Source organism: Serinus canaria, chromosome 23 (assembly GCF_022539315.1).
Source record: "Serinus canaria isolate serCan28SL12 chromosome 23, serCan2020, whole genome shotgun sequence".
Taxonomy (NCBI): domain Eukaryota; kingdom Metazoa; phylum Chordata; class Aves; order Passeriformes; family Fringillidae; genus Serinus; species Serinus canaria.
Window position 1 is genome coordinate 6,152,805 of NC_066336.1, and position 53,527 is coordinate 6,206,331.

The following is a 53,527-nucleotide window of genomic DNA, read 5'->3' on the forward strand; positions in this document are numbered from 1 at the left end:
GAATGTGGGGCTGGGGGAGCCGTGCGGTGGGAGGGGATGGGGGGAACCACGGTTTGAGGAGGGGGCTGGGACCGTCCCGTGGGCTGGGAATGCATTATGGGATGGGGGCCGTGGAGCCGAGGACACCCTGAGGGATGGGGTCCTACAAAGCCCCAGGGACCTGGGGCTCCACACTGGGCTTTTGGGGTGGGGGCTTCAGGGTGCTGCAGGGGGGCGGGTGTACTGCTGCCCCATGCCCAGCACAGACCAGTCCCCCCAGTTCCTCCAGGGCGCTCTCCCAGGAGCCCCAGAGGCACATCCTGCCCCCAGCCCCCCGTGTGACACCGGGGTGGGACATCTCCCCCCTCCCCATCCCCTTTTCCACACCCTTGGAGTCTCCACCAGGCTTGGGGTCCCCCCGTCCCGGGGCGCATCCCCACTGCGCCACCCCTTCCCAGGCGCTGACGCCTCCCAGTTCAGCCCAGTTCAGCCCAGTTCAGTCCCGTCCGGCGGGTGCTGCTGGCTCCAGTCCCTGCTTTCGTGCCGCCGGGCGCGGAGGCGCTCGCAGGGCTGCGGTTGAGTCACCCCGGGCACAGCACCCGGCCGGGGCCGGGGGCACCGCGCACCCACCGGGGTCCCCGAGGGGTGCTGGGGGGCGCCGAGCCACGGAGACCCCCCACCTGGGCAGGTAAGAGGGGGCGTGGGGCTGAGCCGGGGCCGGGGGGGCTGGCCCCGCTCCTCCGGCCGCGCTCGGGGGCTGCGCACCCACCTCCCTGTGCCCCCGGTGGGGAGCGTGGGCTGGGGGCTCCGCCTCAGAGGGGTCACTTTCCTTGTCCCCACGCTGTGACAGAGACCTGGCTCTGGCCCGGGTCCGAGGCCCCCGCGATGGGTCCCTGGTGCCGGGAGGAGGCGAGGGGGTCCGGGCAGCCCTGGGCTGTGCTTCAGGCGACTGGGACCTGCCTGGGGGCTGGGGGCTCACCCGGGAGGGGCTGGCCGTGGGTGCGCTTTGGGGAGGGGGCCTGGGGGTGTTTCACGCCGTCTGGAGCCCCCCCTCCATCTTGTCGGGCTGCCTGCAAGGAAAAAAGGGGGGCGTGCAACCCCCAGCTGCGGCTGGCTGGGGAGGTTTAACTGGTTTGACTGGTGCCCCATGCGGGGTGGGGGGCGGGTGCCCAGCACCCCCCTGCGCACCGGCGGGGCTCTGCTGCTCCTGCACGGCTCGGCTTTGGGGACCCCGCGGGAGCGGGGCACCGCAGCAGCGCCCGGCTCAGACTGAGGTGACATTTTTAGGTGGTGGCTCTGTTCCGGGGTGGGGGGACCCCCCCCGTGTGCCCGCAGTAAACAGGATACGAGCGGCTGCGGCGGGGAGACAGCGGCAGCATCAGCCCAGCCCCGGGGAGAGCCGGTTCGTGCCCCCCCAGACCCCTCCCAGGCCGATGTCGGGGCGGGGGGCTGATGGGTGTCCCAGGTCGCCCGGAGGGGGGCAGGGGGTGTTGGGGTTCCCTGTGCTGGGGGGGGGTCCCTGGTGCTGGTTTGCTGTGGCGGGGTTGGCATCCACTGTGCTCAGGTCCTGGGCTGGGTCCCGAGCCCTGGGGGCTGTCTGACACCCCAGGGGCACCTGTGGGGCAGGGAAAGGACCCTCGGAGGGGCTGGGGACAGGCTGGGACAGGGCCATCTGTGGGGCGGGGTCACAGTCAGCTCTGGGGCTGGGGACAGAGCCGCTGGCGGAGGTGGGACACCACAAGTCTTGGCTCTGTGGGTGCTCAGGAACCTGGGAGGTGCCCGGGGTGTTCGGGCTGGTCCTGCCCCACGGCTGCTGCAATTTCCTGCCCTCGGTGGCACCAGGCAGCGTTTTCCCAAGACCGGGGACAGGATGAGGCGCGGTGAGGCAGCGCCGGGCATGGGGCAAGACCCCTCTGGGAGATGCGGTGGGCTGAGCAGGGTCTCAGCCTGGTTCGGGCTCAGCCCATGGTGGGGGCAGCCAAGCCCCTTCTGCCATCTGTCCGTGCGCCCTGGCAGCCGGTGAATCCCTGGGAAAGCGGCAGGGGCAGAGCCAGCCCTGAGCAAACACGCTGGGCAAACAGCGGCCGCGGGCAGGGCTGGCCTGGCACGGAGCCGGCAGCGGGAGGAGCGGCGCGGTGTCCCCGGGCTGCCCGCGCCCTTCTCGGGGCACCCTCGGCACCGGCCCGGTGTCCCCGAGCCCGGTGTCTCCGGGCTGCTCGCGCCCTTCTCGGGGCACCCTCGGCACCGGCCCGCTCCTCGTTCGTGGCCGGGGGTGTGTGCGGGGGTGCGGGCTGAGCTCGCCCCGCTTGTCCTTCCAGCGGGATGAGCGGGGGGGATCCCCCCCAGCGGCCCCCGGGTGCCTCTCCAGATGTTGGCATCGCTGGTGCACGCCCGGCACGCTGAGCAGCCCGTGTCCCCGGCCGGGCCAGCCCCGCGGGCTGTCCCCGGGCTGTCCCCGCCGCCCCGCATGGCGCTGCAGCCCGAGCTGCTGGACCTGAGCTTCCTGACGGAGGAGGAGCGGAGCTGCATCGCCCGGGTGCTGCAGCGGGACTGGCAGCTCCGCCGGCGGGAGGAGGGCCGCATCAGGTGGGCTGGGGGTCCCTGTCGGTGTCACCCTTGGGGACAGCGTGGGGCCACCAGCAGCAGTCACCAGGGGTCCCCCCTGGGCACCGAGCAGCCAGGCCGAGGGTCCCCTGCCCACCCGGGGATGGGGTCACCCCCTGAGCTCAGCCAGGGTTTGTCACACCGGCACCGAGGGTCCCCCAGGCCCTGCTGGGGCGGCTCCATCGACTGGGGGGGCTCTGGGGCAGTGCCACAGGGGCCGATGGCAGTGCCAGCTGGGGGTCCCAATGTCCCCTCCCGCCCACCAGCAAGCTCCGCAAGTCGGTGTCGGACCCGGCGCGGCTGCGGAGCCTCACCGGGGACTGGTTCTGCGACGCCCGCGCCCAGCGCCACCCGCACCAGCTGGGCTCCGACCTGGTCCGAGCCTCCATCCGCCGCAGGAGGCGGCCCCGGGGTAGGCGAGGGGCGCTGGGGGCACCGGGACCGGGCGGCCGGGGCTCGGCCTGCTGAGCTCCCCGCTGTCCCCAGGGACGGGGGGGACAGGGCTCGGCCTGCTGAGCTCCCCGCTGTCCCCAGGGACGGGGGGACAGGGCTCGGCCCGCTGAGCTCCCCGCTGTCCCCAGGGACGGGGGAGCTGGAGCGCCGCCCCAGCCTGGACGCCATTGATGAGCCACTGGCAGAGGAGAGGGAGGATGAGGATGGTGCCTTGGAGACGGGCAAGAGGTGAGGAAGGCAGGAATGAAGGGTGTCACCCCGCAGGTGCCCCGGGGCTGGTGGCATCTCACTGGTCCCCCCTGGGGGTGGCACAAGCTCCTGTGGAGGGATGGTGCAGGGCTGGTGTCTGTCCCTCTGTCCATCATTCCAGGGCCTGGCCTTCCACCATCTGTCCCCCACTGTCTCCCACCATCCCAGCATCTGTCTGTCCATCATCCCAGTGTCCATCTGTCCATCTGTCCCTTATCCCAGTGTCTCCCACTGTCCTGGTGTTTGGCTGTCCACCATCTAGGCCAAACTAACGGTGGTCTCTTCCCGCAGTTCCCCCCCCGAGGAGGTGCAGGAGGCCACTGAGCCCCAGGTGGGTCCCTGCTGGGGGTGGAGCAGCACCTGAACCCAGGTGATGGGTGGGGTTCACCCTGCAGCACCCCCGGGGCCATCCCAGGATTGTGCTGCACTTGGAGTGGTGGGAAATGTCCCACAAAATGTCCCATGGGGTGTCCCTTGGCTCATCCCTCCTGCTGTCCCCAGGGAGGGAGGGCTGGGCTGGGGGAGCAGCTGGGAGAGGAGGGGGTGCCGGGGTCCCTTTCTGACCCTTTCCCTTACAGCCCAGCCCCCCTGGCCCAGCTGTGGAGGGAACCCCGAGGTCACAGCCCATGCTGCAGGGTGACACCCCCCCGAGGGAGCAGGAGAGCCCGGCCCAGCCCCCCCCAGGTGAGTGGGATGGGGTCGGGGCTGGGGGCTGGAGCCCCCCATCACTGCTCACCAGCCTCCTCCTGCCCCCCCTGCGGCCCTTCAAGGGATCCCCCTGCTGCCCCCTCTGCTGGCTTGGACCCCCACCCACCCCTTGTCCTTGCAGGTGACACGGGAGGTCACACCCTTGGCTCAAGCAGCACGGAGGATGAGGAGGAGGAGGAGGAGGAGGAGGAGCCGGACTCGGCACACGGCAGCCACAGCCCTGGGCAGGTGGGATGGGGCTGGGGGTTGGTGGGGCTGTATGGAGCTGCTGTCCTCAGTGGGTCTGGGGGCCCTAGGGGGGTGCTGAGCCCTCTTTTCATTTCCAGAGACCAGAGACCCCCCAGACGGATCAGACCCCCCCCGACCCACTGTCCCCACAGAACGGCCACACCCCCCCGAGCCTGCTGAGCACCAGCTCCTCCGTGTCCAGCCTCAGCTCCTCCACAGTAGGGGACTGGGATTGGGGCTGGGACTGGGATGGGATGGGGTTGGGGATGGGAATGGGGATGGGATGGGACTGGGGATGGGATGGGGCTGGGATGGGGTTGGGGATGGGATGGGGCTGGGGTGGGGCTGGGGATGGGATCGGGGCTGGGATGGGGTTGGGGATGGGATGGGGCTGGGGCTGGGATGGGTTTGGGGCTGGGATGGGTGGGGATGGGAGGGATGGGCTGGGTTGGATGGGAATGGGCTGGGATGGGTTGGGCTGGGATGGGTTTGGGGCTGGGGCAGGGTGGGCGGGGGGCAGCTCCTCATTGCCCCTGCCTGTTTGCCCCAGCTGAGCGGGAGCCTGATGAGCCTGTACAGCGAGGGCGAGCTGGGCCGGGTGGCCGTGCGGGGCTGCGTGCAATTCTCCCTGCGCTACCAGGCGGCCGAGAAGGAGCTGCAGGTGCACGTCCTGCGCTGCCGCCAGCTGGCCGAGGCCAAGAAGCAGCGCTCGGACCCGTGAGTGCCCCAGCCCCCGGCGCTGCCCAGGGATGCCCCCCTGGCCCCGCTGCCCCCAGCTCGTTTCTTGGCCCCAGGTACATCAAGACCTACCTGCTGCCCGACAAGTCCAACCGCAGCAAGCGCAAGACCGCGGTGAGGAAGAGGAGCTTGGATCCCGTCTTCAACGAGACCCTCAAGGTTTCTGGCCCTCCTTTAGGGTGGGTTTGGAGGGTCCCCGTGGTGGGGATGGGTGATCTCACCCTGTGTCCCCTCCCCACCAGTACAAGCTGGAGAAGAGGGACCTGCAGGGCCGGACCCTGAACCTCTCCGTGTGGCACCACGACAGCCTGGGCAGGAACCTCTTCCTGGGGGAGGTGGAGGTGGCACTGGGCACCTGGGACTGGGCCAACACACGGCCCGAGTGGTTCAGTCTCCAGCCACGGGTGAGCTCCCCACCTCCCCAGCCCCCTGTGGGTGCAGTGCCCTCGTAACCTGCCCTGCTCCTCAGATGCCCATCCCCTCGGACGGCCTGGCCAGCCGTGGCAGCCTCAACCTGGCGCTCAAGTTCATCCCTGCTGGCTCAGAAGGTGAGAGGGGCCCGAGGGCAGCGGGGGGGCAGGCATGGCAGGGTGCCCCTGACCCCTCTGGCCCGCAGGAGCGGGGATGCCACCCACGGGCGAGCTGCACATCTGGGTGAAGGACGCTCAGAGCCTCATCCCGCTGCAGAGCGGCACCGTGGACGCCTTCGTGCAGTGGTAAGGGCAGGGGTGACACCTGGGGGCACCCGAGGGGCCGCTGGGGTGTCCCCCTGACCCCGGTGCCACCCCAGCTACGTGCTGCCGGATGACAGCAAGGCCAGCCGGCAGAAGACGCGGGTGGTGAAGCGGAGCCTGAACCCCCTCTTCAACCACACCATGGTGTACGACGGCTTCCAGGCCAGGGACCTGGCCGAGGCCTGCGCCGAGTTCACCCTCTGGCACCACGAAGCCTTCTCCAAGCGCCAGCTGGGCGGCATCCGCCTCAGCCTGGGCACCGGTGAGAGCAGGGCCCCAGCCCCGGGGGTGTCCCCAGCCCCGGGGGTGTCCCCAGCCCCAGGGGTGTCCCCAGCCCCCGGTGTGTCCCCAGCCCCGGGGGTGTCCCCAGCCCCAGGGGTGTCCCCAGCCCCCGGTGTCCCCAGCCCCCGTGGTGTCCCCAGCTCCGGGGTGTCCCCAGCCCCCGGGTGTCCCCAGCCCCCGTGGTGTCCCCAGCCCCTGGGGTGTCCCCAGCCCCCGGGGTGTCCCCAGTCTCCGTGATGTCCCCAGCTCCCAGTGTGTCCCCAGCTCCCAGGATGTCCCCAGCCCCCGGTGTGTCCCCAGCCCCCGTGGTGTCCCCAGCCCCCGGTGTGTCCCCAGCCCCCGGGGTGTCCCCAGCCCCCTTGGTGTCCCCAGCCCCCGGTGTGTCCCCAGCCCCCGGGGCTGACAGGATGCTCTCCCCGCAGGGAGCAGCTACGGGCTGCCCGTGGGCTGGATGGACTCGACGGCCGAGGAGCAGGGCGTGTGGCAGCAGCTGCTGCAGCAGCCCGGGCACTGGGTGGAGGCGCTGCTGCCCCTGCGGACCAACCTGGTCCCCCGGGCGTAGCCCCCCAGGAGCAGCTGGTGCCAGCGGGACTGTGGGACCTGGGCGGGGGTCTGTGCCCTCCCCTTCCAGCAGCAATGAAGTGGCACCGGAGGGCACATCTGGCAGCTTTTTATTGCTGTGGGCACATCTGGGGGCTGTTTATTGCACCGGCCAGCATTCTCCCTCTGCTGTGGGGCTGGAGCTGCTGTTCCCGGTGTGGGGCTGTGCCCTCCAGCCCCGTCCTGCAGCCCCCGGGGGTGGGTGGGGGGCACTGCTCTGCCTGGATGTCCCTTTTCTTACTGGGGTACCCCACACCGGTCTGCCCTGTCCCCCTGGGACACCCACCCTGGTTCCCAGTCACTGGGGGGACTGGGGTCGCTTGGGGCCACCCACCAATCCCTCCCTGTGGGAGAACAGCCAAATCCACAAAGGTGTTTTTGCAGCCAGAATCTCCCAGGACAGCCCCACTGCTGGGGCTGCGGGGTGACAATGACACAGACACCAGAAATTACAGGAAAATCCTTTATTGGTTTCTGTGCCCCCATTCCAGCTCAGGCTCTGCCCAGTGAGGGGCTGGGGCCAGCAAAGGGTCCCCCAGTGCCACCCATGGCCGTGCCCTCTGATCCCTGGGTGCCCGGGGCCCCTGGGCGTCTGGCAAGCACAGGGTGGGGGGCCCAAGGTGGGATTCAGGGCTGGAGGGGCCCCCCAGTCCAGCTGCACCCCTGGAGCAGCCGGGGGGGCCCAGACCCCCGGAGCATCCCCAGGCACCGTGCTGGGGGGCGGTGGGTGCCTGTCCCACCCCGGGGTCCTGGCTTTGCATAGTCGTGGTGGGGGGGCTGTGCAGGGGTACAGCCCCCCTGGCCGTGGGCAGGGGGACACCAGCAGTGGCCTCTTCTCCTGGGGGGACGGGGACAGCGACCCCCCGGCCTGGAGGGAGCTCAGATCCTGGTGCGTTGGACAGAGAGGGGACGTAGCAGGAAAGGTCCTGGGGGCTTCACCCTGGGGGTCCCAGCCCCTCACAGCCCCCGGGGAGAGGGGCTGGGGGTGTCCCAGTGCCCACCCACACCATGGGGGAGGGTTGGACTGCACTGGAGGGAGGGGGGGTCCCCTGCAGCCCCCCAGCCACAGCAACCCCCGGACACAACACAGACACCACCTGGCAGAGTTTAATGGGGGCAGCCCGAGCTACAAGTGTCACCCCACAGCACACGACACGCAGCCCCCTCCCCAAAACAGCACACAGAAAGAGGGTGGGGGCGAGGGACCCCCCAGAGCACACAGAGGCACAGCAAAAGCACACAGCAGGGCCCTGGCTCCGCTCCTCTGGCGGGCACGGGGGGATCCGGGCATGGTCGGGGGCTCCGGCCAAAACGCTGCAGGGAAAAGCACCCGGGAGCCCACGAGGGGAAGAGGGGACCCCCGGCCCCATGAGCCTCGAGGCTGTGGGGAGGCAGTGGGGCAGGGGGTCCGAGAGTGGGAAGGGGGCTGCTGGGGCCGAACTGGGGCCAAACTGGGGCAACTGGGGCCAAACTGGGGCAGAACTGGGAGCGCTGCGGTTCCCGTGCTGTCAGGGAGGCTCAGGGCGAGGCTGGGGGCACTGGGGACACCTCACTCAGGTGGCAGAAGGGGCTGTATGGGGCTGCCCCCCCGAGGGGCTCCATGCCAGGAAGGGGAGAGGGGGCACCCCCTTCCTTTCCCTCCCTGACAACTGACAGGAAACAGCAAAACCAGTTGGGAAACACCCGTCATGCAGAGCAGGAGGGAGGGCCCCGGCCCCCCCCCGCCCGGGGAGGTGCGAGGCAAGGGTGAAGCTCTGGGGGTGGGGGGACACCCCCTCCCCTCTGCCCGGCACCCAGCACCTACTGGTTGTCCTCTCTGGCAGCGTGGAAGGAAAGAGAGAGGGGGCACGGCCCCACGTCAGGCACAGCGATCCTGGGATGAGGGGACAGCACCGAGCACACCTGGCAGCTCCCAGGGACACATCTGGGACCCTCCTGCCCCCCGGGGGCTCAGAGCCAGGACCCAGACAGACAGACAGAGGAGGCAGGACACTGGACAAGGAGACAGGCAGGGGGACATGAACCCCTCCATCTCCCAAATCATCCCCTGCAGCCCGGGGACAGACTGGCACAAAGAGCCACGGGACACAGGACGGTGGGGACACAGGACGGTGGGGACACAGGACGGTGGGGACACAGGACACTCCCCAGGGTGACACAGCCCCGGCTGTAGGATGGGCTTGGCCCCGGTGCCCCTCCCTCCCGGGTCCCGGGGAGCAGGGGGGGCCCTTACAGCGTTTGGTAGGTGCTGTCCTTGGACTTGATGAACTTGAAGAGGAAGAAGGCCACGGCCTGCAGGCACAGCACCAGCACCATGCCCCCGATGAAGCTCGCCGTGTCGAAGCCGGGCGCGTGGAACTCGGGGCTGCCCGTCAGCGGGGCACTGGTGGTGGTGGTCCCTGGTGCCAGGGAAAACGGGAGCTTTGGGGAGCCGTGGGTGCTGCTGGCACCCCCGAGTACAGATGTGAACACCAGAGAGAGGGGATTTGGGGCCCTGAAGAAACCAGTGGCTGCTCAGGGAGGGATGGCAGCTCCCAGCTTGGGGCTGGGATGTCCCCACCAGTCCCTGGCTGCTGGGACGGGCTCAGCCCCTTCCCAGAGCAGCTGGAGCTGCAGGAAAGGAGCCAGCAGCAAGAAGATCCCAGAGGATCAATAATTCAGCAGGCTCCAGGCTCCGGTTTCCCGCGGCGCTCTCCAGTTCCCCCTTCCTGGAAGAGGCTCCCGCTCCACTCCCAGCCAGGCTGGGGCTGGCAGCAATTCCCAGCAAGGCTGGAATCGGGGCCTGTTCCTGGAGGGCTGATGGGTGCCATGAGCCCTGCATTGCCCAGGGCAGAGAGGGGACAGGGTCGGGGCTGTGACCTGGGACAGTGGGGACGTCCATTGGCCCAACACCAAGGTCAGCCCAGCTCATCCCTCCCAGAGGGAAGAGCCCTGCTGGGACAAGTCCCTGGGGCATCCAGGACCCCCATCCCACTGCCCCCACCCCTCCCCAGACCCACTCACTTGTGGAGTGTGTCACTGGCTCCTTGCTATGGGATCGTGGAGGCTCTTCTGTGTGGGACTTCAGTGCTGGAGAAGGCAGGGGAAGAGGGAAGGGGGTAAAAGGGGTGGCAGGGGACATTGCCACACACCCCTGCCACCTGTCCCTGTCCCAGTGGTGGGATTTCACCCCCATGGCCCTGGCCCCCGCAGCAGCACCCCTGTCCCAAGGGGGGGTCAGAGGGTCTGGGGGGGTCTGGGCTTGGGGTTACCTCTGCACAGGGCGCTGCTGTTGTAGAGTGCACAGGTTCCCTGCGCTGCTGCGCCTCTCTGCACGCAGCTCCCTGCTCCTGGGGGAAGAGGGAGCAGAGTTTTCCAGGGATCCCTGGGCCAGTGCTGTCCAGGCCCAGGGCTGCCCGGGGCACCTGAGGGGTTGGGATGAGGAGGTTTCGTTCCTGGAGTGGGCATCCCCCTGAGGGTCTGGGAGGGGGGCTCCGGGCAGGGCAGAGCCCCGGGCAGGGCCTTTGGGAACAGCTGAGATGGGCCTCGATGGTGAAGGCAGCTGGGACTGGGCACCCAAGGGTGCTGAGAGCCAACACCCCCCGGGCACGGCCCCGGCGCGCTGACAGGGGCTGGGGAGGGCTGCTGAGAGCCCCTCTCTGTGCCCACCCAGCCGAGCCCCTCACCTGGCTCCTCGGGGGTCCCGCAGCCCACCCAGACGCAGCCGGTGCCGTTGTGGGAGTGGCTGCTGCCTGTGCACAGCTCGCAGGACCTCAGCTCGCCACACTCTCCTGCCAAAGCCAGGGAAAGGCCCTGAGGGCAGGGCCAGCGCCCACCCCTGCGGCACTGGGGAGGGGGCTGCACCCCCAGCCCAGGGAGGGGCAGTTCTGATGGTGCAGCAGGAGGGATGAAGGCCCATCCCATAGCACCAAACCCGTCCCCTTGGGGTGCTGGTAGCATCCAGTGAGGGGACACCCACAGCTGCCAGCGCCCCCCCAGCTCACACAGGGCTCCCCCATCACCCAAAGGCAGGAAACATCCCCGGCATGGGGATCTGGGATCCTTCGGTGGGGCTGGAACGAGATGGAGCAGCAGCACCAGCCTGGTGGGGGTTACCCTGGCAGTGTGCCCCCTCTGCCCGCCCAGGCCATCCCGCGGGACCCCGATCCCCTCCCGGTGAGGCGGTGAGTCACCCGGGTGTTTGCGGAGCTGCTCTTCCCCCACTCGCGCTCATCATTAATTTACAGCCCTGGCTGGCCAGGGAGGCTGCAGGAGCCCTGCCCGCACCGCGTCCCGCGTTTCCCCATCCCGGGAAAGAGCCGGGAGCCGCTCCCCACGCTGGGCGTGCTTCAGGCTCCGCGGGCAAACCCTCCTGGCAGGGGAGGCTGCTGCGGGCTGGCCTTCCCCAGGGCACGGAGCAGGCACAGGGCACCCTGCCGGCAGCGCTCCCCTTTGGAGCCGCCACTGTAGCCCCCCTGCTTTTGGGGGTTCCCAAAAACCGTGCACGGCTGGTAGAAAAGCCCCTTCCCTTCTTTGCCAGGAAAAGCCAAGGGGGCAACGGGTGGCGCAAGGCAGGAAGCGGAGATGCTGCGGCCCCATTGCCATGGCTACGGGAGGGGGAGGTGGGCACGCCGCTGGCCCCCCCTCCAGCATTTGGAGACCTGCCGGGAGCCAATGGGAAAGTAGGACTTTGTTCGCAAGGGTTTAGGCAGGTTTATAATTTATTTTTATCGCGGCAGGCGCAGGAACAGACGTTCGAGCCCAACGCTGTCAACTCCCGCTCCTGCCGTCAGGTGTGGGGAGGGAGGGGGGCGGCCGAGGGCAGCCCCGCTCCCAGGGGCGCTCCGGAACACGCGTGGGGCCCCTGGGATAAGTCAGGGTGGAAAGGTCTCCCTGCAGCCGCCGGGGGATGGGAGAGGGGGAGCAGAAGGAAGCCTGGGGTTTGCATAATTAATGCCCGGAGTTGCGGCACCTCGGGAAGGAGGAGACGGCTCCGCTCCCCTCTCCCCACCACGAGATCCCCACACTTTTTGGGGAGGAGCTTGGACCCTGCAGCCCAGCGCACCCCCCTGGCCCTCGGGGGTCGCAGCCCCCCGAGCACGGCTGGCAGCGGAGCAGGGGTCCCTCTCCTCCAAACCAGGGCTGGGCGACCGAGTCCCGTGGGGGCGAGAGAACCCCTGGGAAAAAACCAACCCCCACAAAAAAGTTCAGCTGCCTCGAAGCCGCCAAGGCCCGGGTTCCCCTCCCGCGCCCCCCGGCCGTACCTGCGCGGGTGGGAGCGGGTCCGTGCGCGCAGAGCAGCGCGCAGAGCAGCGCGCAGCGCAGCGCCGCGGGACCCGGCGGGGCCATGGCCCGGCCCGGCTCGGCTCGGCCCGGCTCGGCAGGGTCCCAGGGGAGTTGTGTCCGCGGATCTCCCGGGAGAGCGGAGCGGAGCAGATGCGCGCCCGCGGGAGGCGGCCCCGGCGGCGGCGGGGGAGGGGGGCGGCCCCGCCTGGTCCCGCCCCGCCCCGCCCCGGCGGGCCCGGCCCGGGGCTCTGGGGGTCTCTCACGGGGTGCGTCCCCCCCATCACACCCACACACCCACCGAGCCACCCATCGGCCGTGGGAGAGCGGGGCTGCACGGACTGCCCGCCTGCACCCCTGTGCGCACCTGTACACACCTGTACATACCTGCAGACACCTGTGCACACGTGCACACACCTGTACACAAGTGAACACACCTATGCACACCTGTACACGAGTGAACACACCTGTACACCCCTGTAACACACTCGTACACGCTGTGTACACTGCACACCTGCACATCCTGCACGCCCTGTGCACATCCTGCACGCTCCGTGTGCCTGCAGCCGGCCTGTGCCCGGCGCCCCGCACTCCCTGCCCGCTCTGTCCGCGCCCCCTGCCCGGGACACTCCGACCCCTCCCGGGGCCGCGGCCGGTCCCTGCCCCCTCTCTCCTCGGGGGGGACACATCGCCAGCGAAACGCGTGGCCTTCGAGGAACCGGCGCGGGGGAAGAGTCTGGAGGAGCGCAGCCCTCTCCTTCCTCCTCTCCTCCTCCTCCTCTCCGGGGGGAGAGCTCCCCGCAGCCCTTCCCGCAGCCCCCCCGGCCGGGCATTCCCGCTTCTCCGGGCCGTGAATTATTCAGCCCGCCGTGGGAACGTCCCGCGGGGATCCCCCGCGGGAGGGGAGGGCGCTGCGCAGCCCCGGCTGTGCGGGGGCAGGACAAGACCCATCCTGGAGCACCGCTCACCCCCAGCTCCGGGCCGCCCCCTCCAGCGGAGCCCCCGAACCTCCGCATTGCGGGGACAGGGCCGAGTCCGCCCCGCTCCCCGTTCCCTCCCGCAGCTCGGCGGTGACCCGGGCTCGGGGGTCCCTCGGGGGCTCGGGGGTCCCTCGGGGGCGGCGGGCGGGCGGGGGCCGGCCCGGGGTGGGGGGGGGGCGTTTTTATGAATGAGCTGCGATTACTATGCGGCGCGCGCGCTCCCGCGCTGCCCGCGCGGGCGCTGATTGGCTCCGGCGCGCCATTGACGTCACGGCGGGGCCGGGGGCCGTGAGTCACCCCGAGCCGGGCCCCCCCGGCCCCCCGGTCACTATAACTCGGCGGCGCCCATGGCAGCCGGGCAGCCCCGCGCAGCCCGGGCCCCGCGTCCCGGCAGGTGAGTGCCCGGCACCGGCGGCACCGGCGGCACCGGCGGGGGGGAGCCCGCCCTGGCGGAGCGCCGCGCTGCGGGGAGGGTGGCGAGGGGCGGCCGTGCCCCCCAACGCAAAGCCCGTCCAGGGGCTGCGCTGCCCGCCCGGGGAGGGGTAGACCCCCAGGGTAAGAAGGGAGGCCATGCTGGGGACAGGAGGGTGTCTGCTCCGGTGGGGTGCTTACCGGGGGGCAGGGCCGCCCCCTTTACCTGCTGCTGGGGATCCCCTCACTTTGGCCCCGAACTCCTCGAGGGGGAGGGTGTTTTCCACTGCCATCCTGCTCCCCTGGATTTACCCATCAAAATCATGCGGTGCCCAGCCCCCAGCAGCTAAGGCAGGCAGGTGCAGGGGTGGGGTGTGTTTGTGTGTGTTCCGTTCCCTTTATTCACCTATTTATTTTAAAACTAAACCATACAGAAAAATCCCCTCGGAGCAAAGAGCGAGCACACCCTCAACCTCCACTGCTCTGCCCACCCTCCTGAGGACGAGTTTTGGGGGCAAGCTGTGCTGTCCTGTCTGGGTGGCCCGGGGGCAGCTCGTGGACAGCGGCTGCTGAGGGGCTGCTCTTGCAGGTCACCCTCTGCCACCATGATGGAGAAAGGACCCCCCAACTCCAGCGAAGGCCAGCAAGGCTGGTTCTCAGCCAGGAATGGCAGTGGCAGCTCCTTGGATCTGGAGTCTGTGGTGCAGCCCCTCGCCTTGAACCCGTGGGACGTTGCCCTCTGCATCTCGGGGACCATCATCTCCTGTGAGAACGCCGTGGTGGTGGTGGTCATCTTCTACACCCCGGCTTTCCGCGCCCCCATGTTCCTCCTGATGGGCAGCTTGGCCACCGCCGACCTCCTGGCGGGTTTGGGGCTGATCCTGCACTTTGCCTTTGTGTACTTCACCCCGTCGGAGGCGGTCAGCCTGCTCACCGTGGGGCTGCTGGTCACCTCCTTCACGGCCAGCGTCTGCAGCCTGCTGGCCATCACCATCGACCGCTACCTGTCCCTCTACAACGCCCTGACCTACTACTCGGAGAGGACGGTCACCAGGACTTACATCATGCTGATCCTCACCTGGGGAGCCTCCATCTGCCACGGGCTGCTGCCCGTGCTGGGCTGGAACTGCCTGCAGGAGCCCTCCGCCTGCAGCGTCGTCAGGCCGCTGACCAGGAGCCACCTCGTCCTCCTCTCCGCCTCCTTCCTGGCGGTGTTTGCGGTGATGCTCCAGCTGTACGTGCAGATCTGTAGGATCGTGTGCCGGCACGCCCACCAGATCGCCGTCCAGAGGCACTTCTTGGCCAGCTCCCACTACGCCACCACGCGCAAGGGCATCGCCACCCCGGCCGTCCTCCTGGGCACGCTGGCGTCCTGCTGGCTGCCCTTCGCTGTCTACGGGCTGCTGGGGGACTGCAGCTCCCCGGCCCTCTACACCTACGCCACCCTGCTCCCCGCCACCTACAACTCCGTGCTGAACCCCGTGCTCTACGCCTTCCGGAACCAGGAGATCCAGAAGGTGCTGTGGGCCGTGTGCTGCGGCTGCTGCTCCCCCACGCTGCCCTTCCGCTCCCGCTCCCCCAGTGACGTCTGATCCCCCCACCTTTCACTCACCACTGCAGGAGGGGGATTTGCTTTCATTCCCCCTTTCATTCCCAGAGGCACGTTGCAGGAGCTCTTGGAAACAAGCAGCTCTTCCCAGCCTCGTCCTTTTTGGGCACAACCCCTTTTTTCCTCTATTTTTCCACTTTTTGAATAGAGAGAAAGACGTATTTTTTATCCATAATATAATCTATATTTATGTGTGAGAGAGAGGGGGCTGATCCTCATATTTTCTTTAAAACTATTTATGATGCTTTATTTTTTTAAGGGTGGGGAAACGCCAGGAACGTTCACCCCCTCTTGGTTTTTTTACAACCTTGTTATTTACCTCAGATAGTCAAAATATATTTTATACATTTGGGGAAGGGGAGGAGAGACTCGTTGCCGGAGGAGGAGGGACTCAACCCCCTCCCCCCCTTCTCCCAGCCGTCCATTTATTTATTTATTGGTATTTGAATTATTATTTAATTTGATTTCCATGCCTCCCTCCCGGCACCCGGCGCTGGGCCCTGCTGCCCTCTAGTGCTCGCTGCCTTCAGGAGGGGGGCTGCCCGAGGCTCTGCACCCCCAAAACCACAATTTTGGGGTCCTCTGTGTGCTGCCACCCCCCCTCACGGCACCCAGGGCTCCCCCTGCCAAAGCCTTTCTTTGCACGGGGATCGGAGTTGCACATTTCTGGGGAGATGGATGTGAAGGGCCCCTCGCGAAGGGGACCCCTGGGATGGGGACCCCTCTGGGTGGGGACCTCTCGGTGGGTCAGGGTGGGGGGCTGCTTCTTGTTTACAACTCTGGTAGGGGAATAAATTAATTTGTGGTACGAGGTGCGGCTGTTTGATGCTGGGGAGGGGGTGGGACGGTGTTTGCCGAGGGGCAGGGAAGGGGGAGGTTCCCGAGTGCCATCAGGGCCATCCCCCTGCTCCGTGTCCCTGCTCCCGGATAAGAGATGCCGAGTGACAGCGCTTCCCGCGCCCATCACATCCTGTTAGCAGGAGCTGGCCCGGGGGAGCAGCACGGAGGCCCCGACCATCCTCATCCTCACAGCCCCAGCAGGCACAGGGGCTGCATCCAGCTCTGCTGGTGACATCTGACATGTCCCCCACCCAGGGCTGGCAGGGACTCATTCCCACCGTGGGCTCCATCCGAGGGGGTGCAGTCTGGGCCCTCCATCCAGCAGGAACGGCATCTCTGCCTCCACCTGTGCCCCCCGTCCCTGTCCTGGTGAAGGGGGCGCGGGGGGCCCGTGCCCAGCACCCCCTCGCCGAGGTTCCCAAAGTCACTGCTCACACCGGATCTGAACGCCCACCCCTGCTGCCCCAGCTGCCTGCTGGTGGCAGGGAAGGCGGGTTAATGATGGCAGAGCTAATTAGGGCAGCTCAGCCCCTGCGGTAGCAGCCTGAGTGCCCCCAGAGCCCCCCGGCCGGGGGCAGCAGGCTCTCCCAGGAATTTGTGCATCTCAGACAGGCCGGGCTGGGGCAGAGCCCGGGGCCGGAGCAGCCGGGCCGGCTCGGTGCCGGGGGATGTCTGCTTCACCCTGGGCTGGTGGCAGCCCCGGGGCTGCGGCTGTTCATTGCAAAGGAAATGCAGGTTTCCCTCGCTGAGCTCCGACAGGGGCTGTGCCAGCAAGTGATGAGGGGAGGTGGGGCTGGGAGGGCTGAAGGACCCCCAGATTGTCCCCGGCTCTCCCAGGGCCGGGCTCAGCGCTGGGGATGGGGAATTTTGGGCTCCCCCTAGCCCAGTGAGGTTAAGCCAGAGGCTGGAGGTATTCATTCTACCCCAGGGCTCGGCTGAGATCCCTCAGGAGATGAATCCCAAGCCTACCTCCCCCAGCAGTGAAAAGTCCCGTAACTCCCAGCTCTGCTGTGTTCAGGGGCATTTTTTACCTGTGATTCTTATGTCAACATCACATTGCAGCTGAAACTGCTTTTATCTCCCTCGTGCCTCCCCTGCTGATGTCTTCAGAGGGAGCTTCTCCACGGTGTGCAAGCCCATCCAGTTCCTCCCACTCCCTGGGGTCCCTGTCACTTCCCCTGGGGACAGGGTGAGGCACCAGAGTGTGCAAGGCACAAAAGCAGAGCCATTCAGGTGTGCTGGAACCCCTCCTGAGGCTCCCACCCACCACAGCCAGCGCCGGGGGGCACAGGGCTGCAGCCCCCCCTTCCCAGCTCCTGGCAGGGCTGTGCTGCTGTGCTGAGCTTCCCAGGCTGCTCGGGGGCTCTGGGGACCCACAGTGACAACGTGGCATCAAAAGCCACCACAGCTCAGGCCAAGGCGTTTCCCCAGCACCAGAAATTCGGGAGCTGAGCCCTCACTGAATCCTTGTCACCACCAGCCCAACAATGTCACCCTCAGCCTGTCCCCTGCTGCCAGCACGGGGCCATTGCCCAGCCCTGTGTGCCCCCTTCCCGGGTGGGAGAGGCACCTTTGGCTCCTGCCTGTGCCCATTCCCTGCTGTCAGGAGGGATGGGGGAAGCCCTGGGCTGGAGGAAGCCTCAGCCCCAGCCCTGCTGGTCACTCTCCAGCCAGCCCAGAGCCATTCCCAGCTGCTCCAGGCCTTTGGGGGATGATGGAGCAGGCAGGGAGATCCAGCAGGGCCCAGCCTGCTCCCTTTTCGGGTGGAGAAAGATGCAGAAAGTGAAGCTATGAAAGAGTCAGATCCATCCAAGAAGGTGCCAGAGTGCTAAGCAGCCACCCCCATGCCAGGGATGTGCAGAGAGGCTTGGGGGGGACCAACAGCCCAACTTTGGGGTTAAAATATGAGCTAAGAGAGGTGGGCATGGCCTCACCCCAGCTGTGCTCACACATCTGGCAGGGCCAGCCCTTCCCAGGCTCCCAGCAGATGCTGCAGGCACAGGCAGCTCCTGCCTCCAAGGCCTGCCTGTGCTGCAGGGCAGGCAGGGGGGTGGGTTGGGGTTCACTCCCCCTCTCTCCTGTGAGCAGCCCTGGTCCTGCTGGCAGCAGTGGGGCCCAGATCTGGCTCCAAGCACTTGCCCTTGGCCACTGTGCAGGTGAGAGAGCTGGCAGCACCCACAACTGAGCCAGGGCTGGTCCCACACCACCCTGCTCCAGCCCTGGTGCCAAAACCCTCAGGGTTTTGCCAGATGGGCGGAGGGAAGGAGGTTGCTGCTACTGCGAAACCTCACCCTGGCACCCTGAACCCCAAGTGCCCTGCCTGGGGTGCAGCTGAGAGCTGCCCTTCCCCACACCCCATCCCAGGGCTGGGTCTGTGCTCTCAGTGCCTTTCTGAGTGCCCATGATGGGACCTCGAGTCCTGAGGTGCCTCCTCCGGCACCACCCTGGGACCGCCGGGCCAAGGGGCTCCAGTTATGGGCCTGGGTTACATTTAAATGAAAAACCTCAGCCCTAGCTTGGGGGATTTTGTTTCCTTGGAAGCAGCAGCAGGCAGGAAATGAAGAAAACACGGCCCTGCTGTAAGTGTTTTACCAAATGCCGGAGGCAGCGGGAGGCATTTCCCAGCACAGCCCGGCCTCGAGCATCATCCCCGGCCACCACCACAGCCATGGCTCTGGAGGCATCCGTGGTGCTTCCCAGGGAGGGAAGTCTGTCTGAAAGGGCTGTGCTTGGTGGGAAACAGCAGAGTTCCAGGAGAGGGGCTCAGCAGCCTCCCATTTTATCTGCTGCCCCATGCGACGCACAAGGCTGTGCAGGGACCCGGGGCCAGCAGGACCCTCTGCTCTCCACAGGAAGCTCCCAAGGGACCAGGCTTCCATGCTGGCTCAGGGCTGGGGCTTTGTCTAGCTGGATGGAGAGAGTAATTCAGCCCTGGCCACCTCCCCAGCTCCTGCCTTAAGCCCTGGCCATGCCGGCGCTGGCCTTTGCAGAGCGGCTGAGCCCGGCGCAGAGCTGCTGCCCTGCCAGACTGCAGAAACTTGAGCTCCAAATAACATAATTCCTCTGGCACCCCGTGGTTATTTGTGAGCTGCTGTGAGCAGATGGAAGAGTTACAGATAAAGCCATCCGCAGCACGGGAGCCGATTGCCTTCCCCACACAACCGCGTAGGCAACGGCAAAGGCAGGGAGGAGGAGAGAAAAACCCACCAGGCAGCAGGAGCGGCAGAGAGGAGTCAGCCATTTCTGAGGGGCTGAGCTGCCATCTCAGCACACCTACGGGCCAGGAACGGGGACTTTCTGCTGGCACCGGGCCCTCCCAGGACGCTGGGAGAGGGTAGTGCTCTCCCACCACCCATGGCTGTCAGGGGTGACATTGGCACGGCGGAGCTGCCACACACTGGGAGAGCAGGCTGCTAACGCTGATCCGAGCTGGCAGCGCCTGCACTCGCCTCGGTCCCAGAGGGGGAATTAAGGGAGAGAAGCTGACGTCAGTGGTGGAAAGGACACACAGCCCACTCGTCCAAGGCAGCCGGCAGCATCTTCTGGGTGTTGCTAACACCACCTTGAAGGAGAAAATTAAAGAGGTCTTTGGAGACGGGGGCTCCTGTGAAGCCGCAGCCTGGCCAGCTGTGATCCTGTGCCGAGTCATGTGGAAGGGACAGACGGGCACGGAGAGGGATCAAAGGCCGGGGCCAAGGTGGGTGTGCCAAGGCTGCGGAGCCGTGGAGACGCTGCCCCAGCTCTCGGGCAGGGCTGGGGCTCACACAATCCATCACTGCCGGCCTTCTCCTCCCTGCTCACAGCTGAACCTCAGATCCAGGAGCTTCCCTGCTCCGTGGAGGGTAGAAGGATAGGGCTCTGTGGGGTACCCAGGAAGGCAGATCTGGAGCTAAGATCTCCCTGTTGTTTAAGGGGTTAAACCAGCACAAAACTCACCAACACCTGCCAAACTCTGACGATGACTTCCAAGGGCTGTCGCTCCAAAAGCACAAAGCTAGGTGTTGTCCTGCACCCCAGAAAAGCAAAGGCACCACCTGGCCCCAGCCACGCCCGGCCAAAGGCAGCCAGGAGCTCAGTTGCTCCTCCCCGGCTCCAGCTGGAGCCAAGGCCTGGGACACACAGCTCGAGGGAGTGTGGAAGCCCCAGAGCTCCCTCTTTCCCCTGCCCTCTGCGCCCCTGCACGACTAAAGGCCTTGCTTGTTCAGGAGCTGGCAAGGCCAATTAATCTAATGAGGTTTTTCAGCCAGGGACCATTGTCAGCCAAGAAAGGCACAGCGCTGCGGAGCGAGGCACCGGTGTCTCCTAAAGCCAAGGGAATTTGGCAGAGCAAAGCCCGCGGTAAAAGCAGGGATGAGGAGCAGCAGGGACAGAGCCTTTTGTTGCTTTTCACCAAGCAGCAAGAGAACAGAGCCCCGCGGAGCGAGGCCAGACGAGGCACCTGAGCTCGGGGCCAGCAGCCACCACTGCCAGGCACATTCACTGCACGGGGGAGCTGGAGCTGTGAAATGGAGGCAAAAAGCTGCTGCAGCCCCTTCCCAGCCCAGCTGCAGCAACTCTGCTCTGCAAGATGGAGCCCGGGTTCATTTCCTACGGCAGGGAGTGCTGGAGGGAGGCTGGAGGCTGCTCCTGGGTGGGGCTTCCTTGACGCTGTGACCTCAAATTCCCACCGGCAATAGCCCTCAGCCCACCTCGGCATGGAAAAGGTGTCTGTGCCGATGGTGTCTGCCTGGGCAGGGGGCAGTCAGCACCTCCAGGGACACTGGACTCCCCCGGGGACGCCCTGGTGGCCGCACTGAGGGCACGAGCACAGGCACGGCTGGCTCAGGTGGCCCCGCACCTCCCACGCTCCCAGGAATGAGCTGGGGTTGCCCAGAGCAGCTGTGGCTGCCCCATCCCTGGAGTGGCCAAGGCCAGGCTGGAGGGGGCTTGGAGCAGCCTGGGACAGTGGAAGGTGTCCAGGCCCACGGAATGAGATGAGCCTTCAGGTCCCTTCCAGCCCAAACCTTTCCGTGACTCCAGGTCACACACAAAGCCACAGCAGCCCCTGTGCCAGGCCCAGGTCACACCCCCACAGTAACACACACAGGCGCCCGTGGATAGAAAGATTTTATCAAGTTTTAAAAAAGAATCAAAAAAATTATTACTTTTTTTTTTATACACGTACATTACAAAATATTTGCAGTTGGGATCTTCATCCAGGGGTTACTGAGCTGATTATTAAAAACAACAAAACAAAGCAGCAGGAAATCTGGCTTATACAGCAACCGACAGGGAAAAGCACAGACATTACATGGGAATACAGAAGGCAGAGGCTGCACGGGGATGTGCAGGGATGGACCAGGAGCGGGCTCTGATCCCCCACACCCACTGCCTCCCTGCAGAGTCCGGCCATCAGTGTTTGTTTTGCAGGGGTAAAAAAAAAAACTGACAAATCTACAGTATTTTGCTCACATGTTTGGGGTTTTTCGTCCTTTTTTCTTCTTTCTAAGCAGAGTTTCGCTGCTGAAACTCCTTTGGTCTGAGGTGAGGAACCCCCTGCACCCTGAGAGTACCCACCAAACGTCCCCTTCCGACCCCCAGCCTGGCTGAGTCCGTGCAGGGCACTTCCCATCCCTCCTCTCCCACCCTATCTCCTGCTCAGCAATAAACCCCTAAGATATAAGTGGAATAATTACTCTTATAAATATATTTATATCGTGTAGGAAAATAAGGCACTTCAGGAGGGGTTACAGCTTGTCTAATTCTATGACATTCTAATCAGGAAGAAAAATGGGTTAGTTTCTGAAGTGAATTAAAATGAATGTTAATACAGTAATAAAAACATCGGATCCACTTCCACTTCAAGGCTTTGTTTAAAAAGGAAGAGAAGAAAGCACCCCCGAAATCCAACAGCAGTGAAACCTGACCCGGGGCAGCTGCATCTGCCCTGCCAGGCAGCTCCGTCCCAGAGCCCCTCCAGGGCAGGGACTTCCAAAAGAAACACGTTAAATAAGTTCACGTTCTGAAAAAAAAAAAAAAAATCCAATCTACCCTTTCCCTGAAATGACACTCTGCACGATTCCTCAGCCATCTGGGACCTCCGGGAGCCCCTGGCCCGGCTCTGCCCGGTGCTGTGGCTCTGATAAGGAGAGGAGAAGCAGTGAAGGTCAGCGGCTGCGGCTCCGGGCTGAGCCCGGGGAGCCGGGACCAGGCTTCCCCGGCGAGGGGAGGGGGCGGCGGGGGAGAGGCTGCCGGGAGCAGCAGCCAAGCACTGCGGGCGAGGACACCGGGAGAATGTTTAACCAGGCAAGGGAAGGGAAAGGAAGGGAAAGGAAGGGAAAGGAAGGCGGCCGTGCCTGCCCGGACTTGCAGCCCCCAGCCAGCGGCTCCCAGGATGGGCGAAACGGCAGCGAGGGGGGAGCTCAGATCGTGCCCTGGGCTTCGGGAAGTGCCTGAGGCTCACCCCAGCCCCACGAAAGGGGAGGAAGGAGTAAGAGCCCCCAAGACGAGGGCAAAGGTGGCAGGGCAGCCCTGCACTTCCAGCACAGCTGCTCTGTCTTGCAAAGGTTGGTTTTGGCACCTCTCCTCTCCCCTACTGCTTTCAATAACATTGAGCTCACTTGGTGGCCCAGAGCTCTGCGATTTTGCAAGGATACTCAGAGATGGTCCCTCTCTGGAGCAGCTGTTTCTCAGGGATCCCCACACACGCTAAGGCAATCAAAGATTTAGGAAAAAAAAATAGGCCGGAATCAAAGGGGATTTAAAAAACGCTCCACCAACCAACCTCCCCTACCTGTCCACAACCCTTCTGTTTAGGATCCTGCAGTTTTGATCCTGCCCTGGGATGGGATTTGGGAGCAGAGGGTGTTTCCAGCAGGCTTGCAGGGACAAGGCAGCGTCCCTCCCGCTGCCTGGAGGCCAGAGGAGCCACCTCCACCCGTGCCCACACAGCAGCATCCTTGAGCAATAGGCAGTGTGAGGGACGTGTCCAGGGCCCCAGGCCCTGCTGACACACCATCCATGGGGGCTCAGGGAATATGGCACTTCTGGTATTTCAGGCGACAGGAGGACTCGCTCCCCTTTCCCAACAAGGGCTAAGTCTAGTTAATGCAATCTCAAATTGAGCCAGGTTTGGCATTTGCAGGCTCCCTGCCTCCCTGTGTGATGCTGCTGTCAGCCCAGGTTAGCTCAGGACCCGTTTTTCCTGGGAACTTGTCTCAGAGCAGCCAGAGGAGGATGCTCTCACAAAGAGCAGCAGAACGAGGCAGTGCCTCTCCTCCCCTCACCCAGCTTGCAGCAGCCATCCCTTTGCATTTCCGAGTCTCTCCACTGCACTGCACTCCAGGGGTTTGTTCCCTCTTCCAGAACCTGGCACTAGTGCTGCTCAGGTGTTCCCAGCCCACCGGGATGCCTGGCTGCCCACACCCCCTGCATCCTGCCTGCAGACAAACCCGACGGTGCTGCCATCCAGGGAACCTCTGGGGCCTCACTGGGTCCCAGCTTGATCTGCACCCCTGAGCCCATCCTCCAGGCCATCTCACACACACACACACACACACAGGGAATCAGAAAGAACTCGACGGCACAAGCTGAAGCCATCAATCAGCTCCCAAGCAGGATTTCCAGCCAGCCTCAGGCAGAGCCCAGCGTTCCAGGTATCAGCAACATCATTAAAGGAGGCAAGGCAGGGAGGAGAGACAGGCACAGGCTGGTGAAATACTTTAGGGAAGGCAAAAAGATGGGAGAGTTGGTCTTAGTGGGACACATATCCCACAACAGCTGGACCCATAACCTCAAAAAGGCTTTGGAATTGCTTTTTGCATGACCCTTACTGAGTCACGTCCAAATTAAAATACACATCAGGGGTATCTGGGTTAGATTTCCAAGATACGCTCATATTCTATGTAAGGTAACATAAAACAGCAATAAAACCGAGGTCAGCTAGTTCAAATTCCCCATTTTCCCCTGCCAGTACTGGATCTATACTGAGCAGCCTGGGAATTAATTCACAGGGTTAGTGAGGAGAAAAACCGTTCTCTTAAGATTAACTAATGAATTATAATAACAAAATTAGGGTAGGTTAGGTCTGATGTAACTGATGGGCAACTCAGTTCACACACACATGATGTTTTTAGGCACACAAACTCCCCTCCCTAGAGGGAAGGGAGAAGAAGCAAAGGCAATACCAGCATTTAAGTCCCTGTGTTAAAAGTACAATCACCCCGCTAAAAAAAGCACCTCTCAAACTGCCCTGGCAGGCCAAAGACCACCACAGTGGTCTGAGCCTGGTGCTCAGAGAACCCCTCCCCACCCCATCTCCCTGTCTTAGGCACTGGATTTGGAATTTTAAAACACAATCTCAGCATGAATTGGAGAAAATCAGCCCGGCGAGGTCTGGCCACGGCTCAGAGCTGACCACAGATGTGTCTCAGTGGGGCAGTGGCTCTGCTTTCCCAAGAGTGGGAAGCTCAACAAGCACCCTGCCCTGGTTTTACATCCCTCTGTGCAAGTCTCCTCTTGGCAAAGCAGTCCAGGAGATTTGAGGAAGGTAAAGGCAGCTTCTAAAATAAAAAAAGTCTCTCCTTACACCACACCCAAGGCACTCAGCACCCTTGGAACTGGGAAAGGCACCCCACACAGGGTGATCTGGAATTAATACTCAGGGGTCAGGGGGGAAAGAATTGTGCACTATTGCCAAAAACCTGATTATGTGACAGTGGGATGCAGCAGAGAACTGACATTTAAAGCCCATTTTCTTGCAGCACTACCAGTATTCACTGGCAAGGAAGAGCCATCAGATCAACCGTCTGCTGTTGCACTGAGAAAACCAGCTGAAAATGTCCTTCATCCAAAAGGCCACATGGCCACAACAGGATCATCCATCTTTACTTTAAAAATCCCTCAGGATGGAGGGTTTATATGTGCTCTGCCTGGTGGCATCAAAAATCTGGAGGTTTAGCTCTCTTTTAAATAAGCAACCGTTACAGCCCCTCCAGCTAAATCCCAGCGCCGCATCCTCGGTGTCCGTGAGGAGAGCTTTTGGAAAGGCAGAGCACGGAGTCCTGCCAGAGCTGCAGGGGGAGCGAGAGGGGAGACATGCTGCTGGTTGTCTGAAAACCCTTGGCACATCTTTGGTTACAGGATGAGAAGGATGTGGTGCGAGGTTTGGCCACCTGATCGGGTAAGAAGCGAGCCCAGGAGAGGAGGGGAGGAGGGGTGGGAGCGTGGCTAATCCGACCACTCGTCCTCGTCGAACTCGGAGGAGTCGTCCTCGGAGTCGCTGTACTCCACCGCGATGCGGCGCGACAGGATGGTGGCCACGTCGTTGCCCACCACATCCCGCTTCTCCTGCTCCCGCTGCTCCTCCACCTTGCGCAGCTGGAAGCCTGGTGGGGACAAGGGAACGGAGGGGATCACGCCAAGCTCCTGGTCACACTGAAACCTCCCTCTGTCACAGGGCTCCGAGTGAGGCAGGTGGGGTGTGTTGGGGTAACGCTGAGGGTGAAGGCCAGGACAGGCTGGGTGGGAGGTGGAATGGGAAGCAAATCCCTTCTGTGCCCCGACACAGGGTAACCCCAGGGCTGGACCTTCCCCAGCAAACCTGGGTCACACCAATTCCGCCACTGCCATCTCCAGAAGTGCTGGGGGAAGCATAAAACCCAGCAGGGTGCTCATGGAGGTGGCAGACAAGGAGGGAGCACAAGGGACAAGCCCTGAGCAGCAAGGCAGTCACACCGCTCCCAGGAGACAGCTCCCAAGGGCTTTCCAGAGGCAGAGGAGAGCGCTGGCATGGAAACACAGCCTTACCTTGCCGAATAGCCGACAGCAGATCACTCCTGGCATCGCTCACCGCGGGCAAGGACGACTTGGGCTTGGATGTGGAGGTGTCGGAGGGCAGAGGGGGGGCCGGGGGGCCATCCAGGCCGCTGGGAGCCAGCGGGGGTGGGCCCGGGGGAGGCGGGGGCGGCGGCGGGGGCGGCGCAATCCCAGCGCCCGGCTGCGGCAGCGGAGCTGGGAGAACGCTGGAATAGTCGGCTACTGGGGGAGGTGGGGGAGGCGGAGGGGCAGCAAACTCAGGGTGAGGGGGGAAAGAGGGGGGCGAGGGGGGCGGGGGGGTTCCCGGGGAGGGGAAGCCCATGGGGGGCGGTGGAGGGGGGGTGTTTTCCATCAGTGGTGGCGGTGGAGGAGGAGCTGGAGGGGGAGCAAAGCCCGGCCTGGCTGCGGAGGGAGAGCCGATCGGAGGAGCTGGTGGGGGGTGGCTCGGGCTAACCAGGCTGGATCGTTTGGGCCCTCCAGAACCAGAACCTCTTTGGTTGTCTACAGGATAGCTGTGGCAACAGAACGAGAGAGACAGGGAATCAGCCCCGAGGCCAGATCAGACTGTACAGTCTCTGTGTTAATGCAAATCATGTGTGTTTGCTGCAGTCCAGACATAAAAATCCAAGTTCCAGCTTTAACTGACGTTTCCATGAGAGCTCACTCCTTGGTTTTAGTTCCCTCACACTGTTTCTTTTGGCCTACACCTCCAGAAAAAGGAAAGCTTCTAGGGATGGCAGGAATGCTGTCCTCCATCCCATCTCCCAGGCTGACAAGAACATGAGCCACCCCACCTCTGTCAGAGGCCAGGCAGGCACGTCTGAGCTCGGACCAGCTCCTGGCTCCAGAGCTCCTGCCATCACCCCTCCTTGAGGTCAGGCCTGTGACACACCAGGCATGGATCAGGGAAGCCTGCTGGGATAAACTGAACAAGGAGGGTGGAGGTGCCAGGAAAGCATATGCTCTGAACACCTGCTGGGAAGGGATCTCCCCCCTGCATTCAGCAGCCGTGTCTCAGGACCCACTGTGAGGAGAGAAGGGAAGGACATGGGAACCCAATGTGCTCTTATGGAAAACACCAAGGCAAGAGGGACTGAATCTCCCATTGTGGAGGTTCTGTTCATCCCAGAGGACTCCACTGCCCATGTGACAGAGTGACATCCTGTGCAAGGGAAACCCCAAACTGAGACCTTCTTCCATGGCAAGACAGAAAAATAAGGCACATTTGCCACAAAAACATCACCATTTTTAACAGTGCTGATCCAAAACAGACTCCTGGAGATCAAATCTACCTCCCAGGGTTCCTTAAAAACAACCATCAAAACAAAACCAGAAGAGGGGAGATCTGTGGGGTTGGGCAGAGATCTAAGCAACTGCATAAGGCAGTGAGAGCTTCATCTGAGAGCTCCTGGCTGCTCTGCCCGAGAGGCACAGGCTGCAGAGTGCAGTGCTGGGTCTCTCTGACACATCACAAGAGCCTTTGCTGCAGCACTGCTGCCTTTGGATAAGATGGAGAGAAGCCAAGCAGCCCTGTCTGACAGACTTTCTCTTGTTCCTCTTGACTCTGTTTTAATGTTTTTTAAAAAAAGAAAAAGCCCACTCTTGTTCTGCCCTTTGCATCTTGAGCCACTGCTGGACCATAACTCTCATCTCTGGAGGTGCCTGGGAGTCACCATTTCATTCAATCCAAAGTAAATGACCTGAACTTGCACCCAAGTCTCTGGGAAGGAGGCAGCTGCTGTACTCGAGTCCTTGAAACTTAAATACATCTCCATCTCCAGTGCCCATGTCATGCATTTCTCACAGATCAGAGCAGAAGAGGTTAAAGAAGCTGTTCTTTACAAAGCTCTGTCATGGAATATCCTGAGTAGGAAGGGACTCACAAGGATCATCGTGTTCAACCCCTGGGCCTGCACAGGACACCCCAAGAATTCCAAGATGTGTCTGAGAGCGTTGTGCAAATGGAACATAAGGAACAGAAGTCCATGCTATGGAACAACTGCATTGGAAAACCACGGCAATGGGGCCAAGCCATTCACTGGGACACAGCTGTGGAGTAAATCTGCTCTAGTTCTCCCCTTCTGCCTGGGGTGGTGATGGTGGCTGGCATTCATGGAGAGCTGTGCTGCCTGTGCCTCTGTCCCTGCCTGCAGCTGCACCTCCCTTACAGACAGGAGCATTCTGGTTCCCAGGCACCACCCATTAGGAAGTTCTGCTGAACTATCTCAGCCTGTCTCATGTCATCCTTTTACACCACCTACTACTCCCTGGTGACAGAAGGGATCCCGTAGGCTTACCTAAATTCCACCGGGGGTGGAGGCAGGCTGTCATCTGGGAACGAGGGAGGTGGTGGCACAATGGAGTCAGTCTGTGGCGGTGGCGGGTAGCAGCTCCCATCCATGCTCTCGCTGGAGCCGATGCTGCCGTTCTGGTACACCATGTTGGAGGGGTACCTGAGAAAAGCCACACAAACAGTTTGTTTCAAGAGCTCAAGGCGACGTCTAAAGCTCATTTTTAACCCAGAGAGCTGTCCAGAGAGGCTGGCTGCTCCTGGATCCCTGGAAGTGTCCAAGGCCAGGCTGGATGGGGCTCGGAGCCACCTGGTCTAGTGGAAGGTGTCCGTGCCCATGGCAGGAGGTGGAACTGGATGGACTTTAGGCCCTTTCCAACTCAAATCAATCCATGATTTTACATCACTAAAAACCCTTTACTTGTCAAAGACTCCTATATGGAGAATCACATACATCTGTATGTGTTTGCTCTACGTAATTCTTTGGTTAAAATTTGCTCAGGTGCTGCCCTGTTAATGGCTGCTGCACACCAGAACAGCAGGAGTATATAAACAACTTTAATAAACAAGCAAACACCTGAATAAATGCATTTTTCTTTAACACTTGATTTTGTAAAAGCACTTAAGGATGTTTTGACCAACTTGGACTTGAAGAACTTGCAGTTACACTGAGTATCATCAGGCAAAAACTCAAAGATGCCAAAAAAATAAGCTCGAGAACAGAACATCAAAATGTAAATCACAATGCCATTAAAACAAGTATTCAAAGCTGGAACAGTACTGAAAAGAGACTCTCATGCTTTCAGTGGACTCATTTCACTGTGGGGAAGGGGAACCACCCTATTTTTGGGGGCTCTGGACCCCAAGTGAATCCAAATGCAAGAACACACTCACATGTGAAAAGAGAGGAGCAAGAAAATGGTGCTGTTGTGCTGCTCGATTCCCCTGCTAGAAACCAAACCTGTTCTCTTATTAAACTAAAAGCAAGTTTTATTTTTAGCTGGAGAGTGTGATTTAAAGAGAGATTTTCTTCTTATATGAAAGGAAGCTGCAAGGAAGAAGAGCATTGTGGGGAATTCGGTCTGCTTCCAGCCTTGCTGGTGTCAAAAGTTAAATGAATTCCCAAGCCAGAAGTGCTAAAGAGAGATCTGTAGCTTGAAATACTTGGATGGGGACAGCCCCCGCTTCAACTTTAGGGTGTGAAGAGCCATTTGTGAAATGTAACAAAGCCATCACACAATGGCACCGAGATGCCACCCTCGGCTGGGTGTGAGGGAAGGGCATCGCCGTGGGGCAGAGCCAAAGCTCCCAACACCTCTGTGCCCACAGGCAGCGACAGCAGCCAGAGCCGCTCCTGCCACCTTGTTCCAGCTCCCTGATTTATTTGGCAAATTTTAAATCAGCAGGCAGATTTACTTGGGAGAATGTGATTAGTGGCAGTATCGATCTGTGGATGCGGGGGAGCTGCAGCGCAGGCTGAACTGCATCCCAATCACCCAGCCCCAGACCTGCTTACCCAGCAGGACCATGCTTGTCCTTCGACTCCACAAATTCCTGTCCCATTTTCAGCTTCTCCCACTCCTCCTTCCGGGTTTTGATTTTCCGTGGATTCACATTTCCTCGGTTTGGATTTTCCTTTTTCTCTTTCTAAGAGAGGAGGAATCAAACACAAGCTTTATTTTGCTTTAAATTCACTGGGAATAGAGAGGGACAGGACAGACCTGGAGCAGTTACCACAAGACACATTGCCAAAGAGCATTTTTAGTTTACTTCCCTAGCTGCTGCACTCTCCAAAGATCTTCCATGCTGGAGCACACATAAAAAATGGACAACATCAGGTTGCCCAGGGCAGCCCAGACACGATGCCATCATCACCCCCTGGCATGAGCAGCTCGAGGGCAGAGTAAAAGCTCAGTTTCCCAAATCAATTTAGGTTTTGGCCTCTGTGTCAAGATGCCTAAATTTCACCTTCACCCTCATGGTGTTCAGTGTACTGGGGTGCAATATGGACACATGCCCACAGAGAACTGGGCTCACTCAGAATTCTAACACACCCTACATCTCTCTTTTGTTATTTTTCATTGAAGAATCACAATCTGTTTTCATGCTTAATACTCCAGTTGCTCAAAAGCAAAATAAAGTATGTTAAGACTACATCTCTTTTGCTATAATATAATTTAACATTAGGGCCCAAAGACAGTGGCATTTGGAAAAACCAATTAGAAGTATCTTTGTTCTCTTTTTTTAATTAACAAGGATGTGGGTAAACCAGATAAAATTTGAGTGAATTGATCCCATAGGAGTCCAAACGAGCAAACCTGAGTTTTGGATAGTAAATCTGGAGGCCAAAATTTATTAACACTTCCCACTTCCTACTCCTCCCTTCCTCACCCTATGTTTCCGCTTTTCCTTCATGATATCCTTGGTGTCCTGAAGCATTTTCTCCTTCCAAAGGTCGAAGAAATATGAAGGATCTGTGTAGAATTTAAGCGCCTCTTTGCCATCATCCCTGGAACAGGGGGAGGAGAAAACCACACAGACAAGGATCAGGTCAGACATTTCTTGGAAGGAAACACAAGGCACTATCTCAGAGGACAGCTCAGAAGTGCAGTGAGATGGTCACAAGTGCTGCTCTTGCTCTGCCCCCATTTCAGAACAGGAAGAGCCCCCATCTCAGTCACCCCAGCTCTGCCACATCCCGCTCCTTCTGCCCTCACACAAACCCTCCATTACTCAGCACCTGAAGAGCTCAACTGCTCTGAGCAATCACCAGGAGAGCAGCAGGTCTCTGGCTTCAACTCCCTTTTGTTTGTGCTGTGTTTTGGTGTGAGAAAACCTCCTGCTGCAGCTCAGAACCCTAAATCAGAGCAGCAGCGTCCTTGAAGCTCCTGAGTGAGCGCACACAGACTCCCTCTCCTCCCACTCTGCAGTGCAGCCGCGTCTGGCAGGAGACAGCTGCCTCCAGCTATCTGTAATTACTTTTTACCTGCTCAGAAGATATTTATGGATGTGGGATAAGTCTCTGCATTCTGACCCCCTTTACTTCTACTACCTACAAGATGGAATCAGAGTGGGACTGCTCAGAACTGGTTACACAGCCAGTGTAGGTCCCACCAGGTGTCCCAGACCAGGCACTGGAGGCCACAGGAAGTATCACCATGCCTGCTGCAGCCACCTGGGTGGGAGCCACCTCCAGGTGAATGCTCTGCATCTCACACTGCAGCTCTTTGGAAAGGAGCCATTGGGCTATGGAGAAGCACAAGAAAAATGCCTCATCTGCAGCATGGTTCTGCAAAGCCAGCCACGCCTGGCCCCAAGGCACTCAAAAAGTGACAGCAGAAAACCAAAGAGATAATTTTCTAGCTATGTTCATTTCTATGACCTCAAAAGCAAAGTTTCACATAATCCAAAGGACAGAGATTTCCTGGTGGATTTGTTTAGGAACTCAATTTCCCAGTGGAAACAGCTGCTTCAGTCCAGCACAGCACATAAAAGGATCTCCCTGGCAGGTCGGGAGGAAGAGGTTCTTCTCTGCAAGGGAACAAGGAGGTATTGCAGATCTACCTGTAAGGTGAGAGGATGTTGAGAGGTGGAGGGGTATTGCAGGTCCTGTAGGTTTCGAGGACAGGCACAGGGAGAGAATCTCTGTCAAAGAGCTTCTGGTCCTGAGTGGTGGAGCTTTTGAAGGCCTTCCTGGTGTTAATGCCTTGCAAGGAGACTGTAAGGAAGAGGAGAGAACAAGTGAAGAACAGCTTGACCCAGGCCAACGACCCTGAAGCCCAAGCAGTGAACATCTGATTTCAGTTGGAGTTCTTGGCATGCTTTGCAGTTCTTAGTCAGGTTCCTTTTCCCACAAATCCCTTGGGAAACCCATCAAATCTCCAGCGTGCTGCCAAGATCTGCTGCTCCATCAACACAGCTCTCCCTCAGTGGCCCACGGGCCTTGGAACCCCTGTGACCAAGCTCAAGCAGCTCATCCACTGCCACGAGCGAGTTCCCACGTGGAGAGTCACTCAAGAGCAAAGCCAAAACAGCTGCCCAAGTGCTCTACTGGGAGGCAGGGAAACAGTCCCTCTCAGCTCCAGAGAACACATTCCAACACCCATGGCAGTGTCATGCTGGGTTTATGGTGCTGAACCAGCCATGCTGACTCAACGAGAACCACTCCATTACCTTCCTCCTCTTTGGGATCCAGCTGAGTGACTTTGACTTGCAAGCGGTCAACTCTCTCGACGAGAATGCTCACCCGAGAGGCAAAGGTGTTGGCTTGAGTAAACAACTCTCCAAATATGTCTTCTGCAGATTTACCTGCAATATTAAAGTGTCCACATTACCCTTATGAACCACAACTGACCAAACTCCGTCTCCCAGCTTGTTTTCATGAAGAAAGAAAAAGAAAGACAGAAAGACAGAAAGAAAGAAAGAAAGAAAGACGGAAAGAAAGAAAGACGGAAAGAAAGACAAAGAAAGAAAGACAGAAAGAAAGACAGAAAGACAGAAAGAGAAAGAAAGAAAGACAGAAAGACAGAAAGACAGAAAGACAGAAAGAAAGAAAGAAAGAAAGAAAGAAAGAAAGAAAGAAAGAAAGAAAGAAAGAAAGAAAGAAAGAAAGAAAAAAGAAAGAAAGAAAGAAAGAAAGAAAGAAAGAAAGAAAGAAAGAACCAACCACTCTTCTTTTCAAGTTTGTCAGGGCTGAGTTTAACATCCAGAAGAAAGCACTTTGTTCCACCAAAACCTGAGATTTCCAAGGGATCTTCAAGCAATAAGGAAACAATTGAGACACACTTTAAAGTCTATTAGAGTAACAAACTAAAGAGGGCTGACAACACTACACTGGTCTGAATGTGGATACATCTGAAGGTCCTTTAAGATTCTCTGCTGTTCTGTTTATTAGACAAGGAAATACAGTTGGATTTTTATTGCTCTGGAGAATCTCAAAGGCTCCCAGTCTCCAGCAGGCCTGCCTCCAGGGGAGCTGGCACACATTTACAAGCTCAAAGTACTCTGGAAGTAGAGAGCAGACCCAGTCCTGGAGCTGGAACAGCAGCTGACAGCACTGACCCTGCTGTTCCTTCAGGTGGCAGTGTCTGAAAAATTGATGCATTCACACTGATTCTAAATCAAAACCAAAGAATGTCCCCTCAATCAGGGACATTCTCTCTGGAACAGCCTGGACTACCCACTGGGCTGCTATGACAAGCACCATCCGTGGTCTGGGCCATGAGAGTGCCTGGGGTTCAGATCAGGAGCTGCACCACTTACAGAAGTAACAAGAACATGGCCTCATCCTCAGGAGTTTAAAACCTACAGTGCCACAAGAGATGGCCACAGGTAGACAGAGGTGGGAGACCTGGAAGAAACCCAAGAACTTCCAGTGAGTCCTGCTCTTTTGCTCTGCTCGCAGACACAGCCCAAGACAGGGAGCTCCCACCAGGAGGACAGTGTGAGCAGAGCAGGCTTGGCACCGGCCGCAGACACGGGCCCGTGGTGCTCCACTGATGGGAAACATTTCCAGCCACGGCTGCTGAGTACAAGGCTGCTCCCCATAAGCAGGCTGGTTTTGAAGTGCATCATCATATGGTCAACAGTTTGCTCTGGAATCTGTTACTCCTAAAGATCCTCTCCGACATTCAGGAAAGAAAAACCAGTTGGAAGTCTAATTTCAACAGCAGTTTTGGAAAACATGGCTGTCTACAGAGTCAGAGAGACAAAGCACCCTTGCACAAGGCAAGGCGAGGGCATCCCCCAAAGCCCAGCTGCACAAACACTCCCAGCTATCTAAGCTGACATATCAACTCCTTGTTCCTGCTCCCAGGAGATCTCCTTACACTGCCAAGCACGGGGAACAAGCCAGGTTAAAATTCAACCTTCTCCACCCCTTTTGGTGGCAATGCCAGGTCCAAGTGTTTGTAGAAAGCAAATGCTGAAGGTTAACTTCCACTGACCTCTTCCTTCCACCCTCCTAGACAATGCAGACTCCACATATGCTCAATTAACAAACCCAAACTCATGAGAAGGATTTCATGTTTGGAGATCTAAGGGTAGCTCTCGTTGTAGCCATGTTTCATGAAGCAATCTCCATTTTCAACATCAGCACAGACCAGCTCTCCTATTTGACTCAAAGAGAGTAAAAATTTATCTGTGGGAAAATGTGAAACCTTTCAGCAGCAGCTCAAAAATAGAAAAGTTGTAATTTCATTTCTACTTTCACAAGAAGTGAAAAACATTTCTGAATTTCACAAGGAACTGCAACAAGCACTAGGGGAAAATTAAGTCTTTGGTTTGCGAAGTATATTTCAAGTATAAAATAATATATAACAGCATATTCTATACTGGTTTTGACCCTGAAGAGAGAAGAGATGGTCTGTGTTCACTTGCCTGTGTAAGTGCACCTGGAGTTATCACCCAGCATCTCACACGTCACCCGAGCTTCACAAACACTTTTAGATTGGGTGAGATAGAGATTAATTTTTTAGTTTAGTTACTTTGACTGCAAAAGTGCAGCTTACAATCAGAATTATCTTTGTCATGCACTGGCAGGAAGACAGACGGCATGATTTAATAGGTCCTTCCATCTTTAGCTTGTGGATTCTGTAAAATCACACAAAACGGCGCAGTCGACTTATACAAAGTGCTCCCAGCTGCGATAGTAACGAAGGGTAAACTCACTGGAATATGAAAGTTTGACAAGATTTATGTTTGCATCTTTGTAAAGAGACTGTGGTGCACCAGGCATGGCTGATTATTCACTTGACAGGGCTGTCACAGCCTACTGAACCTGCTCTACGTTCCTGTAATAGTCAAGGTACAAGGAGAGAGAGAATTTGTTTTTTGGAGAGAGGAAAGGGTGGGGGGCAGGAGTTTGGTCATTTGAGTGCCAGCGTAGTCTAAACATTGCTTTATTTAAAATACTGCTGATCCTGGGGAAGTGGATGGTGCTCAGCACTTCCCTCCTGCCTGCCCTGCTCTCCTCTCACACCAAGTGTCAGCAGGAGGCACCTCTCCTCAGTTTCCTCCCCAGGTACCTGTGACTGGTCCAGCAGCTCACACCTTCTTCCTGCATCCCCCCATCCCAGCTCCCAGGGTACCTTCCCAAAGAAGAAACCAGGCTGTGATTTGGCTCCCAGTTCCTCAGAAGCAGAGCAGCTTTGAATGTCTGTGCAAAAAAGGTCTAAACCTGTGGGATCTGGCCAGGGCTGTCACACTAACCCACAGTGTCTCTGAACAGGGATGAGCCTTCCCTGCAGCTGGGCTTTGCACAGCTTTACTGCCTCCTTCCTCACCATTTCACATGCACGAGATGGATTTCACTCACACTCCACAAACATCTTGGCTACCAGACCTAACAAATGAGCAACGAGGGCCAGTTGAACGCGAGCAGAGAGCCTGGTCTCGCCTGTGCAGTGACATTTCTCCAACCCAACAGAATGTGACACCGACTGGCAGCAAACACGGGCCCAGATTTCAGTGACAGCCATGGTTTGCACTGCTGGAAAGAGGCTGCACCCAAACTTTGCCTGCCACATGGCGGAAGACAAGGGCTTGCTTTGCAGAGCAAGCAGAAGGGCTTGCAAACACCCCAGAGAAGCTAAACAATAGATTAATTTGATTATCAAAGTCTCGCTTCAAGGACAAAGGTGGTTAATCAGAACCCAGAGCATTTCAACAGAGTATGGAGTCATCCCAGAGAGACCACAATTAACTCTTCATTTCTCCTATGACATGTAGGCCTGTGTCTTCCCTCCAGCTTTTCCAAGGCTACGGGTCAGCCCACTGGAGAGCTGAGCCAGGCATGGCTCCAGCTCACGCTGCCATTTGAGTGAGCAGCCCCAAACCACCGACGCTGTGGAGGCACCACTTGGCTCACACAGGTCTTTTGGTCTCACAACGCAATAAACAGCAGCAGGGGCAAACTGGAGCTTCTTCGTGGGGGCTTTAATTATCTTTCATTAAAAATAAGACTACTGACACGGTGTAGATTCAACAGAGTCAAGCTCCATTTAGTAGCGCATGCAATTACAGGCACGTTCTCTGACACAAGATCCTGCCTGCTCTGAGAGCCTCCCATTTTACAAGCCTGAGTTGTGCTCCATCCTTCCATCTGCAGTTTCACTGCAGCCTCTCACATACACACACACACACACACACACACACCCCTCCCCATTTTCTCTTAGATAGGAAGGCAGTGGGACCAGGGATATGAAATTAGCATCAGATTTCTTTAGGAAAACATTTTAGCATTACCCAGGGAAGGCAGATGGGGGAGAAATAGGAACATGAGAGTAGAAAGGGAGCTAAATAAAGAGCAGTAGCGACTCCTGAGGGCAACGCGCAGGCTCGCCATGGTACTCACTCAGGCTGCCCAGCTGTCGAATGACATTTGCCAGGGTGATGTTGGTCACGCATTCCAGCTCGCTCGGAACGCTAGGCAACGTCTGACGGCACAGGTGCCTTGGCTCAATGTTCCTCGTTACTAACGGCATGGTGGACCTGCTTCAGGCACTGTTCTGAAAGATGAAAAACAACCCAAAAAAGAAACAGGAAAGGATTACTCAACCGCAAATTCCAGGCACACCAGAGCCATGGTGTTCGTTTTTCCTGCTCTCAAACGGCTTTACTTATAAGCCTTCTTCCCCCAGCTCCCCACCCTGAGAAAACTGGTTCATCAGAAATAAAGATCCTCCTGTTCTCGGACTTGCAGTGGCAGCAGAGCCCCACCAGCCAGGTACCGAGGCAGAGATGGAGCACTGCACATCTTCGCCCACGCTGCCAGTGCTGCCGCACGGCTGCTCCCTTCCCTCCCAGCCGCAGCCCGGACGGGGCTCCTGCCTCCCGCACAGCGCCGGGCACGCCTCTCACGCGCTCCTCTTCAGAAACATTCCCAACTTGCAATCAATAGTTGCTTAAACCGTGGAGATGAAGACAGGAGATCTTATTACACAAAAAAAGAAAGGACAAAACAAGCTTCTCCCAGCACGCCAAAGCACACGTGGTGCCTCCCTCCCGGAGCAGCACACGGGGCTCTCCTGGAACAACAGGAAGCGCTTGCAGCTGACCAGGAAACTTTCTGGTGACTGTTCCTTATCCTGCAGGCTGCACCCCTCTTCCCTTGGGAAATCCCCCGGGGATGAGGTTTACACTGGACCATTGTTTTCATGCTAGAGGAGTTTAAGGTTGAGGGAGCTCTAATCAGGATGCAGGACTGGAGTGTGTTCAGAGGCAAGTCAGGATTGATTGTACAACAGGCAGGACTAACTTCCAGTTCTTTAAAAAACTAATAAAATAAAAAATCTGGAGAAAACCTAAGTGTCTGGAAGTTATGCTTAGGACAGAAAACATTTTTATGTGCAGGTCAGTGTCTTGAACTAAGAAAAATCTCCTTTGCTAACAGGCCCAAACGTTTAAGCTACAAACAGCTCCCTCCCCAGCCATCCAGCTCCAGGAGGGAGAAGGAAACCTGTGTGACTAGCTCACTAGAAGGAGCATCAAACATGCCTGAAATCTTTAGGACTTAGTGAAAGCAAATACATCCCAAGTTCTTGATTAATTTAGAAGGGGAAAGAATCACTTTTCTAGGTCAGCTGAGGAACAACCCAGGAGAAGCAGGCAGCTCCCATGTGATAGGCATGCGGATCTGCTCGGGCTGGGTGTAAAAATAAAACAGGAAGCTAACAGCTTGGGGAACATGGCTTCCTGTCACCACCAGCAAAAACCCAAGAACCATAAAAAATCAGCTGTTTGCTCTTGACTTTGAGCCACCCTTTGATAGTCTCTGTGGCAGCTGGCAGCTTATCTTTGAGGTCCAGGAGTCCTTCCTGGATGCTTTTCTATCAGGGTGTTAAGAGGAAGAAGTGGGCATTATCCCTCCTAATTACCTCAGAAGCCAGATTTTGAATTGCTAAATTTGACCCATTAAGGCAGAGGAGTTCAAGAGCCGCAGCACCGGGCGCTGGGATATCTCCCAGACAAGCAGATGTAGGTTGCTACCATTTTGCAACGCCTCTACACGAGGGATTTCACAGCATCTCAGAATGCCAGGATGGTTTGGGTTGGAAGGGACCTTAAAGCTCATCCTGTTCCAACCTCCTGCCATGAGACCAGGCTGCACAGAAAGGATCCCCAAAACCAAACGCCTTATGGAACAGGGGAGCCAGATCTGCATCCAAATAAATAAAAGCAAGACCCTCTGAGGACGAGTCTGTTCTGTTTTTCCCTGTGTCCACTGCAGCCATCAGTAACTGCTGGGATGTTTAAAGAACAGGGTGAACTAAGGAAGGGCTCTGACCTTCCCTTCCCAACACCCCGTGTTTTATCGATTCCAGCCCAAGCCCTACAATCTTTTGTCAGCTTCAGTGCTTCATGCCAGACAAACTTTCCCAGCTCCCCCCAGACTGCAGTCTGCACCAACAAGCAGCTCTCATAAACAAGGCAGCATTTGCAGGCTGCCTGCATCCAGCTTCTCCCCTGTGCTTCCCCAGGGCTTGGCCAGGGAGCACACACGGTGGGATCTGCAGAGCTGGACTGGACAGCCTGGCTGGAAACCTTCCAAGGTGGAGGACAGACAGAAGGAAAACAGCAACAGGGAAAATAAGCCTGGGAGTGGGGGATGAGATGTGAGCATTCTCTATAAAAGGAGACAAAAAAACCCCCAAGAGGATGGGTAGCATGGTTGGATAAATGCAGGTAACACTGATCTCTGCAAAGATGGGGAAGACAGGGCAGAAAATGAGAGCACTGCCTCAAGTACCACCAAAAAAAGGCTCTAAATATGCTGCCTGTATACAGACACCCCAAAAGTGTTTGCCTTTCAAAGCATGTTTTGAAAGTAAAAGCAAGGAGTAGTGGTGAGAACTGCTTTTCTTAAAAGAAAAACTAAGGTAGAGCACACGTACAGCACAGATTTGCACTGGCACAAGACAGCAGAGATAATGGCTAAGAGAAAGGCTCCCTTTATAGCCCAGCTCATCCTGCCAGCCACACTCCACTGCAGAAGGAGTTTTGCCCTCATGATCACGGCAGCAGTGCTTCCCAAGGCCCTGGGGAGAGCTCTGCTGCCCCAAGCCCAGCCAGGATCCAGCAAACTCAGGGATTAAATTAACCCTAGGGAGCCTCAGAGAGGATCAAGGCAGGAAGGGCAGGACAGGCTGTGGACAACCATCCTGCTCTCCCAGCAGCTTTTGGGTAAGAGGCATTTTAAAGCAAAAATTCCTCTCTTCCAAGCAGAAGGATGAGGAGCTTCAAGATTTTGCGAAGGAAATCTGGGACCTGCAAAAAGAGCGGGTGATACCCCTACAAGAAGACTGTCAGACCTTGCTTTTTCCTGGAGTGTTTAGAGGGTAGGATAGAGATAACAGCTAATGGGCTCCTGTAAAACCTTCATGCCTCATGAGTGGGTGGGACAAAGATTAATAGTGTGGATTGGAAAATAAGTGGTGTATTTCAAAAGCAGGAGTCAGGTAGGGCAGAAAACCAGGTGTGGAGAAGGGGCAGGGTATGAGAGCAAAGGGAGAATGGGGAAGAGGAAGCAAAACACTGGAGGCAGCACAAGGCATGAGCTGGGGGCAGGGAGGAGACCCAGTAAATAAAAGAAGGACAGAGCTAAAAAAGCTTTCTGGGAGGCTCACGCTGTTATTCTTTAAGAGAGTCATTAAGGAGGCGAGTGACAGCGCAGTGCCAAGCACGGGCCATCCAGAACCGCTTCACTTTCCGTGCTCAGGGCATGACAGCACAGCAAAATTCCACCCTGGCTGGCCAGCCTGGTCATCAAGCATTAGTCACTGTCACACAATGACCACAGACCATATATTATAACTAAATCCTACCATTCAGATGCAACTTAAATGAATTGCAAGGCCGAAAATCCTTATCTTTGGGGCAAAGATAAGCGTTTCTATTTGCTTACGAATGCTGGAGATTAGATTTCTTTCGGGGAGTGTAGAGTTTTGGGGTGCAGACAATGTTTTTAAAGAAGCTGCAAGAATGACATGGGCACAGAGGAGCTGCCCTGATCCCAGCATAACAGGAGAGGAGATCAAGTATGTTAGAAGTAAAAGCAAACTGCCTCTAGAAACAGAAAACTCTGCAACAGATTTCTAATGAATATGGAAAACAAAGAAAGGCATCAAATTGAAACACAGTGAGAGGAAAGAAGTTCAGTGATCTCTGCTGGCTGGAAGAGCCCTAAGGAAAATCCACAAACCCTGCTGCATCAATCCACGTTCAGAAGACTTATCCTCCCAACCACTGTGCTTCACACCTTCTTAAAAACAAGGGAACAAATGATTTTCCTCTTCCACTTGAACCAGACCCTTCCTACCTGCTCCCAAACACTTCCTCTGAAGCCTCCAAGTCATGACTTGAATCACAGAAGGCTCCAAGAGCCTTGATGATGTTGTGAGGGCAGTGACTAAAAGCCAAACCATCTGAAAGGCCCAGCTTTGCCCCGCAGCTCCTTTCCCCTAGCTGCCCCACCTACAGCCAGGCATTGCCAGGATGCCTCATAATTTCCCCTCTCCCAAAATGCTTATGCAGGCTCTGCCGAGCCCTGGCCTGCTCCAGCCCAGAAAAAAAGTTTGCTGAGCACAAAAAAGCCCTGGAAGCTGAATTCACTGCTCCTACATTCCCACTGATCTTCCAGCCTCAACTGGCACCTTGTTTCCAGGATTCACAGGGTTTTTGCTCCCCATAATCTCTCCCAACAACTCCTGTCCTTTCTCACTGCACACATTGTGGTCTTGGATGCCTCATGCTTTTCCAAGAAAGCAGTATCCATGAGGAGAGCTTCTTCCCGTGGCTGATCTGGCACCCTGCTCCTGCCACAATAAGCTCTCACCTTGAACGTCCTGCTCACCAGCTTTTAAGAGGATTCTGACTGTGGCAATTAGTTCTGTAAATACTCCTGGGCACTGGGGAACAAGCATGGCCCAATACAGGCCCGAAAAGGGGGGAAAACGTGTGACTTGCAATTCTTGCCTTTCAGAATCCAGCACTTTAAGCAAAGCTGAGGTAAATCCAAGATAAGCGTGCTGCTCCAAGATTTCTTATCAGCAAGGCATCGACCGCTCTCCCTGTGAGCTCTGCTGCAGCAGATCACTCAGGAATCTCAGTTCTGGATTGGAATCAAGTGCAATTGGTTTGTTTCAAACAAGAACTGCCAGTCCATAAACCCCTCGCACAAAGCTGTGTCTTATTGACTATTTTTAATAAATAGGGCTGGCACAGTAAAATTGAACAATTGCTAGGAACAATAAAGGAGACAGACTTTGATTACAACTATTGAGAAGCAATACGGGGATGTTTTAGCATTGAGTATTTGCTTTCCAAGGCGAGTTCTGTCAACTAAAACAGCGACTCGGAGCAAACACTCCTTAAAAAGTGTTTTGGAGCAGAGCAGAAAACAGCACTGCACAGCAAGAGAGGAACCAGACCTGTTTTTTGGGTTTTTTTTTGGTAGAGCAGGCAGATAGCACAGTCACTGTGGTGGTGCAGAGGAGAAGGCAGGCAGGACTCCAAGGCGAGCCCTGCGGATGCAAGGCACACAAAGAGCTGTAAATAACAGGTGAGGTGGAGGGAGAGATCTGGCAAGGTTCTCCTCACTGGTATTTGACCAGTTAGCATAGCGTTACTGGGAGTCACCTGGGTAATTCCCCGCTCAATGTGACACACAACCTCTTAGATCAGGGACCATCTGCAAATAAATCTGGACCCCAGCAGTGAGATCATCTGTCATAGTGTCTGGTGTAGCACAAAGCACCTAAGGAGGGCAAAGCGCTTTTTTTGGGGAAGGGAAGGGAATTTAGGCTTGATTTCCAAGTACGTCAGGGTGACCAACCACCCTGCCCTCGGCAGGGCTTACAGAATCCTCTGCCTGGACACAAACAGGCAGCACAGCCAAGGAGACCAAGCCTTCAGCTGAGCGCTTTGGAGAGCCGCCTCTAGGAGTGCCCATCGGGGGACTGGGCACACCAGCAGGTCTGGGAATGAGGGGGAAAGGAAATAATCAGATCTGAAATTCCCATCAGTATGAAATAAGACTTAACTCAGTAGCTTGCCAACGCAGACCGACTGTTCTTTCTAATGTCTGTGACAACTGTGCTTCAAATTTCAAGCTTCTCTCAGCAGTAACTACTCCCCCATGTAGCTGTAATGGCCAGAAAGAGACCGGCTTTTATGTAACCCCAAAAGACTTGCAGAAAGGGAAGCAGCAGCCACACACACACACACAGGGAGAACTGAGGGGGAAAAAAAATCAGCAGAAGGCTCTGCTGAGTGCTCAGGGCTATATCCAAGCTCACAATGCAGCCACAGAGAAGTGGGATGCGGCAATCAGAAATGCTCCAGTTCCACGCTCCGAGAGAGACCCAGCAATCAGTGCTGCATCTGAGCAATAGGGAGCGAAATTATAGAGCAAACTGCCATGTGATGCCACAAACTACTCCATCCCGCCAGCTGTAACAAGTATTCATTCCCAAAAATGCATCACAGGCTCATCTGTCATTACCAGCCCAGCCTGCCAGCAGCTGAGCAGGAGTCAGCAGTGAAGGGCAGCTGCAGGGTTGCTTCCTTCCACAGTGGTCTATTCTCCCAAAAAACCACGGGGGAGAAGGATGGGTAAAACCCCCCGGGCGCAGCGGAAAACATTGCCCACCATCTCTCAGCAGCCGGTGGGATGGGAAGCACACGCTGTGTTTTCACCCACCCTCACACAAAAGCTCTCCTGAAGCAGGATCTATTGAAAATCCAGGACCTTTGGGAGAACACACTTAGCTGATCACAAAAATCCACATCCACGAGCCCTCGGTGTACTAATAACGCACTTCAATCACCAAGTGGAGAACTCTGCAGGCCCGAGCTGCCGCTGTTATGAAAGAGATGTTTGGGCAACAACGATGGGCAGGAGCAGTGCTGCCCTTTTCCACAGCCACGTTCCCACAGTGGGAACGTCAGCCCTGATCCCACAGCATAGCCAGGATTGTACAGCGTGCAGTCCTTGACACAACCAACATCCAGCCCACTCCAATCCCAGAGTAAAAATAAACCTTTTTTTCCTCCCCTGCCTTCCCCCCCCATCCCCCCCCTCCAGTCTGCTGGCTCTGAAAAATGCAAAAGAGGCTCAGAAAGCCATTTTCTGCAGGTTTTTTTGTCTGGCTCATGCATTATCATCATCATTTACTGCCCTCAAGGGGATTGCACAGGTGTGACTGAAAATTTGGCTCTTCCTTTTAAACTTTTTGTTATCAGCTTTGCTGAAGATGATCTTGCTGGAATAAATACCAGGCTGCTCTCCTGGAGAGGGACTCGCTCAGAGCTGTTGTCAGAAATCTGTCTGGGGGTGGAAGGATGGGGGTGTCACTAATGGGGAACATACAGATCCTCCTGGCTTCTGCTGGAGTGCTAACAGAGCCAGCCGTTTGACCTAGACTTTTATTTTTTTAATTCCTAAGAAACAAACCATTGCACTAATTAATGTTTCCATTCATTTAGCTGAAAAACAAGTTAAACAAAGAGGGTCACCTGGTGTTCCTATCAATACCTGACTAGGATACAGGCAGAACAAATGCATTTAAATAAAACTCTAGAAGAGACGTGACAAGAGAAAGGCAGTTTAGCTCAATTAAAGAGAGCTGTCACAGGGATTTGATTCTCAGAATATAGAACTATTGATTAAACAGGAATTAAAGCTCCAGAACAGAAAGGTTTCAAGGTCTTTGCTGTGAGGGTATACATCAGGAGAGAGAGGCAGGACTCCTTCAGCGCCGCAAGAGCTCTGGCTTTGCTGCTTCCTAGGAAACAGGAGCAGCAGAGGGAGCAGAATGCTCTCTACTAAACCTGTGAATAATTTGGGCAAGGATACAAGGTCAGTGACAACACAGAGCGGCATCACGAGCGTCAATCAACAGGTAGCTTTGGTGTACTTGGGTATTGAAAGCACACAATAGGCTCTAAAACATTTCAGGAGTATGTAGGGAGAGGCTTGGGCAGGTTTCAGTCCTAGAATCGATAATCCTAGAATGGTACAGGTTGGAAAGGGCCTTTAAGTTCATCTTGTTCCATCCCCTGCTATGGGCAGGGGTACCTCCCACTGTCCCAGGCTGCTCTAAGCCCCAATGTCCAACCTGGCCTTGGGCACTGCCAGGGATCCAGGGGCAGCCACAGCTCCTCTGGGCACCCTGTGCCAGGGCCTGCCCACCCTGACAGGGAAGGATTCCTTCCCAATTTCCCTCCTAACCCTGCCCTCTGGCAGTGGGAAGCCATTCTCCCTTGCCCAATGTCCCCCTTCAGCTCTCTTGGAGCCCCTTTAGGCACTGGAGTGGGCTTTAAGGTCTCCCTGGGGCCTTCTCCAGGCTGGAGATCCCCAGCTGTCCCAGCCTGTCCCCAGAGGAGAGGGGCTCCAGCCCTCGGAGCATCTCTGGACTCGCTCCAAGGGGGCCATGTCCTTCCTGTGCTGAGCACCCCAGAGCTGGAGGCAGCCTTGGAGGTCACCAGGGTACAACAGAGGGGCAGAATTTTCCAAGCCTCACTGTCAGTAACAGGGCTGAACTCACTTCAAAGGGTCTTGAAGAAGAGACAGCATGTAGGAGGGAAGGCAAGCAGTGCCCCTGGGCAGAGCTGCCGTGGAGGTCCAGCAGGAGCCCCTGGCTGCGGGGATGCCTGCGCAGAGCCCCAGCCCCGCTGCAGAACCACAGGGCTGCTGCCTGCCTCCTGCATCCCGGCCTGAGCTGCACTAATGAGCACAGCTCTGCTCCCTGCCTTCCCACAGCCTCCCCAGGCACAGGAAAGGCTTGTGTCTGCCGCACTAACAAAGCCCAGCTCACAATACAGCAGCGCATTCTCATTCCTGGGCAGCGCTCGGTAATTAATATGGAAAGAGAGGGTGTGCTTTTTTCCCCCTAAATGACTTATTCGTTAAGTTCGAGCATATTTTAACCTTCCTTTTCAGCAGATAAACTCTGTCTCATTTGCAGCTAAGCTCAGCCTTCCCTTCTTTGCCACACACTAAACTATTTTGATTAATGAAAGAGTAGGAACAAACCAGTTCCAAGTGTTTTCTATAGAGCTCAACTGCTCTTTCAGTTTCAACTCACGCCTAGATAATTATATCACAGCTCTGAGTGCCCCCACCCTTCTGCTGCACTTGGGGAATACTGGAAAGATAAGTCTTTTCTTAATTATTAAATGTAAATAGCTCATTAAATATAATCCAATTACTTTAATTGTAAGAAAAAGGAAGTAATTACAATATGTACATGTATTCTTGCCTGAACAGTTTTAATATCTTAAATGAATCTTTGCAGCACTAATATTTTAAGTCAACCTTTGACATGAGGAGAGAGGAAAAAAAAAAGGACATTGACTCCCTGATATTTTCCAGAAGTGTTGTATCTGCTGGGATTTTGGTCACAAAAAAACAAGAGAACAGCCTTGAGCATCTAAGTCAAAATGGTTTATAAACAGCATCTTAATAAAGACAAAATAATACACAGGCTTTCCATTGTGGAGGGAAAAAAATAAATATATAAACACAATGCCATGTGAAGAGCCTGAATATGCTTCTGGGATCTCAGGAGCCCAGCAAGATGGGCACTACTGTGAACATGGGACAACAGGCAGGATCCCATCACACCAGCACCAAAAGCCATCACCTACCTGGGATTTTCCAGGCAGTTTTTCCCCACACCTAAGGTTCATCCTGTTCAAGGGTGGGGAGAGGAACCAGGGCTGGGGGAGAAAGGGCCTGCTCCACATCTGGGATTACCCTGCTCTTCCAGGGCAGTGGGCAGTGAGGTGATCCCACAGAAATGCTGAATGCAGCGCTTGTGTGTGCACAGCCATCTGTGCAAGGCACAGGCACGGCCCAGGATCCCAGGCTGCCGTTTGGGATTTGCAGGCAGAGCTGCAGGAAGCTGTGAGGAGCAGTCCTCTGGTTTTGCTCAACAGCATGACAATCCCTGGACTCACTTTCTCCATCCCTGCAGCCAGCGGGACCGAACAGCCTTCCAGCAGACTCCAGCAAGGCCCCACTGTTTCGATCAGCCCCCCTGGTCTGACAGAGAGGGGTCAGGTTTCAGCTTGGCTGGGGTGACAGATGCCTGTGAAATCTCCTTGGGACAGGCAGAAAAATATTCAGTTTAAACTGCAGTTGTTTCCATTTTGCATGTTCTGAGCCCAGCAGTGATCTCACCTTACGTAATCTCCAGTGCAAACTCCAGGCTCTGGACCATCCAAACCTATTCAAGGGTGTTTGAAACCATAAAATCCCAGAATGGTTTGGGTTGGAAAGGGTCTTAAAGCTCATCTCGTTCCACCCCCTGCCATGGGCAGGGACACCTTCCACTAGACCAGGTCGCTCCAAGCCCTGTCCAGCCTGGCCTTGGGCACTTTCATAGATGGGAGCTGCTCTGGGCAGCCTGTGCCACAGCATCACCACCCTCACAGGGATGGATTTCTTCCCAAAATCTAACCTAAACCTGCTCTTTCAGTTTGAAGCCATTCCCCTTGTACCATCCTCCTTGCCCTTGTCCCCAGTCCCTCTGCAGCTCTCCTGGAGCCCCTTTAGGCACTGGAAGGAGCTCTAAGGTCCCCCTGAGAGCATTCTCTTCTCCAGGTGAGCACCCCCAGCTCTCCCAGCCTGGCTCCACAGCATCTCCATGGCCTCCTCTGGACCCTCTCTGGCAGCTCCACATCCTTCTTGTGTTGGAGAACCAGAGCTGGATGCAATACACCAGGTACTGGAGTACAGGGGAACCATCACTTTATTGAGCTGATCTTTTTGGGAAAAGAGAGATGAGACTGTATTAGGGATGCTAAGGATTCAGGCCTTGCTAGCCAAGCTTACCACAAGGTCTATAATAAGCTGCTTTACGGAAACCTCTCATGTGAAGCCAGCCCCTAGATGTAACCTCCTTGATACAATATTGAATTCTCAATAGCAACCAAAAGGCTATTTTGTATAAGTTAATTACAGCCGTTTTTAATTTAGCTTGCAGAAGGGAAGCGGCCAGTGATTTCATGCTGCCCTAGACAGAAGGTAAAGGTTTTCCACAAGCTGTGTTTATAGCTCTGTGCTTTCCTCCAGCAAAGCACTGGCTCCACAGCTGCTGGTATTGAAAGAACAGGATCTGGGTGTGTGCACGGTTCTCTCTCGCCTGGTTGGGTTTTTTTGCAGCTGCAAGGCCAAACCCATACGAGTGCGTGTGTGCTTTTTCTTATGGTGACAAAGGCAGGGTGCCTGAAAGGGAACTCGCTTCCGCTCTGGCAAGCACTCAACCATTTGCTGGGCTAAGGGGTGGTCGGGGAACTTTCACCCATCCATTCAGCCAAGGCCGCTATTCCCCCTCCCTCCCAATTAAATCCCATTTTTTGCACTCCATGCATGAACTGCAGCCACACCAATACATCAGATATTGTGGCTGATAGCCTCCTCTGAATGCCACTTAGAGCCCTCCAGTGCGGAGCGCTCTGAAAGCAAAGCATCGTTCATTCTTTGAGCCACAGAAAGAGACTTTTGCTATAGAGAGACCTGAAGTAAGGCTCTAAGGAGTAGGAAAAGGGCATCCAGAGAAAGAGGAAATGAGAAATTAAAACCACATTCAATCTTATTAGTGGTAATACAATAGGTCAACAAGAGGACTTTGCACAACTCCACAGCATGGGAACAATTTATGCAGAACTTGGAGCACTGACACCAGCAAGTTTGGAGTTTACCAAAACCAGCAAATGTTGTCAGCACGATTTAAAGTGCCCAGCTGGGAGGGGAGGGGGCTGGAGGGGGACAGTGCCTCCATGCCTTGCAGGGGAGTGCTCTTAGGAAATGAGGAATATGAAAATGTGAGGAATACTCCCGCTCCTCTTTCTCCATCTGAAACATTTTCTCTCTCAAGGGATTTCCAGCATCTTACGAGCACAGCCTCTTTGAAGTGCTGCAAAGTGGCATTGCTCATCATTTCAGTAATGATAGTAAATAAGCTCCAGTATTTTGTTGATCCTTTTCCTTTTGCTTTACAAACAAAAGGTCAGAGTCATTAGCCCAGTTTGATGAGCGGGGAGAAATGGAAGCTTGGAAGAGGCAGGTTGCTCTGGAACATCACTGGGAACACCAGTGAATGAAGAAGACAAGTCACAGGACTTTGGAACAGCCACGCTGGACCACCCAGCCTCCAGATACCCCATGTACTCTCTCCATCATGGCCAGGCATCAGATGCAGCAAGAAAAGAGCATGGGGACAAGGCCAGCACAGAGTTAGAGTTCTCTCTGCTTTTCCAAGCTCCAGCACCACACTGCACCTTAAAACCATGTGGAAACAAACACTATCATTTAACTGTCCCTCACGGATTTCACTTCCCTAAACTGTCTGACCTGTTCCTTAACTGATCCATGAGATCATGGGGCAGCAAATCCCATATTTATTTTGTTAGGACACTTCCTTTTATGCCCTCCACTTCACAATTAGGGGATTTCAATCTCAAATCTATGTGTGGCTTTGCTTCATGAAGGAGCTTTTCAAATAAATTTGTCACCATTCACATAAAACAAGCCTCTTCTGGGTAGAGGGTCTGCAGGCTGCACCTTCAAGGCCAGGTTGGACAGACCTTGGAGCAACCTGGCCTGTGGAAGCTGTCCCTGCCCATGGCACAGGAATGAGATGAGCTTTAAGGTCCCTTCCAACCCAAATTGTTCTGGGTTCTATGATCAAACACACGAGAAACGTTCAGTTCTTAGGGAGCAGTTTCAGTATGAAGCAAAGGAATAACTCGTGGTTTAGGTTTGATTTACAGCAGCAGTGAGAACAAACCATGTTTAGTGGCTGGCTCTGTGGCCCATTCTGCTTCCAACAGCAATGCAGAACCCAAACCTCACAAACAAGTCACCAGTGACCTGGGAACAGCTCACCTGAAGCAGTGACACAGCAACAGCCTCCCAGGCAGAATTTCCAGCCCTCAAGAACCAATGCCAACTGCTGCTGCCTCACAGGCATCCCCCACCTTCCTCTCTCAGCATCACAGCATCCTTAAACACCACTTCTCCCCAAAAAGGGTCTGGGGTACTTCAGGGGAAGAGGGGCTGGCAGAGAAGGCAGTGAGGGAACAGAGCAGGTCACCACTGACCCATCTGTGAGAGATCCATCGAGCTTCCTGGTGCTTTGAATTCCTTCATCAAAGCCCCTGGCAGAAGCATACTTGAGATATCTGAGCTCCAGCACTTCTCCAGCAGCAACCTAACACCAGAGAGCTTTCCTGCCATTTCAGGAATTAGGGTAGGATCTAGATGAACTATTTCCCAGGCCCATTACTGTGGGGAAAGAGCTGGGATGGAGAATGTGATTAACAGCTCACACTGCTTGCTTGAGAAAATAATGTGGAAGTTCACATTTAAGCTCTTCTGGGAAGGGACCTCCCCTCCTACTGCCTCCCAGGCAGGGAAAAAAATATCCTGCAAACCTTCAGATGGAAAAAGAAATGTCATATAAATGAGAACTAGGCCTGAATCTGATCACCTTCTACCAAGCACTCCCTCCACAGAGAAGCCTGATCTGCCTCCCACCCTCAAAAAGAACCAACACGTCTTTTTATTACACAGAGTTGCAAAAATACAAAAGGAAGTAAATGTCACCAGGGTGGTTCTGTTCTGAGCAGTCATTTGCTTATTACCCAGAAGCCATTGCTACATGCCTTTTTTAATCCCGTGTTTATAAATACCTAAAGTATTTAAATAAATGTTAATCTGCGGTAACTAAGGCCCTGATCTCACAAATATTTATCCTTGCACAGTGAGAATAAACACTCAAATACACAAATTTCTTACTACAGATCCCATTTCAGCCAGAGTGTGGTTGAAAACAGTAACACACCAGAAGACAGGCTGGGAAAATAGCTGCATTTTGCCTTCCTGGGTTTTCACAGTGTGTCACTTTTGGGCTGTTTCCTGTGCATTTGCTGTGGAAAGGGTACAAAGGAGCGAGGGCAGAGCTGAGCCAGCGGACAGGGCCGGCTGTGGCTGTTGGAGCTGTCAGAAGGAGCTCTCGGCAGTGTTTTTTCCTGGTGTCCCATTCTGCATGAGGACAGCAGGAACTTTATCCGCAGCACATGCAAACACAATCGCTATTCAGTCCCTTTCCTGGTTTGTGACTGACTCACGAACAATGCATTTTGCTCAGCTGAATGACCAAGGGCTCAGTATTCTCATCAAACCAAACAGAGGCAAACCCAAAACCTTGCATCTAAAGTTATTAAACATTTTGAGTCCAGAAAACCCACTGAGAGAAAATATCTAGAAGGATTAAAGCCAAGTCTTAACACTTGCTGAAATCTTCCTTATTACAATCTGTCAAAGAAAACCTGAGTTTTTGAAAAACATTAATCCTACCAACCTTTGTTCTTCTATCACCACAAAAACATAAAAAAATAAACCCGGGAAAGGGATTTGTTGCTGTAACTTTACGCACATGAGGCAATCACTGAAGTTTTAACCCCTCCACCCACACACCGTGATTATCTAACATTGGTGAATGAAATCAACTTTTCCTAGACCAGCCCTGAAGAATGAGATATATTCAAAGCACGCTGACAAACTGGGTGGGGACTGATCAGAAGGGTTGTATTCCTTGTCATGAATCACTGTCTGCAAATACCTTCTGAGTTGTAGCTCACAAAAATATACCATTTCTGTGTGGTGTGTCACATTAGTCATCGGGAAACCAATTTTATACTGGCAGGAGCCATCAGAAAGGTTTTATTTCTTTAAATTAATGGAATGTGGGACTTTTACTTTTTGATCTCATTACCAGACAAGACAGAAAAAATATCACAGTTCTTTTTAAAACCAGTGGAAAATATATAGTTTAGGGAAAAGTTTACACTGAGTTCACCCCTAGAAGTTTATCCTCTTACAAGCCTCACTTACAAGGCACAGCAAGGCTTCACCTCATGTCAGGTGGGCTACAAGGGAGCAGCTATACCCACTCCTCCAGGCTTTAAATGGTGCAGAAATCAAGGCTTTGGAAGGCAAATCCCACAAAGTCTGGTCCCACCATCACCAACACACCCAGGGATAACAACAGTGACAACTGCAGCCTGAGCCAAGATCAGTGTCAGGCAGCTCTTGCAAGCTCAGGTCACGCTCTGTCACTCAAACTTCACGTTTTGAAGCACATTCCTTTAAAAGAAATAAAATCTCAAAGTGCCCAGAACTCTGTGTGTGGTGAGCTCCAGCCCAGTGCTGGGATAAGGCTCCTCCTTGGCTCTGGACACGAGGGACATTCAAAGTCACTCTTGGACACGCTGGCTGCGCTCCTGTGGAGAGATGGTGGCTCTGGTTTGTTTTTAACTCAGCCTGGGACTCAACCTGAGCTGGTTTCTATGGCAAAACACACTCAAGGTCAGGAAGGGACAAATCAGAAGGAAAAGTGTCGCAACGCAGCGTTCCGAACTCCTGCAGCACAAATTCCTGTTTAGCAGCCCCTGATTCTGCAGATGCAGAAAATGGGTGGAAAACATAACTCCTGCCCTTCCTCATGCGACCAAGTGTGCAAGACTCGGTACTTCCCATAAAGAGGGACTTCCCAGGCCTGTGGAAGGGTCCCTGCCTGTGGCATGGGTGGAATCAGTCTTTAAGGTCCCTTCCAATCCAAACCACTCCCTGATTCTATAAAAGCAACATTACTGCACCGGTTTTGTCTCAGGGAAGCACATCCATACCCCTCAGCTGGCTTCCAACATCTTTTAATTTCAGCTTCTCCCTCTCATGATTCTTCAGGAAGGAGACAAAAGTGTGAGGGTTACAGAGGGCTCCATCAATTGTGACTCTGCCTGCAGCTGATGTATTTAACAGGAGTTTTTTTAATCACTATTAATAGAATTTCATGTCCACCAACATCTGCAGTGCTGAAAGATTTAAGACTTTCCGTGCTTCCTAGTGCTGAACTCCCAGCATTAGCACATCCCTCAGCCCCACCAGTGCTCTGACCTATGGAGAGGTGCCCAATTCCGTTGTTGCTTCTAAAGAAAGCAAAAAAGCAAGGCCAAATGTGAAACTCTGACAGGGAAATAAAAAATCCTACCACAGGAAGGTCCTTGAAGTCAAGTGACAGCTAACAGGGAGAAGCTGCAACCCTCACCTTTCTCCAAACTACCTGTATCCCAAAGTAACCCCAACACAACCACAAGGACATTCCCTGGCAACTTATTTCTTCTCTAGAAGAAATATGGTCTGAGGCCACCAGGAGGTCAGTGCACCAACCCAAACTATCCAACCATACCCCAAGCCTTTTTTCACGGGGAAAAAAAACCCAATCCATTTCCCTAAGCACACTACAGCACCCACGGGGGGTCACATCAAGTAGTTTTAGACTTCATGTGCTGTGGATGGTTCACAGACAGGGGTGACACACATACCTAAAAGTGTCCCCAGACAGATCGAGGGGCGCACCCAGGAGTGGGGCTGGAACACAGGCAGGACAGAGAGGTTTCCCTCAATGAGGGCACCCAGCTCCCACACAGACAGACTCGGGACACGGACACAGACAGCTTTTCACAAGTCCCAATGTCACACTCCGCCAGCAAATGCCTGCAAAGGGAGGGACCCCTCTGCTCCTCCCGATGCTCCCCCTGGAAGGGATCCTGCAGCACCCCTTGGTTCCTGGGTCCCCCAGCGTGCCCCGCTACCCCAGACCTGCGGGACAAGCCCAGGGCAGCAGGGACAAGCCCAGGGCAGCAGGGACAAGCCCAGGGCAGCAGGCACCGGCCGGGCCTCGGGAGAGCCCCGCAGGCGACATCTCCTTCACCCAGCACGGGGCTCGGAGCAGCGCGGGCAGCCCGCCCCTACGCCCGATTCCCCCAGGCCAGCCCGGCCCGGCTACACACCCCGCACCGAACCGCGGCCCCGGGAGGGGCTGGGGCAGTGTCAGGCCGGGGACGGAGCCCTGGACCGGGACAGAGCCCCCGAAACCCCCGCCCGGGACCAGGCAGCACCGGCTCACTATGTGGCAGGAAACACCGCCCGCTTTAACCTCATCATCCACTATTTGGCAAGGGCCTTGCGGCCCACTCCAGCACCTCTGCCTCTCTCTCCGGGGAAGAGACGGCCCGGGGGGGCTGGGGAGGCCCGCTCACCCCTGTCGCACTCACCCTGTCCGCGGCTGTCCCCTCCGCGCCCCCGGTCTCACTACCACCAGGGCGGGCCGGCCCGCCCGTCCGCCATTCCACAGCTCCCCCTCCCTGCCCTGCCGGGCCCTCGCCCCGCCTCCCCTGGCAGCCATACAGCTGCGCCATTGGCTGCCTGCCCGCAGATACTGCCGCACTATTGGCTGCGGCTCGCTGTCCATCAAAGCCGTCCTACGCCACTTTCTTACGGAGCTGGCGCAGCGGAAGAACCGCACCCAAGCCGGCCGCGCAAAGAGAGTAAAGAAGAAGAAGTGTACCATAAGGGGAGATAAACGGGGGAACCCTGGGCGGTCTGGGGACAGATTACAGCGACAGAGGGGAGAACCGCGCCACCAGTCACAATTAACACATGTTAAAAATATTTTTATTCGTTTATGAAAGCCAGAACTTGATATTCTTCCAAGTGGCATTGGAGGAAAGGGATCTCTGTCACTTCCGCACCTCCCCCGGAGAGCTCCGCTTTGGTGCAGCTTTTGGCCTCTATGGTCTCCCGCCCTGCGAGGAAAGTTCCACCTGGGGGAGCGGGGGTGTCAAACCAGGGCGGGGCGGCGGCGCCGGCCTCTGGCAGCGGGCTGTGGGGTGTGGGGTGTGGGGTGTGGGTGGGGGC

At 56.6% G+C, this 53,527-nt stretch overlaps 4 protein-coding genes across 9 annotated transcripts; 2 read left to right on the forward strand and 2 right to left on the reverse strand.

Annotated features, from left to right (window-relative positions):
* The first annotated feature begins 499 nt into the window (after positions 1-499).
* SYTL1 (synaptotagmin like 1) lies at positions 500-6,632 on the forward strand. 2 transcript variants are annotated; one of them, XM_050983213.1, is made up of 16 exons: positions 500-667; positions 1,267-1,381; positions 2,298-2,565; positions 2,850-2,995; positions 3,165-3,264; positions 3,577-3,616; positions 3,864-3,969; positions 4,115-4,221; positions 4,320-4,439; positions 4,772-4,938; positions 5,016-5,118; positions 5,202-5,363; positions 5,429-5,507; positions 5,576-5,675; positions 5,750-5,955; positions 6,398-6,632. In XM_050983213.1, exons 3-16 carry the CDS (start codon positions 2,348-2,350, stop codon positions 6,535-6,537), a joined length of 1,794 nt encoding a protein of 597 aa, XP_050839170.1. In that variant the 5' UTR covers positions 500-667; positions 1,267-1,381; positions 2,298-2,347; the 3' UTR covers positions 6,538-6,632. The 2 variants fall into 2 exon arrangements, with proteins under 2 accessions (XP_050839170.1, XP_050839171.1); XM_050983214.1 differs by lacking the exon at positions 500-667 and having other exon boundaries at positions 1,157-1,381.
* Positions 6,633-6,774: 142 nt separating this feature from the next.
* On the reverse strand, positions 6,775-11,987 carry CD164L2 (CD164 molecule like 2). 4 transcript variants are annotated; one of them, XM_050983218.1, is made up of 6 exons: positions 11,819-11,956; positions 10,241-10,345; positions 9,827-9,904; positions 9,579-9,644; positions 8,809-8,974; positions 6,775-7,461 (listed from the first exon to the last, which is right to left on the reverse strand). In XM_050983218.1, exons 1-6 carry the CDS (start codon positions 11,901-11,903, stop codon positions 7,455-7,457), a joined length of 507 nt encoding a protein of 168 aa, XP_050839175.1. In that variant the 5' UTR covers positions 11,904-11,956; the 3' UTR covers positions 6,775-7,454. The 4 variants fall into 4 exon arrangements, with proteins under 4 accessions (XP_050839175.1, XP_050839172.1, XP_050839174.1 ...); XM_050983215.1 differs by lacking the exon at positions 6,775-7,461 and adding an exon at positions 7,468-8,567 and having other exon boundaries at positions 11,819-11,987; XM_050983217.1 differs by lacking the exon at positions 6,775-7,461 and adding an exon at positions 7,468-8,567 and having other exon boundaries at positions 10,241-11,731; positions 11,819-11,987.
* Positions 11,988-13,119: 1,132 nt separating this feature from the next.
* On the forward strand, positions 13,120-15,645 carry GPR3 (G protein-coupled receptor 3). The gene is made up of 2 exons (XM_030232571.2): positions 13,120-13,211; positions 13,663-15,645. The coding sequence occupies exon 2, from the start codon at positions 13,834-13,836 to the stop codon at positions 14,818-14,820; it is 987 nt and encodes a 328-aa protein (XP_030088431.2). The 5' UTR covers positions 13,120-13,211; positions 13,663-13,833; the 3' UTR covers positions 14,821-15,645.
* Positions 15,646-20,766: 5,121 nt separating this feature from the next.
* Positions 20,767-53,000, reverse strand: WASF2 (WASP family member 2). Of its 2 annotated transcripts, none has more exons than XM_030232498.2 (9): positions 52,885-53,000; positions 36,116-36,264; positions 31,936-32,070; positions 31,327-31,480; positions 30,154-30,271; positions 29,279-29,409; positions 27,770-27,925; positions 25,464-25,984; positions 20,767-25,042 (listed from the first exon to the last, which is right to left on the reverse strand). In XM_030232498.2, the coding sequence occupies exons 2-9, from the start codon at positions 36,243-36,245 to the stop codon at positions 24,885-24,887; spliced, it is 1,503 nt and encodes a 500-aa protein (XP_030088358.2). In that variant the 5' UTR covers positions 36,246-36,264; positions 52,885-53,000; the 3' UTR covers positions 20,767-24,884. The 2 variants fall into 2 exon arrangements, with proteins under 2 accessions (XP_030088358.2, XP_050839199.1); XM_050983242.1 differs by having other exon boundaries at positions 36,116-36,269.
* Positions 53,001-53,527: the final 527 nt, after the last annotated feature.

Bases quoted from the DNA above. Each gene is read 5' to 3' on its own strand.
- SYTL1 (XM_050983213.1), top strand. From the start codon at position 2,348: ATGTTGGCATCGCTGGTGCACGCCCGGCACGCTGAGCAGCCCGTGTCC. The intron at 5,364-5,428 runs GTGAGCTCCCCA...CCTGCTCCTCAG, and splicing joins GGTTCAGTCTCCAGCCACGG to ATGCCCATCCCCTCGGACGG. The intron at 5,956-6,397 runs GTGAGAGCAGGG...CTCTCCCCGCAG, and splicing joins CCGCCTCAGCCTGGGCACCG to GGAGCAGCTACGGGCTGCCC.
- CD164L2 (XM_050983217.1), bottom strand. From the start codon at position 10,514: ATGCTACCAGCACCCCAAGGGGACGGGTTTGGTGCTATGGGATGGGCC. The intron at 9,905-10,240 runs GTGAGGGGCTCG...CTCTTCCCCCAG, and splicing joins CGGGACCCCCGAGGAGCCAG to GAGCAGGGAGCTGCGTGCAG. The intron at 8,568-8,808 runs GTAAGGGCCCCC...CTCCTTGTCCAG, and splicing joins GACAGCACCTACCAAACGCT to TGTCCTGCCTCCTCTGTCTG.
- GPR3 (XM_030232571.2), top strand. From the start codon at position 13,834: ATGATGGAGAAAGGACCCCCCAACTCCAGCGAAGGCCAGCAAGGCTGG.
- WASF2 (XM_030232498.2), bottom strand. From the start codon at position 36,245: ATGCCGTTAGTAACGAGGAACATTGAGCCAAGGCACCTGTGCCGTCAG. The intron at 32,071-36,115 runs GTGAGTACCATG...TTAATATTGCAG, and splicing joins TCGACAGCTGGGCAGCCTGA to GTAAATCTGCAGAAGACATA. The intron at 25,043-25,463 runs GTAAGGCTGTGT...TGTCCCCACCAG, and splicing joins GCTGTCGGCTATTCGGCAAG to GCTTCCAGCTGCGCAAGGTG.